General features: G+C 46.6%; 1 protein-coding gene across 2 annotated transcripts; it reads left to right on the top strand.

Annotated features, from left to right (window-relative positions):
* The first annotated feature begins 37,750 nt into the window (after positions 1-37,750).
* GOSR2 (golgi SNAP receptor complex member 2) lies at positions 37,751-69,106 on the top strand. Of its 2 annotated transcripts, XM_026658654.1 has the most exons (6): positions 37,751-37,842; positions 44,672-44,736; positions 50,360-50,468; positions 58,436-58,568; positions 63,723-63,863; positions 68,457-69,106. In XM_026658654.1, exons 1-6 carry the CDS (start codon positions 37,814-37,816, stop codon positions 68,616-68,618), a joined length of 639 nt encoding a protein of 212 aa, XP_026514439.1. In that variant the 5' UTR covers positions 37,751-37,813; the 3' UTR covers positions 68,619-69,106. The 2 variants fall into 2 exon arrangements, with proteins under 2 accessions (XP_026514439.1, XP_026514440.1); XM_026658655.1 differs by lacking the exon at positions 63,723-63,863.
* The last annotated feature ends 2,718 nt before the right edge of the window (positions 69,107-71,824 follow it).

Genomic DNA, 71,824 nt, shown 5'->3' with positions numbered 1-71,824 from the left:
GGAACTGCTGCCTAGTCATTTGGTCCCTAGTCGGTAGCAGTGCATGGGATTCTTCCATCCTAAGTGCAGGACTCTGCACTTGTCCTTGTTGAACCTCATCAGGTTTCTTTTGGCCCAATCCTCTAATGTGTCTAGGTCCCTCTGTATCCTATCCCTACCCTCCAGCATATCTATCACTCCTCCCAGTTTAGTGTCATCTGCAAACTTGCTGAGGGTGCAGTCCATGCCATCCTCCAGATCATTAATGAAGATATTGAACAAAACCGGCCCCAGGACTGACCCTTGGGGCACTCTGCTTGATACCGGCTGCCAACTAGACATGAAGCCATCGATCACTCCCCATTGAGCCCGATGATCTAGCCAGCTTTCTATCCACCTTATAGTCCATTCATCCAGCCCATACTTCTTTAACTTGCTGGCAAGAATACTGTGGGAGACCGTATCAAAAGCTTTGCTAAAGTCAAGGAATAACACATCCACTGATTTTCCCTCTTCCACAGACCCAGTTATCTCCTCATAGAAGGCAATTAGGTTAGTCAGGCATGACTTGCCCTTGGTGAATCCATGCTGACTGTTCCTGATCACTTTCCTCTCCTCTAAGTGCTCCAGAATTGATTCCTTGAGGACCTGCTCCATGATTTTTCCACGGACTGAGGTGAGGCTGACTGGCCTGTAGTTCCCCAGATCCTCCTTCTTCCCTTTTTTAAAGATGGGCACTACATTAGCCTTTTTCCAGTCATCTGGGACCTCCCCGGATTGCCATGAGTTTTCAAAGATAATGGCCAATGTCTAATGACTTGTGGTCTTTTGGAGAAAGATGTGTGAAGAGGGATTTCGCTGTCCCTTATTTAGGATTTAAAGTTGATTCAGTATCAGAAGCACTAGAAAGTCTTGTCACTCTTGATGTTCAGTTTCCATTCCAGCAGAGCTGTTAGCTGTCCTGTTCCATTTTGTTTTCTCTCCTTTGAGGTCCAAGTTCAAATGCTGGAAAGTCCCTGGTACAGAAATAAAGGTAAAGATAGTGTAGCAACATTGTGTATTAGTGATGAGGTAGACTGTAAGGAAATTAGAAGTGATGGAAAGGATAAAACAGAGGCTGTTTGGGTCAAAATCACTTTGGGGAAGAAATCTACCAGAGGCTCCTCTGGAATAGTGCTTGGGGTGTGCTACAGACCTCCAGGATCCGATCTGGATATGGATAGAGACCTCTTTAAAGTTTTTAATTAAATAAATACTACTGGGAATTGTGTGATTATGGGAGACTGTAACTCCCCAGATATAGACTGGAGAACAAGTGCTACTAATAATAACACGGCCCAGATTTTCCTGGATGTGATAGCTGACAGTTTTCTTCACCAAATACTCACCAAACCAACAAGAGGGGATGCCATTTTAGATTTGGTGTCAGTGAGTAGTGAGGACCTCATAGAAGAACTGGGTGTAGAGACCGACCTTGGTTCAAGTGATCATGAGCTAATTCTATTTAAACTAAATGGAAGGATAAACAAAAAGAGCTCTGCAACTAGGGTCCTTGATTTTTTTTTTACGCTGTTTTGTTTTTGAGTTAACTCAAAAAAATTAACCACAGTTAAAAAATTAATCACAGTTTTAATTGCACTGTTAAGCAACAGAATACCAATTGAAATTTATTAAATATTTTGGATGTTTTTCTACATTTTCAAATATATTGATTTAAATTACAACACAGAATACAAAGTGTCCAGTGCTCACTTTATATTATTTTTATTACAAATATTTGCTCTGTAAAAATGATAAAAGAAATAGTATTTTTCAACTCACCTCATACAAGTACAGTAGTGCAATCTCTTTATCATGAAAGTGCAACTTACAAATGTAGATTTTTTTGTTACATAACTTAACTCAAAAACAAAACAGTGTAAAACTTTAGAACCCACAAGTCCACTCAGTCCTACTTCTTGTTCAGCCAATCACTAAGACATACAAGTTTGTTTACATTTACGGGAGATAATGCTGCCCTCTTCTTATTTACAATGTCACCAGAAAGTGAGAACAGACGTTTGCATTGCACTTTTGTAGCTGGAATTGCCAGGAATTTATGTGCCAGATATGCTAAAGATTCATATGCCCCTTCATGCTTTGGCCACTATTCCAGAGGACATGCTTCCATGCTGATGACGCTTGTTAAAAAAACAATGTGTTAATTAAATTTGTGACTGAACTCTTTAGGGGAGAATTGTATGTCTCCTGCTCTGTGTTTTACCCGCATTCTGCCATATATTTTAGGTTATAGCAGTCTTGGACGATGACCCAGCACATTTTGTTCGTTTTAAGAACACTTTCACTGCAGATTTGACAAAACGCAAAGAAGGTACCAATGTGAGATTTCTAAAGATAGCTACAGCACTCAACCCAAGGTTTAAGAATCTGAAGTGCCTTCCAAAATCTGAGATGGAACGAGGTGTGGAACATGCTTTCAGAAGTCTTAAAAGAGCAACACTCCGATGCAGAAACTACAGAACCCGAACCAACCTTCTGCTGGTGGCATCTGACTCAGATTATGAAAATGAACATGCGTGAATCTGCACCGCTTTGGATCATTATCAAGCAGAACCTGTCATCAGCATGGGTGCATGTCCTCTGGAAAGGTGGTTGAAGCATGAAGGGACATATGAATCTTTAGCATATCTGGCACATAAATATCTTGCGACGCCGGCTACAACAATGCCATGCGAACGCCTGTTCTCACTTTCAGGTAACATTGTAAACAAGAAGCAGGCAGCATTATTTCCTGCAAATGTAAACAAACTTGTTTGTCTGAGCGATTGGCTGAACAAGAAGTAGGACTGAGTGGACTTGGAGGCTCTAAAGTTTTACATTGTTTTGTTTTTGAGTGCAATTTTTATTTTACATAATTCTACATTTGCAAGTTCAACTTTCATGATGAAAAGATTGCACTACAGTACTTGTATTAGGTGATTTGAAAAATACTATTTCTTTTATTTTTACAGTGCATATATTTATAATTAAAAATAAATATAAAGTGAGCTCTATATACTTTGTATTCCGTGTTATAATTGAAATCAATATATTTGAAAATGTGGAAAATATCCAAAAATATTTATGTAAATGGTATTCTATTATTGTTTAACAGCGCAATTAATCATGCGATTAATCACAATTAATTTTTTTAATCGCGGTTAATTTTTGAATCACTTGAAAGCCCTAATTTTTATTAATGACCTTTGTCAAAAACTGGGAGTGTGCTAATAAAATTTGTGGATGATCCAAAGTTGGGAGGTATTGCCAATACAGAAGAGGACCAGAATAAGAAGATCTGGAAGACCGTGAAAACTGGAGTAATATAAATGGGATGAAATTTAGTAGTGCAAGGTCATGGATTTAGGGATTAACAACAAGAATTTTTGCTGTAAGACGGGCACTTATCAGCTGGAAGCGACCTAGGAGAAGAAAGACTTGGGTGTATTGGTGGATCGCAGGATGACTATGAGCCACCAATGTTATGTGGACATGAAAAAGGCTAATGCAGTCCTAGGATGCATCAGGCAAGGTATTTCCAGGAAGGAGAAGGAAGTGTTAGTACAATTATACAAGGCACTGGTAAGACCTCATCTGGAATATTGTGTGCAGTTCTGGTCTTCCATGTTTAAGAAAGATGAATTCAAACTAGAACAGGTACAGAGAAGGGCTACTAGGATGATCTGAGGAATGGAGAACCGACCTTACGAGACAAGACTTAAAGAACTTGGCTTTTTAGCCTAACCAAAAGAAGACTGAGGGGAGCTATGAATGCTCTCCATAAATACATCAGAGGGATAAATACCAGGGAGGCAGAAGATGAAGGTTACTAACCATTAGAGGAGTGAAGATCTGGAACAGGTGACAGCGAAGGCCACGCCAACCGAAGCAATGGAGTGGACAAAGGCGGACACTCACGTAGCTGCGAAGAGACAGGATTTCTGTTTGCCAGAAGCTGGGAATGGGCGACAGGAGATGGATCACTTGATGATTCCCTGTTCTGTTCATTCCCTCTGGGGCATCTGGCATTGGCCACTGTCAGAAGACAGGACACTGGGCTAGATGGACCTTTGTTCTGACCCAGTATGGCCGTTCTTATGTTCTAATGATAAGAGTAATTAACCATTGGAACAATTTCCCAAGGGTCGTGGTGGATTCTCCATCACTGACAATTTTTAAATCCAGATGGGATGTTTTTCTAAAAGCTCTGCTCTAGGAATTATTTGGGGCAGGGCCGGCTCCAGGCACCAAGCACCCAAACTGGTGCTTGGGGCGGCACCTGGAGGGGGGCGGCGCGGCGCTCTGGCCGCCGGGGGGAGAGCCGAGCCGAGCACCCGCCGGGGCTCGCGGCCCTGCCCCCGGCGCTCTGGCCGCCGGGGGAGGGGCGGGAGAGCCGAGCCCCCGCCGGAGCTCGCGGCCCTGCCCCCGGCGCTCTGGCCGCCGGGGGGGAGACCGGAGCCACCGCCGGGGCTCGCGGCCCTGACCCCGGCGCTCTGGCTGCTGGGGGGGAGACCGGAGCCGCCGCCGGGGCTCGCCGCCCTCCCCCAGGGGCTCCGGCCGCCCCCCCCCCCGGCAAAAAAGCCAGAGCCGGCCCTGATTTGGGGGCAGTTCTCTGGCCTGTGTTATACAGGAGGTCAGACGAGATTATCACAATCGTCCTCTGGCCTTGGAGTCTATGAATCTAAGAAAGTGTCCCATTCATCTCAACAGACTGTGCTCAGCTGAATGAGACCATCCCATGATGATGAACACAGAGTGAAACAACAGCCCTGAGAAGTGTGACTTCAGCTCACTTCTCCTGATCTTAGTGCTGTGTGCCTGTGTCATGTTCCCAGCATGCCTGTTTCCATCCCCTCGCCCTGGTCCCAGCATATTGAGGATGCCGGTTCTCAGTTCCTGGCACAGCCCCAATCCATTGTGCCAAGAGCCCGGAACCATGTCATCATGGTTGGGACTTTTGCACTTGCCCGTCTGGTATCATTTTCAATGTGTCAGCTAGTCCCGCCCATGTGAGCCCTGCATCACACCACCCTCCAGGCTTCATAGCCCGCTCACAGAACTGCCACCAAACTGTCCCAGGATGGGACATGGACCGAGAGGAATATGGCATTTGGGATACACCTGTGGAGTGATGAACTTCCCCAAAATTGCTTTTCCATAGCCAGCCCTACAACACCTTCACTGTGTTTCACAACCACTTTCTGTTTAGCCTCAAGAAGGAAGTCCAGTGAGTCCTGGGCACCGGGTTTGTATGTGGGCTGTGGGACATACAAGCCATCGGGACTACCTGCGCTCTTTTAACAGGCTTCCTCTAGCATTCACCTGCTTCTTGGGCCAGGTTTTCCTGCGGCTCAGCCTCCTTGATTTGAGCCTGTACATCCATCCTTTGTTCTCTGGTTTCTTCCAAAACTCTAGACAGAGGGACGGCTTTGCTTCAATATGGCCCCACTCCTTTGCATGCTGGGCAGAGCAGTTCTCCTCTGCCAGGAGCTGCTCCAACTGCTGCCTTTCCCAGGCAAAGATCCCAGCTACTGATGATCTACACTAACTACCCAGTCAACCAACTCTGGCTGGAATGAGGTCCCAATTCCCATCTCCCGTAGATCTTGATCCTCCCAAACATTGGTGAAGTTGATATGCAGACCGATGGGCTGGGGCTTGGGCCCATCTGTTGTTAGCCCTTGTTCATTCCCAGGCATGTGTTTAGTTCAAGAGGCACCAATCACCAGAACAGCCCCTAGGTTTTGTGAGGCTCTATAGGAAGTAAGACATGTTTGGGCCCCAGGCAGACTGATGGGGGAAGGGCTTGTAACTGAACAGGGATCAGTCCCTATGGGGAGGTAGGGGAGATTTTGGTGGATGGGAGGGGGCTTGGAGCCAGGGTGGGTCCATGGAGGGTTGGGTCCCCATCTCACCCTTCAGACTGGGCAGCAAGGAGAAGTCTAGGTGTGAGCAGGCAGGGGACAGACACATTTCACCCAGGTCTATCTCCTGCTTTCAAGGGGACACCAGAGTCCCAGTGACAGGGAAACTGGGGAGGAGGCACCCAGCAGGAACAGGCAGGTCAGATCTGCTGCACCTGTAGCTCTTTCATGTGCCTTTGACCAGGAGAATGAGACAAACAGCACGCCCCTCCAATGCGAGCTGCCGCTAATGACCCCTGCTGCCCTCAGGGGCATGGCTGGGGATCGGTGAAGGGTTGGCCATTAGACGTACATTTCCCAGTCGCCAGCATAGCACAGAGGGGTGGGGAGCTAATCATCACTTCTATCAAGCTGCCTCGCTGAAGTGTCCAGCCTAGGGCAATTGGAGCTGCATGAAAGATTAAACAAGACGGTGGGGGGCCTGCATGAATGTGCTGGAGCAGTTCCATGGCCCAAACAAGCCATTTCTGCGGCAGCGCCCCCCCCCCCTTAGATCTTTCAGCCGAATGAACCATCGGGGCTCTCCTGAGACACAAAGCGCCTCCAGCTAAAATTCCACTATCTGACCTCAAAAATGATCCGGCTGCTTCCGCCAGCAGTAGTGCCGCCAGGAGAGAGGCTGTTAAGAGGCAGGTTACTCAGAAGTGTAAACCTCACAGGATGAAGCCCCCCTCCCTCCTAACTCACCCCATTCAGCAGGGGCTTTGGAACCCGCATGGCCGGCAAGCTGACCAAGAGGAACTCTAGGCTTCACATCTGCTCAGCTCTTCTCTCTGCTCTGGTTCCAAAGGCAGCTACGTCACTGTGTCCCTGATTAGGAAGGAGGGGCTCAACTTTCCTCAGTCCTCCTCCTTCCCTCCCCTCCCACCATTACACTAAAATCCTCTTGTAGCAAAGCCTGGCCTCATTGAAGTCAATAGCAAAATGTCCATTGATGTCCATGGGCCTAGGGCGTGGCCCGTTATGAGACACCTTCCATCCAGGGAGCTCAAGGATTTGATTCATGAACAACTCTTTGCGGCCCCTCTGGGAGGTAGGCGCCATGGTGCAGCTAAAAAGAGAGAATCACAGAGAGACGAAGAGACTTGCTTAAGGTCACACACAGAGCCAGAGGCCCAGCCAGAAGTTGAACCCAGGAGTCCTGGCTTTCAGTTTTCTTTGGCAGCCATGATACCCAATGCATTTCAGAGCATGGTCTGACCACTAGACCGCATGGTTTGCTTGTTGGCATTTTCAATAGCGCCTAAGTGACTCGTGAGCCTAAATCCCAGTTGCAGATGTAATTTAGTCACTTTTGAAAATGGGACTTACATTCCTGAGTCACTTCCAAGTCTACCCTTCCCATAGAAGAGATTTGTTACAGAGGCTGCCACTGCTGCTTTATGAACTATGCATTATGTAGTTTGCATTGGTGCGTGGAAAATGTTATTCATTGACCAGGATTATCCCTTTATCAGGTCAGTTTCCTGCTGCATTTCACCCTTCGCTGCACTGGCACTTTATTCTATTAACTAGGCTGGATCCATTCTTGAGTGTTAATTTAAGAGGGTCTCATAATTTTACGCTGAAATACATACACCGTTTCCTTTCTTTTTGAAAATACACGCTGGTTTCAGGAGCCTGAACCAGACCTCCAGCTCCAAAGAGCCTGGAAGCTGCAGATCTTGGATCAACATCTGCTTCTGAATGTTGCTTTTGGACCCCTCTCAAGTGTTCAGTTCGTCCTACTCTCACTAGCAGGGCCAGGCACAATGCAGGCTGGTGTACGTTTTCTTTTATGCAGATCCTCTAATGCATTTCGTTCTTGATCCCCACCACTCCTTCTTTCCCAGGCCTGTTTCTTTTGAGCAGAGGCTGCCACCTTGATGGCTTTTGTGATGTGGTCAACTGTCTGCTCTAGACAAAGCTGATTCGAGCGTTGCATAATGCAGGGCTATGGGGTGCACAGCAACTGCATGCAAAGATTTCCTGGGTTCTCATCGCAGTAAGACAGTCAGGGGGTTGGTAATGGGATTCAGAACCATCTAATCCAGCCCTGGTCTCCACCCAATTCCAAAAGCTGCCACCACAGCTGGTCCCAATGGACACTTTCATTGGCTGTCCCTAGAGAGGCAAAACACTGATCGAGCCATGGCATCTGAAGTACCCTTGGAGAGAGTGCCTCCTGATCTGGGATGAGGCATGTTGGCAGGGGGTGGCCGTGTTGCAGGAAACTTGCACTGCTGCTGTCTGTGGTATCGACAGAGGACTTCAATCGCAAGGGAACTTCCATCAGAGCTACAGTCATGGAAAATAAAAGCAATTGTGGCTTCTCTTCTTCTTCTTGTTGTTATTTAACATTTATATTGCACTAGCATCAGAGTCTCAGCCAGTTCAGGGGCCCACTCTGCTACATGATAGACAAACATAGTGAGGGTCAGGTTCTCTGTGTGTTCAGCATAAATGCTGAAAATCTGTAAATTACATGTAAAATAGTAACCGACTATCCAATAAGCTAAAACAAAATAAAGTTACCATGGGATTTATGACTGTGAACAGGAGCTGGTCAAAATCTTTTATTAAAAACAATTTTTTTGGACAAAATGTTGCCACTTTTCAGCAATGTTTGATTTCCTAAAAAGGTTCCACAAACCCAGTTTTTGTTTTTTGGGTTGGTTTTTTTATCCTGTATTTGTCTTCAATCTTCTTTCCTGCATCCAGTTTCACGCTTCTCCTTAGTCCTAATTTGGAATGGTCATCTTAGTCACATCGTAGGATCCTTTTACGACAGAAACATTTCAAAAATAAAACAGATTTTGAAAGTTAAAATGTTCATTTTTGAGACCGTTCTGGTGTAGCGAATGAAACCAGAATGATGAACATGTTGACAAATGGAAAGTCAGCCTGTTCCGAAACACAGCAGAATAAAAGTGTTTGACATTTTTGAAATTTGAACAAAATTATTTGCTCTTTGAAGTTGCTTTAATATGAGCTTTTAAGATCTGCTAGATCCCTTATTAGAGAACTAAACACTGCCCTTGCCTTTTCCACAGGCCTTATCAATCGCAGATTACTCCCCTCCTGTGAACAGGATGGACCTGTGTTTCAAGGAGTGGTTGGAGACTCAGGAGTCTCTGGGTACAGCTACCCCACCCCTGGGAGGTTTAATACCCAGATTAGGTGTATGTGTGTGGCTGCAGCAGCATGGGCAGTAGCTTGGATTAACCATCTGAGGACGTACCTAGGATCTCAGATGAGGTTGCACTTGGGAAACGAGTCCAAGTTGCTGCCTGTGCCACTGTGGCTACCCTGCTATTTTTAGCATCCTGGCTGGAGCAGAGCGCCCACACGCTGGGAATCACATCTCCTCGCTGCAGCATAGACATAGCCGTTGGTCTGATTCCTTGCTCAGCCAAAGACTCCCTGGGGACCTTTGGCAAATCGCTTTTCAAAATTGCTTAGCACATTGGATGTTGAAAATCTGGCTCTTCTCCAGATGTTTAAATGGGTGCAACTTCTCTTGAAATATCTCACCCTAATTGTGGGTGCCAAGCACATGAATAATCTGGTCCAAAGCTCTATTGTAAATATGGTCCCACAACCCCCAGTGCCCCAGCTCCACAGGTGCATCCTTTGTCTGCGGTGTCTATCTCTATCTCTTACTGTATACACAGAGAGCCCCTAGCCCAGTGGGGACATGATTTCATTGGGCCTAGGAGTGCTCCTGTGATACAAAGAATGATAAGAGAAGTTCTGACCAATGGTTTTGCAGAAGCTATGAAGGTGGCTGGGTGCCTGTGAAGGTTAACAAGACAAGAGCTGGGGTGCATCCCACCAGAAACAACTGAGCACTTCTCTCCCTGATCCTTGGAGTTCATTGCATCCTTGTCTCCTCAGAAGAGGAAATCAGACCTTAGGAGAACAGCACATCACCTGCTTCATGTACAAGGGCCAGATAGAGTCTCAGGTTGTGAAACGCCTCTTGGACATGATTCCTGGCCAAGCCTTAAATGCCAGGGACCTGTGAAGCAGGGTGATAAGTGCAGTGTAGATAGATAGATAGATAGATAGATAGATAGATAGATAAGTCGTGCTGGTGAGGGGAGTGTTACTCTATGTGAAAGAAAGCATAGAGTCAAATGAAGTAAAAAACTTAAATGAACCCAGTTGTACCACAGAATCTCTCTGGATAGAAATTCCATGCTTGAAAAATAAGCATATAACAGTAGGGATATACTACGGACCAGCTGACCAGGATGGTGATAGTGTCTGTGAAAGGCTCAGGGAGATTAGAGAGGCTATAAAAATAATAAACTCAATAATAATAGGGGATTTCAACTATCCCCATATTGACCAGATACATGTCACCTCAGGACGGGATGCAGAGATAAAGTTTCTGGACACCTTCAATGACTGCTTCTTGGAGCAGCTAGTCCTGGAACCCACAAGGAAGGGGCAATTCTTGATTTAGTCCTAAAAGGAGCATAGGATCTTGTCCAAGGGTGAATATAGCTGGACTGCTTGGTAATAGTGACCATAACATAATAAAATTCAACATCCCTGTGGCGGGGGAAATGCCGCAGCAAAAAGGGGAACTACACAAAAATGAGGAGGTTAGTGAAACAGAAATTAAAAGGTACAGCACAAAAAGTGAAATCCCTGCAAGCTGCATGGAAACTTTTTAAAGACATCATAATGGAGGCTCAATTTAAATGTATACCCCACATTAAAAACCATAGTAAGAGAACCAGAAAGGTGCCACCGTGGCTAAACAACAAAGTAAAAGAAGCCGTTGGAGGCAAAAAGGCATCCTTTAAAAAGTGGAAATGAAATCCTATTGAGAGAGGGCCAGGGGAGGGAGATCGCTGCTCCGGGATGCTGCTCATGAGTCTATAAAGGCCAGACTAGAGGCCCTTATGTAATAGACTCAGACATTCTTTGAGCCTTATGTGCAGCCTGAAGCTATTCAAGAGCTCAAAGCCCAAACATACACACACAAAGAGTTAGCTTTTAATGGATGTTAAATGTTTGTAGAGACCTTTGACCTGCGTTAATGCTGCTGCTGGCCAGCCAAGGGCTCAGTAATCAGTGACCACACATTAGGCTCAGCTGCTCACTTCAGTGCTCAGGGCAGTGCTAAGACTCAGCTGCTTGGACAGGGGCCCAGTCAATGGTTTTAAGGGGATTTTACAAGGGCTGTGCTGCTAAAAAAAAAAAAAAAAGCCTTCTGCGTAGAGCATCAGCAAGCTCTCCAGCCTGTCCAATTCGTTACTCAGCAGATTTGAAGGGGGTTAAAGCAATGGCGCCTGGCACTTGGGGCTGATTTGTTCTACCCGGCAGACAAAATGAGCTGGAAAACCATGCTGGTAAGGAAAAAGGTGCATTTAAAATGTCCCTGGATTGCAAGGGGGAGGCAGGGAGAAATAGCTTCTTCTGAACTCTCAAAGGCATTGAGTTCCAGCCCTGGTCTTGGTCAATAGCTGAACCTTCTCCAGATACATAAAGAGAAGGAACTGTATAACTAACTGCAGGGTCTTATTACTGCCGTTTTTTTCAGACTGATCATCCATGGCCATTTTAGTAACCTGCTATACACACCAGATTGCACAAAGATAGATCCATTCCCATCCCAAGATCATAGAATCATAGAATGTCAGGGTTGGAAGGGACCTCAGGAGGTATCTAGTCCAACCCTCTGCTCATGGCAGGACCAATCCCCAACTAAATCATCCCAGCCAGGGCTTTGTCAAGCCTGACCTTAAAAACCTCTAAGGATGGAGATTCCACCATCTCCCTAGATAACCCATTCCAGTGCTTCACCACCCTCCTAGATGGCAGAGTGGTGGTGCTTATCCTGGCTCTGCTGTGAGGACTGATGAGACCTCAGTCTCCAAGGCTGGCAACCTGGCAACCAGCACAAAATTCATGTAAAAACTGGTTTTTAAAAAGCAAGTGATGATTAGAGCAGAGGTATGGAAAACGAGTAGTAATGGGAACAGCCCACCTCTCTTAGTTTTGAGACAAAAGCAGGGATGGGGTAAAATTCTGACCTTCATACCATCTGGGTATCCCCACTGAAATGAATGGGTACCTCAGAAGCAGAATGTGGTCCATGGCTCTCCCGGTGCCGCTGGGCAATGGTACATTCGAAGGATTTGCACTGTGGGAGTCATAGCAGCTGCTGTTCTGGGAGCTGCACAGGGGCTTGACGGAAGGTCTGTGCTTTAGGACACAGAGGGGACCTCCAGCCAGAGTCCAGACATCTGTGGAGTCTGCAGAGAAGATTGCACATGTGCCCCTCTATGCATGCACGTTACATGGGGAAGCAGGGATAGGCCGTCCTCATGCCTATCCTCACCTAGTCCCTGCAAATCCCACTCACACCATAGTGTGTCAGAGCAGACGCTGAGACACTGAGTGCTACACTGGCACCTCGCCAGAACTCCAAAGGCTGGATAAAGCCATGCAACGTGTTCCTACCCTAGCATCTTCCTTGAGAAATTCATAGAAATGGCCAATTGTTCAACATCGATGATCACCTGCCATTGGTGAGCTTTGTTGCAACCCTGCGGTTACAGCCAAGGGTATGTTTTAGGATCCTATGGGCCACACTAGAAGCAACGCTGTCATGTCCAGCTTTTCAAGGGAGGGTGGGAGACTGAAATTGTCTTCAGTAGTGTCACCACCACACTCAACAGTTTAATGATATCTCAGCTCATTGCAGTATCTGTGGGCCCCTCAGTGATACATATGGTGGCAGGATCAAAACATAAGAACATCAGAATGGCCAGACTGGGTCAGACCAATGGTCCATCTAACCCAGTGTCCTGTCTTCTGACAGTGGCCAATGCCAGGTGCTTCAGAGGGAATGAACAGAACAGGGAATCATCCAGTGATCCACCCCCTGTCGCCCATTCCCAGCTTTTGGCAAACAGAGGTCAGGGACACTTCAGAGCATGGTTTTGCATCCCTGCATCCTGACTAATAGCCATTAATGGACCCATCCTCCATGAACTTATCTAGTTCTTTTTTAACCTTATTATAGTCTTGGCCTTCACAACATCCTCTGGCAAAGAGTTCCTCAGGTTGACTGTGCATGGTGTGAAGAAATACTTCCTTTTGTTTGTTTAAAACCTGCTGCCTATTAATTTCATTTGGTGACCTCTAGTTCTTATTTACTTTCTCCTCACCAGTCATGATTTTATAGACCTCTGTCATATCCCTCCTTAGTCATCTCTTTTCCAAGCTGAAAAGTCCCAGTCTTATTAATCTCTCCTCATATGGCAGCCGTTCCATACCCCTAATCATTTTTGTTGCCATTTTCTGAACCTTTTCCAATTCCAATATATCTTGTTTGAGATGGAGCAACCAGATCTGCATGCAGCATTCAAGATGTAGGTGTACCATGAATTTATATACAGGGAATATGATATTTTCTGTCTTATTACAATGTCTATCCCTTTCCTAATGATTCCCAACATTCTGTTCGTTTTTTTTTTTATTGCCACTGCACATTAAGTGGATGTTTTCAGAGAACTATCCACAATGATTCCAAGATCTTTCTTGAGTGGTAACAGCTAATTTAGACCCCATTATTTTATATGTATAGTTGGGATTATGTTTTACAATGTGCATTACTTTGCATTTATCAACACTGAATTTCATCTGCCATTTTGTTGCCCAGTCACCCAATTTTGAGAGATCCTTTTGTAGCTCTTTGCAGTCTGCCTGGGACTTAACTATCTTGAGTAGTTTTGCATCATCTGCAAATTTTGCCACCTCACTGTTTACCCCTTTTCCCAGATCATTTATGAATAGGCTGAATAGCTCTGGTCCCAGGAGAGACCCCTGAGGGACACCACTATTTACCTCTCTCCATTCTGAAAACTGACTATTTATTCCTACCCTTTGTTTTCTATCTTTTTAACCCGTTATTGATCTATGAGAGAGCCTTCCCTCTTATCCCATGACAGCCTACTTTGCTTAAGAGCCTTTGGTGAGGGAGCTTGTCGAAGGCTTTCTGAAAATCCAAGTACACTGGATCCCCCTTGTTGACCCCTTCTAAGAATTCTAGCAGATTGGTGAGGCATGATTTCCCTTTACAAAAAACATGTTGACTCTTCCCCAACAAATCATGTTCATCTGTATGTCTGATAAGTCTGTTCTTTTCTATAGTTTCAACCAATTTGCCTAGTACTGAAGTCAGGCTTACCAGCCTGTAACTGCCGGGATTGCCTCTGGAGCCTTTTTAAAAAATAGGTGTCACATTAGCTCTCCTCCAGTCATTTGGTACAGAAGTTGATTTAAATGCTAGGTTACATATCAGTTAGTAGTTGATATGACTAGATGACCTCCTGGATTTTCATATTTAAGTTCCTTCAGAACTCTTGGGTGAATACCATCTGGTCCTGGTGACTTATTAGCGTTTAGTTTATCAATTTGATCCAAAACCTCCTTCTACTGACACCTCAATCTGAGTGAATTCCTCAGATTTGTCACCTAAAAGGAATGGCTCAGGTGTGGGAATCTCCCTCACATCCTACCTCAGCTGTAAAGACCGATGCAAATAATTTATTTAGTTTCTCTGCAATGGCCTTATCTTCCCTGAATGCTCCTTTAGCATCACGATTGTACAGTGGCCCCACTGGTTGTTTAGCAGGTTTCTTGCTTCTGATGTAATTAAAAAAAAAATCTGTTACTTTTTGAGTCTTTGGCTAGCTGTTCTTCAAATTCTTTTTTTGGCCTTTCTAATTATATTTTTACACTTCACTTGCCAGAATTTATGCTCCTTTCTATTGACTGGCAGATGGACAAGCTCTGCCACTCCTGCCCCCATTTATATGGATCACACCAAGGTGGGAAATAGCTTTTCCCAACCTGAGAGAATTGCCAAGATTAAAAAAAAAAAAAAATCCTGTCATGGACAGAGACAAGAAGTTGAAATCTCAGAAATGTTCAAAAGCTGACAAAAAAGATTCAACTGGGTCCATCCAAACGTTTCATTTTGATCATTTTGAAATGCTCTGTTTCACTTTTGCCCTTTCATTTATTTATTGTTAATTTTTTTAGTCAAATTAATTGAAATTTTTAAACAAGAAGTTGTTTTGAAATGAAAAATGCATTTTTTTGTTTTTAAAATGTTAAATTTCAACAATTTCCAAACTCTTTTTTCAAAAAATTTCAAACTCGTAGAAATTGACCCCTTCCCACAAACAGGTTTGGTTTCGACGAATCAGCATTTCCCAACAAAAAACCATTTTGTTGGGAAATTCCAAACCAGCTCCATGAGACCTGCTAGGCCCTGTTCTCCCTGCAATGCCACTCATGCGGTGTGTGTTTTTCTGCAGGGGGACGCAGCAGCACCTGAGTGCGTTGCCTGCCTCGTTGGAAGATTGCATGGTCCCAGTTTCTATCATTTTAGTCTCCTATTTTGTTCAGCTTGGATCAGGTCTTTAAAACCCTGAGTCCAAAAGCTCATGGTCAGGTCCTGTGGCACCCCCAGTCTCCAGCAGTGTTCCCCATGCCCCTCTCCCACTCCTATTCTGACATTCTCATTTGGTGGGGGAGGGATAGCTCAGGGGTTTGAGCATTGGCCTGCTAAACCCAGGGTTGTGAGCTCAATCCATGAGGGGGCCTCTTAGGGATCTGGGGCAAAAATCTGTCTGGGGATCGGTCCTGCGTTGAGCAGGGGGGTGGACTAGATGACCTCCTGAGGTCCCTTCCCACCCTGATATTCTATGACTAATTATGTCTCACCCACTGTAGATTTCTTAAGCAGCCCCTGAAATCAGTGGGAATTAGACACCTAAATGCCTTTGAGGATCTAGGCCTAAGTGTTTGGGCTCATTTCTTAGGCCCTAACTCATTCTTTACTCAGGCCAAAATGTTCAAACCCGTGGGGCTAAACTTAAGCACCAAAATCTATTCTTAGGCACCCAACTAAGTAATCTGATTTTCAAAGATGCTGAGCAACTGCAGTTCCCACTAACTTCACTGGGAGTTTTGCCTTTTTAAGGACCAAGTAAAATCTAAGCCAGAACCTCAGGATGTGGCCATTCGAGAGATCTGGTGTATACACAAAGGCAGCCCAGCAGAAATCAGCAATCAGATTCCAGGGACAACCAAGGCAGCCACAGCATTAAACCAACCTCGCAGACAAAGCAGAACCTCACTCAGTCTTTAATATCCACTATCTTATATTGTCCCAGGCAAAGCCTGATTATCTGCTTCCCAGACACTTGAGAATTTCCTTTGTCTGTTTAATTTCATGCTTGTCATCAAACTAGTCATTAAATGGCTGCGTATTAAGGGAAAAATTCAAAGCTTTCTGCTCTGTCTTGTTTAATCTCTCAATTCTCCACCCCTCCTTCTCCATTCTAAAAACAGGCTGCAGAGAAAGGGACTGGGGCACCGATGAGGACAACTCAGTGAAACCTCTACTCAATGTGCTGCGGCAGTCAAAGCAGCGAACAAGATATAGGATGTGTAAGCAATGGGATGGAGACTAACACAGAGACTATTCTAATGCCTTTATAGAACGCAAAGGTGCAGCCTCATCTGGATGCTGTCTGCAGCATGGGTCACCCCCCTCTAAAAAGGGATATTGCAGGCTGTGAGGGGTTCAGAGAAGGCTGATGAGAAAGATCAAGGGCCTGGAAAAGTTCTCGTATGAAGAGAGAGAGACTAGATTGGGATTGTTACCTTAGAGAGGAGACAAGTAAGAGGGGGCATGATAAAAATACATAAAGTAGTGAATGATCGTGAGCTTCTGATCTCTCTGTTTCATAAGTAAGGCTAAGATTTTGTCATGGATATTTTTCGTAAAAGTCACAGACAGGTCATGGGCAATAAAGAAAAAATTATGGAAAAAGTCTGTGACTTTTACGAAAAATATCCATGACAAATGGGGGAGCTCAGTTGCGGGGTCCCCACACCGCCTGCAGTGGCTGGGCAGCTGCGGGGCCCGCTCAGACCTCCAGGGTCCCCCATCACCCCACTGCCTGCAGCTTGGAGACGTGGGGTCCTCCCACCACCCGCAGCGGCTCGGAGCTCCTGGGGCACCACAGCTCCCGGCCACCGCCCACGGCGGGGGGACCCTGCATCTCCCAGCCACCGTGGGCTGAAGCCAGGGAGGTCTCTGGAAATCACGGATTCCGTGACTTCCACGACCTCTGTGATAAAATCGTCGCCTTACTCATAACACAGGATAAAGGGGGTAATCAATTAATTTGAGAGGTGATAAATTCAAAACCAATCAAAGTAAACACTTTTACACACTGTGTGAAATGAGACAGTGGAACTCACTACCACAAGATATTGTTGAGGCCAAGAATTTAGCAAGATTCAAAGAGAAATTGGACATGGATATTGAGAATAATGAGCATTAGCACAGTTAATTCTATCAAACATTTTGGAAAGGATATAAATCTTTGTGCTACAACCCCTAACCATTAAGGATTTGGATGAGTCCTTCAGAGCGACAGATTATCCCACATCTCCCTAGTGTGGGGTTTCTTGCATCTTCCACGGAGCATATTGTGCTGGCCAGAGTTGCAGACAAGATTCCTAGATTCCAAGGCTAGAAGGGACCATTGTGACCACCTAGTCTGACCTCCTGTATAACAGGCCGGAGAACTGCCCCCAAAATAATTCTTAGAGCAGAGCTTTTAGAAAAACATCCCGTCTTGATATAAAAATTGCTAGCAATGGAGACTCCACCACGACCCTTGGTAAATTGTACCAGTGATTAACTACCCTCTCTGTTAAAAAATGATGCCTTATTTCCAGTGTGAATTTGTCTAGCTTCAACTTCCAGCCATTGGATCGTGTTGTATCTTTCTCTACTAGACTGAAGAGTCCATTACTTACAATTTGTTCCCCATGTAAGTATTTATACACTATACTCAGGTCACCCTTCAACCTTTTCTTTGTTAAGCTAAATAGATTGAGTCCTTGAGTCTACCACTGTAAGGCAGGTTTTCTAATCCTTTAATCATTCTCATGGCTCTTTTCTGAACCCTCTCCAATTTATCAACATCCTTCTTGAATTGTGGACACCAGAATTGGACACGGTATTCCAGCAGTGGTCACACCAGGGCCAAATACAGAGTTAATATAATCTCACTACTTCTTCTCAGGATTCCCCTATTTATCCATCCCAGAATCGCATTAGCTCTTTTGGCCACAGAGTCACACTGGGAGCTCACGTTCAGCTGATTATCCACCATGACCCCCCAAACTTTTTCAAAGTCACTGCTTCCTGGGATATAGTCCCCCAACCTGTGCTTGTTCCTGGACATATACGTTTACATTTAGCCATATTAAAACACCTGTTTGCTTATATCTAGTTTACCAAGTGATCCAGATCACTTGGAATCAGTGACATTCATTCTTCATTATTTACCACTGCCTGGATTTTTGTGACATCTTCAAATTTTATCAGTAATGATTTTATGTTTTCTTTCAAGTCATTAATAAAATGTTAAATAGCACAGGGGCAAGAACCAATCTCTACAGGAACCCACTAGTAACACACCAGTTCAATGACAATTCCCTATTTATAATGACATTTTGAGACCACCAGATCATTAATAAAAATGTAAACATCCCAGGACCAAGAATCCTTTGGGACCCCACTAGAAACATACTGTTTGATGATGAGTCAGAGTTTACAATTACATGTTGAGACCTATCAGTTTGCCAGTTTATAATCTATTTAATGTGTGCCACGTTTATTTTATATCTGTCAAGTTTTGTAATCAATATGTCATGTGGTACCAAGTCAAATCTAAGTGTATTACATCAATATCATTATCTTTATCAAAATGTCAAACTGGTAATCTCATCCAAAAAAAAGTTAGTGCGGTGGTTCTCAACCCGCAGACTGTGGACCATGGCACTCTTGCAGTCGGATGTTCCATCCAAAACCTTCCAGAAGCTGGTGTCAGTTCATGTTCTGTGGTTGGCTGATGCCATTATGGACAAAATTCCCCCTACACTCTGCTTCCAGTTCCCCAAAACTTATGAGTTACCTACGTTTATTTATGCCAAAGTTCATAAGCCTCAAGCCTCATGGCTAAATGCTGAAACAAATCTTACAGGATACAAGCCTGTACGTTCCTTGCATTACTGCTGAATATAATAAAGCAGAATATAATGCAAAGCAGTGAATATAATAGAGGTAAGCTGGCCCACTAGGCTACACCCGTGGGCATGATTTTCAAATCTGGTTCCTATGTCAAGCAATAAAGCAGCTCTGTGTGATCTGGATTAGTTTGACAACACCAGTCCTAAAAAGCATTGTTTAGTGACCAGAAGACCAGGGCCTATGATTTCCAAAAGTCACTCCTTATTTTGACTGGTTCAGTGTTTGGATTCCTAATTTTAGAAACAGCGGGGTGGCTTTCAGAAAGTGCTGAGCACCCTCCCTCTAACAATCAGCTTCTTCAAGCGATCTCCAATTGAGTCCCCCAAAACACTCCTCAGTTTTGACAGAGGAGGCCCTGGTTTCTAGTCCTCACTCTGTTATTGCTTTATTGTGTGACTGTGAGCAGCTCATCAGCCTCTCTCTGGTCAGTTCCCTCCACTGTATCATGGGGATAATAGTTATACACTTTTGCAGAGCAGCCTGAGGTCCCCAGATGAAAGGCACCAGGTAAATGTTACATTGTTATTGGGACAAAAATTCCACCTGAGGAACAAATCTGCTGGTAGAGCAGGGTTGGGCTGCTCAGGAGAGGAACTAGTCAGGTTAATGGAAACGTGGGGTCACATTTTTCAAGTACTGAGCGCTACAACTGAGAACAGATTTTCAGGAACCTTGGTCCCAGCAGTTCCCACTGTGACACTTTTACTCAGATTGTTCTTTGGGAACTCTGACCACTTCTTCTACTGCCTACAAGGGTGCTGGGACGGGGTGTACCAGTCCCACAACTGGGGTGCTGAGCTTTTGAAAATCTAGCTCCAATTGTGGGAGCACTTTTGAAAATTCTGGCCTTTGGTGCACATCAAGCTCAAACTAACCAGGTTTGACACTGGCTGCACTGCAAAGCATCTCCATAGCCCCCAGCGCTGCTGAGTAACACCACCATCACGGGGAGGGTTCCATCTCACAGTGGTAGGTCACAAAAGCTCATAACAAGGGCTGGATCCTGCCCAAATGGGAGCAAAGTGCTGCACTCACAGGCAGAGTTCAAGTCGCTCGCCCTGCTATCTCCAGCTCTGGAGAGCGGCAGAACTGCCTAACAGCTCCCTCCTCTGGCAGGGGTGACTGTTGAGGTTACTTTAACCACTGCTTCTAAGAGCAAGGTGAGAAGTGATTAGTAGGACAGCCTAGACAGGGAGGGATAGTTCAGTGGTTTGAATATTGGCCTGCTAAAGCCAGGGTTGTGAGTTCAATCCTTGAGGGGGTCATCTGGGGCAAAAATCTGTCTGGGCATTAGACCTGCTTTGAGCAGGGGGTTGGACTAGATGATCTCCTGAGGTCCCTTCCAACCCAGATATTCTATGACACCTGCATGGCTGCCATATTACTCTGGGCTAGAGGGAGGTTAAAGAGGGGAGCATTTAGCTAAACATCTTGTTGGCCTAAGGAGGATGGTGCACGAGCCCATGTCTCCTTAGACATATCAGTCCCCGCCCCTTTGCCCGGCACACTTGTGAGTGAAGAAATAGCTAACTGAGGGCCTTGAGACTGGGTATGTCTACACTGAAGTCAAGAGGTGTGATTGCTGCCCATGTTGACATACTCAAACCAGCTTTGACTTAGCTGGCAGCATGAGTGGGACTGCTTGAGTATGTATCCAGGGTCCTGGCGGTGCAGGGCTAGCCCCGGTTGCCAGTTTCACTGCTACTGTTTACTCAAGCTACCTTTGATCTAGCTGGGGTGTGTCTACACCAGAGCTGGGGGTGCAATTTCCAGCTTGAGGAGACATAGCAGCACTAGCTCTGATTGAGCTACCGCACTAAGACTAGAGCGTCGCTGTAGCAGCAAGAGTGGCGGGCAGGGCTAGACACACTGAGTGCAATCCCGTCCAGGACCCTAAGTAGGTATGGGGTAGCTAGCACGTCATGCACTTGCGCTGCTGTGGCTACCCTCCACTTTGAGCACACTAGCTCAATCTGGGCTAGTGCAAGGATGTCTCCCCCAGCTGAAATTTAGACCTTCCAGCTCCCGTGCCGACATTTCCTAGATCGAAGCCAGGTCGGACATGTCTGCAATCACACCTCCCGGTTGCAGTGTAGACATACCACTCACCACCTGCCTAGCCCTGAACCCTCCTTGCCCCCACAAATAGTTTCTGCTTGCATTGGTGCTGGAGCGGTCCCTGCTGTGCCATGCACAAGGGCTTCCAGGGTCAAGGCCTAAGTGACCAGCTTCCACGTGGATTTTAGAGTGTAGCCGCGAAAATATTCACTTTTGGGGTTTTCCATCTAATGCTGTTTCTTGCATGATGGCAAACTGCCTATAAACTGGTGGGCACTGCAGCCCGAGCTGGCAGCCAATCTTACTGCCACTTCCCAGATACGTTATTGGGGAAATGTGCTTCATCCAGAGAAGAGAGGAGGTGCCATGCACCTTTACAGAGGTCAGTGCTCAGGCAGGTTTGAGATCAGCGTGCTGCCCAGATTTGAAGGATCTTGATGGATAAGCCTCTGACTTTCTTGTCATGTTTTCTTTTTCTGACCCCCTCCCTTCCCCAATGCTCCCAAAGTGCTGTGAGGCACTCTGTGAGGTCTGGCTTATGTAAAAGAGAGTCTGTCAAAGTTCGGACATGTAGGTCCCATAGCCTGGAGCCGGATTGAGCGATGAGTCTCTATCAAGCACTCATCTACATTTCTCGTTCCTTCAGCATGCCCTGAGGTTTGGCATTCCTTGCTTTCAAAGCTCCACAGTTATTAGTATTAAGGAGGCACGCTCATCTCCTAGAAACCCCAGGACCAGTGAGAGTGCAAGAGACTGCCTGTGTGGGAGTGTGCATATACGTGTCTCTCTGTCAAGGTGCTGGGGACTGGGGTTAGAAAAACAGCCCTATTATTGGGGTCTGATCCTAACAGAGTGACAAGGTCCTCTCTTCAGAAAGATTCCTATAGGGCGAGGCAGGGCAGGGCAAGAACAAGTCTCTTCTGCCCCTGCCATGCTCTGCTGACTGTGGACTGGGGTCAGTCACATCCTGAAAGAGTAGCCAGATGAAGGTGAATGCCAAAAGTTGGATTTCCTTATGGGTGCAATTGTGACTTTAGCCACAGCTCTGAGTAGGGCGCAGTGCAGAGCTGTGCTAACGGAGGGTTTGAGCTGCTCTACTCAAGGCACATTATGACTGTTGGTTGATCAACAATCAGAAAATCCCAACCTTTGGCCTTGGAGTTAACAAGACCTGTTAACATGAAATCCTTTTCCTCCACTCGGAGCTAGCACAGGAATGACCTGGGGATGTATTAGACAGTGATAAGTGGTTCTTTCCATCCCCTTTTATCCTGTTTACAATACAGGGGCTTTCCTTGAACAAAACTCCTCTTCACCCTCCATGCACCTGGCTGTTGTGGCTAAATGAGCCAATTTGCTGACAGGCTCTCCCGGGAAGGACTCGAAGTCTAACCTCCAGAGACCTAAAAAAGAGCTCCGTGTAGCTCGAACGCTTGTCTCTTTGACCAACAGAAGTTGGGCCAATAAAGATATTAGTTCACCTACCTTGTCTCTCAAAGTCTAACAAGCATACCAGCTGGACTTCAGACAAAACAGTTTCTCCACAGAAGAAAAGCAGAAATACATTATAGTGCTGCCAGGGCCGCGCCCTAGGCGAAACTTCCACCTTGCGCCCCCCCCCCCAAGCCCTGCGGCAGCTCCCCGCCTCCCCCTCCACTCTGAGGTGCCCCCTCCGCCGGCAGCTCCCCCCCCCCGGGGAGCCGTGCGGCACCTCCCCACCCCAGCTCACCTCTGCTCCGCCTCCTCCCCAAGCACACCGCCCCCACTCTAATTCTCCTCCTCTCCCAGGCTTGCGGCGCCAAACAGCTGATTGGCGCTGCAAGCCTGGGAGGCGGGAGAAGTGGAGCGGCGACCGCACGCTCGGGGAGGAACGCTGTAAAAAAAAAATTGGGGGCACCGCTTTTTGGCGCCCCCAAATCTTGGCACCCTAGGCAACCGCCTAGTTCGCCTTAATGGTAGCGCTGGCCCTGAGTGCTGCCAACATATCTGGCGATTTTCTTAAAGCCACAGCTTCTGGAGGCATGTGACTATGGGAGACTCTCAGGGTTGGTTTTTTATTTTTGTGGTGTGGGGGTGGGTTTTTTTGTTTGTTTGTTTGGTTGGTTGGTATGGGTTTTTTTGTTTCTTTGTTTTTTGAAAGTAAGTTTCTAGCCCTTGTGGTTTTCAGAGAAAAGCTTTAAAATGTGACTTGAGTGTGACCGAAAGGCTCAGACACTGGAAGGCAAGTAAAAAGAACCCAACATTTTTGTTCATTTTTTGTTTTGTTTTATCTCGTGCATTTTGAGCCAGTATCTTAATTCTGGAAGGCTCGGTACATGATTTTTGAACACTTGGGATTGGTTCTTTTTCCAAAGAACTGCACCTGGCCTGTTGTGTTACTGTTCAGAATTTGATGGCTCAGCTAGGGACAGAGACTGCATTTGACTTAAGCAGGTTTAACTTCACTTATTAGTTAGCAGTTCAGGATAATGACGCACTTATGAAATGATGCACTTCTTCCCTCCTTTGCAACTTCCAAGCCAAATTCTCTCCGTTTTAAAGCAAAACTGAGCTTTCTAACTCCTGCTACTAGTACCTGAAATTCCAAAGTGAATCCTGCTTGCTTCTTACATCACATTTGCTATCAAAATCCTGGATTTAGCACTTAACTGGCAGTTCTGTTGACGATACATGTCAGAGAATGGAACCGTTGGCACTTTAGTAACTAAATGGATTCTGCACACTGGAAACAGCCCTTTATTTGGAGAAATGCCATCGAACTGAGTGTAGGGCCTTGCTTCACTCAGCCAGAAACATGGACTGTAAATCAGGACATGCATAGGCGCCGACACTGTGGGTGCTCTGGTGCTGGAGCACCCATGGAAAAAAAATAGTGGGTGCTTAGCACCCACCAGCGGGCCCCTCCTACTCCTTCCCCCAGCGCCACTCCTTCCCTCCCACCGAGGATCAGCTGGGGGCGATGTGCAGGAGGCGCTGGGGGGGGAAGGGAGGACCGGGGGCAGGAAGAGGCAGAATGAAGGCAGGGCTGGGTGACGCGTCCGGGGGGGGGACTCCCCAGAGGCTGAGGAGTGGAAGGGACGGGGGGGCCAGGAGTGGAAGGGGCGGGACCAGCCCCTTCGAGCCACTGGGATGCTGCTCTGCAGTGTGGCGGCTGCCTGAGAGAGCCTAGCTGGGGAGGAGGCAGATTCCGCTCCACGCCTGAGCTTGGCTGCCGGGGACCGGAGCTGAGCTCCCCCCGGCATGTTTCCGGCTCGCTCGGCCATGGTCCCTGGCAGCCGAGTCTGAGTGAGGAGCAGGAGTCACCTCCTCCCCAGCCAGGCTCTCTCAGGCACGTGCTGGGCTGCAGAGCAGTGACCGGGGAGGGGCCAGCGTTAGAAGCGGCTTCCTCCCACCAGGGAGAGCGGCGGAGCATTCTGGGGGAGGAGAGCAGGCACAGCGGGAGGACAGAGTGCCTCCCCCTGCAGGTAACGTGGGGCGGAGAGAGCGTAGTAGCCCCGGGCTGGGTGCGGGTACATGTGACCAGTCATGTGACCTCCCCTTTACATTGTGCCCCCCCTCCCCAGTATGGGGAGGCACCAGTCCCCTACGGTGAGGCATGCTCATGGGCGGCGGCAGAACGGGACAGGAAGAGGTAACTAACAGGGAGCAGGGGCGGGAAGAGGCGGGGCAGAGGTGGGGCCTTAGGGGAAGGGATGGAGTGGCGGCGGGGCCTGGGGTGGAGCATCCCCGGGGAATCACAAAGTTGGCATCTGTGAGGACAGGTGATAGTTCATTTATTTACTCTCATTATGTTTTGACATCATTAGCTTCAGCTGAGGCGTAGGGCTGTTTCTGGAAGCCTTGAAAACATCTGGGGAGGATAGAGACTAGATTGGGATGGATCCTCAGCTGGCATATGCTGAGCTTAGCTCCCTTGAGGTCAGTCTAGCTGTGACAACATACACCGGCTAAGGAGCCGGCCTGCTAGCATTACAAAAGATCATTTAAGAAAATAATACGCTGCAATTTAACTTCAGTTGATTTTTTTAATGTAAAAAATCCCATAAACTAATCAAACCACTAACTCTTTAAACCAGGGATCGGCAACCTTTGGCACGCGGCTCGCCAGGGTAAGCACCCTGGTGAGCCGGGCCGGTTTGTTTACCTGCCGCGTCGGCAGGTTCGGCAGATCACAGCACCCACTGGCTGCCGTTCACCACTCCAGGCCAATGGGGGCTGCAGGAAGGACGGCCAGCACATCCCTCGGCCCGCGCCGCTTCCTGCAGCCTCCAATGGCCTGGAGCGGCGAACCGCGGCCAGTGGGAGCCCTGATCAGCCAAACCTGCGGATGCGGCAGGTAAACAAACTCGCCCGGCCCGCCAGGGTGCTTACCCTGGGGAGCCACATGCCAAAGGTTGCCGATCCCTGCTTTAAACCTTAATTTCACTGTGTGACACAGAGGCTCCTTGGCAAAGGGTCCCCTGTTCTTTGCAAATAACTCTCACCTCAGACTGACAAACTCACCATACCAAACATGTCTTACGGGATATTTATCCATAAAGAATAACAATTGTAAGGCATCTACAGAAAGCTCGTAACTTTTCACGATTCAGAACCATTGCGAGATGTATGTATGGGTAATACACCTCTACCTCGATATAACGCTGTCCTTGGGAACCAAAAAATCTTACTGCGTTATAGGTGAAACCGCGTTATATTGAACTTGCGTTGATCCGCCGGAGTGCGCAGCCCCGCCCCCCAGAGCACTGCTTTACCGCGTTATATCCGAATTCGTGTTATATCGGGTCACATTATATCAAGGTAGTGGTGTATTTAAGAAATAATGTAATTATATTTAAAATATGCTGTTAGTCACCAGGGGATAATATGTCTCAGTGATGGCAGGAGGGAGTCATCACCCTGCCTGGTTTTGCCTTGCTCAATACCAAGACTTTCCGTGGAAAACCATCAGAGGCAAATGCAAACAGTCAAACCCATTTGAAGGTAAAGAAGGAACTTTACAACAGACAGCTTCTTCCTGTCTATGAATAGAAACAAAAGGCTGTTTTCAGTATAACGCAGAGGAGGGAGAAGAGCTGTGTATCCATTCATTAGTATTTGGTATAAAAAGTCATTTGCTAAGTGAACTTAAGAGCTGCTAATGGGAGTTTCAGAGGCAGTCGCTGCAGACTGTGCATGGAGGTAGCAGGACATGGTGCAGTTTGGTTGACTGTTTGTACTCTGTGTACGGGCTGAGTAAGCAGGGTGCCTCGCTAAAGGCCACGAGGCTCTAACTCTTGGAGTTCTGATCAGCTCAGCTGTTTGAGTTTCTGAGTGGTTAATCCCTCCCTGGTGGTGAGGGGCAGAACTGAGCTGCGTGACACAGGGAAGAATTGGTATAAAAAGTCACTTTCTAGGCAAATTCAAAAGCTGCGAACAGAGGCAGCCAACAGCGGAGTTTTGGAGGGAGCTGAGAGAGGGAACGTGAGAGGCTTTCCTTCCAGGTTCAGCACTGTGTGTGATATCAAGATGGCCAGTAGTGGTGAGCTCCAATGGATGAACCATGTTCTCTTTCCTGCCTGAAAACAGTCAGGATGTCACATGCATGAAGTGCAAATTGGTGGCTGTGCTTAAGGAGAAGATTCTTGGATTCGAGGGGCAAGTAGAGACACTGCTGAGAAACAACGAAGCTTTAGAAGTTCCTAGACAGACAGGTTCAGGAAACATCAGTACCCCAGTAAGTACCCCACATTCGAGTAAGAATGGAACTGGCCACCAAGGAACCAGAGAGAGTGGAAATCAGAGAGGAGGCCTGGTGGTTTGTAAGCACCAGAGGAAAGAGGTCACGATGCCATTCTGCATGACTGCAGACAGATGAGGACGGGCAGGCTTTGGGCAGCAGAGAGAAGAGGACTGGAAGGAATTCCACACAGCTAGAAGTTTCCAATCAATACCAGGTCCTCAATGTGGAAACTTTAGGAAATACCTGTCAATATCCAGCAGGCCCAAGGGAACCGAGAGATGTTGGGGAAACACACATGGATGGCAGTTTATCCCAACCTGTAAGAAAATCAAGCTTCCCTGCAAAGAGTTCTCCAACCATCCTAGGAAAACAGGCAATCCTTGTTGGAGACTCAATACTCAGAAGAATTGAAAGAATATTCTACAAGGTCCAGACAGACAACAGTATGATGTGCTGGAGCTAAAACATGAGACATCACTCTATGACTGCATAAGCTTCTGAAGTCGACGGGCAAGGATCCATTGATGATGGTTCTTATCAGCCCTAATGACACTGCATTGTGGGATACCCCACTGAAATTAGATGTCATGGAACTTAGAAACATACTGAAGAAAAAGAAAGTCCACACAATCTTCTCTGAGATCCTTCCTGGACTATGAGCAAAGGAAAACATAGGCAGACGATTCTGGAAGTGAACAGTTGGCTAGGTAAGTAGTGTACAGAGGAGGGTTTTGATTTTGTGGTTTGTCCGCCTTCTATGGGGAGAGGGTGCTGTATAGTTTGCATGGGGTCCACCTTGGTAGAAGGGTGGCTAAAATGGACAGGAGAGAATTAAACTAATTGCAAAATGGGAGGGTAAAAAGAGGGAAGATATGAGCACTCAGCACAAGATCAAGATGTTGAGAACAAAATTAAGCAAGGACCCAAAGGACTTGATGAGAAGAAATTATTTAATTGACTGTACACCAATGTTAGGAGACTGGGTAACATACAAGAGGATTTGGAATTGCTCATATATGAGCATAAATTCGACCTAGTTGATATTACTTGGTGGGATGATTCGCACGACTGGAATTGATTATTATAATCTATTTAGGAATGACAGAATGGGCAAAAGAGGAGGGCAAGGTGCACTCTACGTCAGAAATGGCATTACCTGTTTCCAAGACACTGATAACTTGGAAGAATATGATAGGTTCTAACAGATAAAGCACAAGATGGGGTATTAGTTGGTGTCTGCTACAGACAACCAAATCACACTAGGGAACAGGATGACCGGCTCCTTATGCACCTACCTATATGTAGGAAAAAATGCTGCATGAGCATGGGGAACTTCAATTTAAGTGACATATACTGGAGGTGTCATGCTGCTAATATTAAAATATTCTTAGAATTATCAAATATTATAGATGACAATTTCCTAACTCAAAACGCACTGAAGCCAACATGTGGGAATTCTTTATTAGAATAACAGATACAGAGAAAATGATCACAGAACTAAAAATTAATGGTAGCTTAGGTACAAGTGATCATGATTTGATCAAATTTATAATGTGCAAGCAAAACAAGGTCCAGACCTGTAATATATATACTTGTTGCTTTAATGGGGCCAATTTCATAAAGCTAAAACCAATTATGAGCCAAATCAGCTGGGAGGAAGAATTTAACCAGAAAAAAACATGAATGATAAGTGGGAATAACTTAAGAACACCTTACTAGATGCCCCAAAAGCCACAATGCCACAGCTAAGGAAGAAGGCCGTGCTGGTTAAAAAACTGATCTGGTTTAGAGGTGAAATGAAGGCAGCTATAAAAAATAAAAAGATATATACAATAAATGGAAGAAAGGGGAAGTTCACAGCAATGAATAAAAATCAGAAGTTAGGAAATGTGGAAAATTGATAAGGGGAGCCAAGGGACACAAAGAAAAATCTATGGCCAGCAGAGTTAAAGACAGTTAAAAAGAATTTTTTAAATATATGAGGAACACAAAGAATGCTGTCATGGTATTTGTACATTGCTAAATGGAAATGGTAGAATTATCAATAATAATGCAGAAAAGGCAGAAGTATTTAATAAATATTGTTCTATATTTGGGGGAGAAATGATGATACAGTCTCATCATATGGTAATGTTAATAGTTTCCATTCCACTGGTATCTCTGGTGGATGTTTGTGACAGGGGGTATCCCTGAATGCATTGGGATTTGTGACTTTCATTTCATTCCCCACCTGCAGAGACTTAAGGAGGCCCATAAATGGGAGAGCCTCCCTTGCAAACAGTAAGGAAGTGGGGCCTATGTTGCAACCACCCTGTCTAGATAACTGGGTGTGATCAAGTTCTCCCACCATGGACTCTGCTACAAGGTTAAACAGAAGCTAGGAAAGTCGGACATTTTTAAATCAGCAGGTCCAGATAACTTGCATCCAAGAGATTTAAAAGAGAAGGATGAGGAGCTGGCTGGACCATTAATCACAGAATCATAGAAATGTAGGACTGGAAGGGACCTTGACAGGTCATCTATTGCAGTCCCGCACACAAAGGCAGGACTAAGTATTACCTAGACCATCACTGACAGGTGTTTGTCTAATCTGTTCTTAAAAACCTCCCTAGAAATTTTTTCCAGTGCTTAACTACCCTTTGTGACAGGGCACACTTGCCCCGCATTGGTACCGTGAGGGTTAACTCTACTCTCTGGGCTGAGGAGGCCACGCCCCTGCAGCTGGGCATGCTCCGGCTGGAGACTAGATACAAAAGGGAGCAGCTCAGCTCATTCAGAGCTGTCCGCCGAAGAGGGAGGACGCACGCACACACACACACACAAGCACGCAGCAAGCTCCAGTCCGGGAACACAGCCACACAGCCCTGCTGAACAGGGTTGCCCTATTGGCTCTGACCGCTAGGCCATACAGCCCTGAGAGAGAGCGCAGCCATATCAACTTTTATTCCTAGGGCAAGCTATACCAAGACAAGGGATGGTTGTATAGACTCAGCCGCAGGGCCATCGTTACCCCCACCCCGTCGGGGTGCACTTGCCCCGCAACAACTTCGTGGAGAATATGGGCAACGTCCAGTGCCTGCTGAGAGGTCCACTGGGGGGATGGGCTGTGACAGCCCCCTTCCCTTTCTTTTCTGCTGTGGGTTTTTTTCGGGGGGGGTGGTGGTGGTTGCGATTGTTTCTGTGTAACTTAGGAAGATGGAAGCTGAGAAGGACCTAAAATGGCTGCTGGAGAGCCAGCAACAACAGGCGGACCAGCAGCAGCAGACGCAGTTACTACAGCAATTGGTGGTCCAGCAACAGCAGCAACTGGCCCAGCAGCAGGAACAGCAGCAGCAATAGCTGCGGGAGATGTCAGCCTTGCACCAGGTCCGCCAAGAGTGCCTGATGCAACCAATGGCAACACTATTGCAGCCCGCTCCCTTGCCGGACCCTCATGTCAGTGGAGCCGTGAGCGGCCTCACAGGGTTCCCCATCCGACTGACTAAGATGGAACCTGCTGATGACCCAGAGGCCTTTCTAGTAACATTTGAGAAGGTTGCCCCCGCTGCTAGGCCACACAGCCCTGCTGAACAGGGCAGCCCTGTTGGCTCTGACTGCTAGGCGAAACAGCCCTGAGAGAGGGCAGCCATATCGACTTCTTCTCCTAGGCCAAGCTATCCCAAGAGAAGTGACGGTTGTATAGACTCAACCGCGGGGCCATCATTACTCCCACCCCATCCCAAGAAGGGACGGGACGCACTTGCCCCACAACACCCTTATAGTCAGGAAGTTTTTCCTAATGTCTAACCTAAATCTCCCTTGCTGCAATTTAAGCCCATTACTTCTTGTTCTATCCTTATTGGTTAAGGAGAACAATTTCTCACCCTCCGTTTATAACAACCTTTTACGTACTTGAGAAGACTGAGGTGGGACATAACAGTCTTCTTCTCCAGACAAAACAAACCCAATTTTTTCAGTCTTTCTTCATATGTCATGTTTTCTAGACCTTTAATCATTTTTGTTGCTCTCCTCTGTACTTTCTCCAATTGATCCATATCTTTCCTGAAGTGTGGTGCCCAGAACTCGACACAATACTCCAGTTGAGGCCTTATCAGTGCTGAGTAGAGCTGAAGAATTACTTCTCACATCTTGCTTCCAGCACTCCTGCTAATACATCCCAGAATTATATTTGCTTTTATTGGAAACGTATTACATCGTTGACTCATATTTAGTTTGTGATCCACTATAACCCCCAGATCCTTTACTGCAGTACTCTTTCCTAGGCAGTCACTTCCCATTTTATATTTATGCAACTGATTGTTCCTTCCTAAGCATAGTACTTTGCATTTGTCCTTATTGAATTTCATCATATTTATTTCTCCAGTTTGTCAAGATTATTTTGAATTCTATTCCTGTCCTCCAAAGTGCTTGGTATTGGCTGCAAACTTTACAAGTGTACTCTCTATGCCATTATCCAAATATTTTATGAAGATATTGAATAAAACTGGACCCAGGACAGATCCCTGCAGGAACCCATTCAATGTGCCCTTCTAGCTTGACTGTGAAACACTGATAACTACTCTCTGAGTACAGAACCCACCTTATAATAGGTTTGCCTAGGCTACATTTCTCTAGTTTGCTTATGAGAAGGTCATGTGAGAGTGTCAAAACCCTCACTAGAGTTGATAAATAGCACATCGACTGCTTCCCCCCATCCACAAAGCTTGTTACCCTGTCAAAGAAGGATATTAGGTTGGATTAACATGATTTGTTCTTGACAAATCCATGTTGACTGTTACTTATCACATTATTATCTGCTAAGTGCTTACAAATTAATTATTTGGTTATTTGCTCCATTGTCTTTCTGGGCACCCAAGTTAACCTGACAGTCAATAATTTCCTGGGTTGTCCTTATTCCCCTTTGAAAATAAAAAAGATGCAGGGAAAAGCACAGCCAGAATCTTAACAAGAGATCTGGAGGAAGAAGAAAAGGGGCCGCAACCTAGTAAACTGCTGATAAACATGCACGAGGATCTCCCTCTTGACAAAGAAGGAACAAGTGTCAGGGGAATTCTGTAAACTATATCAGGAACCTACCTCGGCTCATGGCTCTGCGAAGAAGCTGCCAACTTATGTCCCCCAGTGGGCCATGGAACAAAGGTGGGGGCTCCTTGCCCTCAATGAGTAGTAAAAGGTCCCGCCATTTAATATCAGGGTAGGACACGAGGATGAGGAAATGAATAATGTAGAGCACAAATGTGTACAGCTTCTTTTGTGATGCAGTTCGGAGGCAGATTGCCTAGCTCTCAGTAAGCTGGCTCGGATGGAAGGTTCAAGGTGGACAGGGCAGGGCTCACAGGGCAGCGGCCTGACATCAGGCTCCGGAGCACCAGGGAATAAGAGGAGGTGAGGAATACCCTCCTGCAGGACTTGCTTGAGATAATCAACTAAGGCAGGGGGCAGGGCAGCCTTTACTTCCTGGAACACCTGGTGGGGGACAAGTGGAGTGGGCAACCCCATGCGTTAAGTAAGTGTCCCCAGTTCCGCCAACTGTAGTCTAGGAGGTCTCCAACTTTGATGACACGAGTCAGAATCAGCATCCAGTGCACGAAGGGGATCTTCACCATCTGTGCCGCAAGATGTGGATTATGCAGCAGGGTTCAGAAACATCTGTGCCCTCAGCGGCTGCAACAGACCTGACTGTGGAGGACAACTTCCAGGTACTGCGGAGGTCCTGGTAAAGGACTGGCAGCTGAGAAAGGTCTTAAGGGAGATGTCTCGGATGAAGATAAAAGAGCTGCCAGTCATACTGGAGCCTTCAGAGGTGGCGGAGGAAGGCATCCCCTAACCGGCTCCATTCCGGACTACAGGCACTATAAAGGAGCCTCTGTAAGGGCTGAAGATGGAATGTAAGGACCTGGCTGTGAATGTAAACTAGGCCCTGCCCTCTCTCTTTAAGAGGGAGGCTCAGGACACTTGCAGAGACCCAGTGCTTCCCCAGCTAAAAAAACTCCAGGACCCTCCTCTGGAGGTTGGCCAGGGTACCTGGGGGCAGGCTCAGGTTGTTGAACCAGTGCCAGAGCATAGACAGGACCAATTCGTTGATGACCAATGCCCTCCTCCAAAGGGAAAGGCACCAAAGCCCCACCCTTGCCCGCAACTGGTCAATTACCATGGCCTCCAAGTTGGCCTAATTATACAGTGGGAAGAGATTGATGGCAAACAGGTAGATGCCCAGATAGAGCAGCAAACCCATGCCTCAATGGATAGTGTGGAGAGCAGGTGGGAGGGAACCCACCTGCCACTCATCCCCGACCATCAGGCCAGAACTCTTGACCCAACTGACATGGGCAGAAGAGGCCGCTGAGTGGACTGTTTGGAAAGACTACGTGCAGCAGGTCTTCCGGGTCCTGGGCCATGAGGAGCACATCATCAGCATACGCCAACAGGCCTATCCTCAAGGCCAGGTCACCAAGCATCTATCTCATCAACTAACTGAAAAGATAAGGAAGGACTTGATGGCAATGGCATATAACTGGTCAGAGGGCAGCCCTGACATACTCTCTGACCAAAGCTGACAGGTCTAGTAAGGTCCTAGCCTGCCTAGTAACAGGAGAGCATAAAAGCCCAGCACACCCTGTGAAGTGTGTTGTTCCTCCCGGAGGCAGCCCAGTGTCTGCAAAATAACATGAAGAAAGAAGATCAACTCTCCGGTTCCCAAGTGTGGTCCTGATCCTAATTGTCCAGTCTGTGGTGTTACTGGTTGTTGTCCTCTTCTGTTCCTGTTCCTGATCCTCATCGTACAGTCCGTGGTGTTCCCGGTTGTTGTTCTCCTCTGTTCCTTTTCCAGGCGTGGTCCCGATCCTGTTGTGGTGTCCCTGTTCCCCTCCTGGTATCCCTGTGAAATGGTGATATACAGTTTTACCTGTTTATCTTGTTAACCCACTTATAGTTTTGAGGTCCTGGCTTTATGCCAATTTGTGTGTTAACCACCGAGTTATTTTTAATAAATCTTATTGTTGTTTGCACTCCAGTAATTGCCCAGTGCTCTTCCTTTGGTGGGGAGGTCTGGGGGTGAGGAAGGGGATTGCTACTGGTGATCAGATACGGACCAAGGGGTACTTGTAGTAAGCAGGGAGGGGGAATTATTTCCTGGCTTCTCTTTCAACCCATTGGGGGTTTAACAGCAGGATTCCCATGAGAGAACAGTGATCCACCTTGTCAAATGCTTTTTCCCAATCAAGGCACAGGAAGGCAAGAGACAGACCAACTCTACATACTAGACAGAGAAAGTCCCAGATCAGATAAAGGTCATCAGAAATAGTCCAGCCCAGGAGAGTGTATGGCTGGTTGGGGTGGATCATATCTGCCCGAAGAGACTTCAGCAGCAGCAAGATGGCTTTAGCTACAACCTTATAATCTGTGCTGGAGAGTGATACTGGGTGCCAATTCCTCAAGTTGCACAGGTCTCCCCTTTTTGGTAGCTGGTTGAACACAGCCTGCCTACATGATAGTGGAGACCGACTTCCAGGGACTCAGCCCAAACGGTAGCAAGGTCCAGGCCAGGGACCTCCCAGAACGTGCAGTAGAACTCCAGTCAGCCTGTCGATGCCCAAGGATTTGTGAGTGGGCAGCAGGCGGAGGGCTTCTGAAAACTCAGACAGAGTGAGAGGACACTCCAGCCAGTCCCAGTCACCCATGCTCACCACTGAGAGTTTATCTGGCAGGACTCACAAGCACTGCCTTTGGATCCAGACATAAAAGGTCAGCATACAAAGCCCTAGCCCTTTCTTGCATCTTCTCCAGATCTGTAAGAGAGGTACTGTCCTCTGTCAGAAGACAGGTGATGTTTTTTAGCACCCATCCTCTTCTCCAGGGCACAGAAGTGGGAGCTGTGATCCATCTCCTGATGGAGTTGGATACACAACCAGACAAAAGTACCGTGGGCCAAATGGCCATCAAGGGCCTGGAGCCTGTCGATGCCGAGGGAAAGGCATATCTCTGCTCTTGCCAGGCCAGCTAAAGTTCCTACAAGGACTCCACAGAGCCCATATCCTCCAACAGGCTGTTATTAAAATGCCAATAAGCCAGCCCCAACCACGCAGGTATAAGAGCAACCTTCACAAAAACTAAATGATAGTCTGAGTAGGGGGGCCAGCCGAATATCAGAGGAACGGGCCCATGTTAAAGCATGAAATGTAAATTCTGTCCAACTGTGATTGGCGCAATTCCACCCAGACAAAGGTGAAGAAGAGTTGTGAAGAAGACAAAGGTTGTTTGGGTGCTGGTCGTGCCAAACACCCACCAAGGCATGATGGTCAAGAATCCCTCTGAGGATGTTAGTGGTGGCCAGTAGTCAGTCGACCCTCAGCCTGGGCTCGGCTGTAGTCTCTTCCAGTCCTTTGCCCCTTGGTCCCCTATATGAGTCCCAACTCCCAAGGCAGGCTCACTCTTCCTCGCAGGCGTTGACTTCACTCCTGGGATCCTGTCTGGGTCTAATTACCTCCAGTCCCTGGCACTGCTCCTCAGGTCCAGCGACAGGTCATTGATGGAGGGCATATGTCTAGAACCCCTCTCAGAGCTGTAAGTGTCAGCAACACCACCATGCTCAACAGAACTAACAGACCCTTCATTCTTGCCCCAAGGGCTGAGTTAAAGAGGCTCAGGGCTGGGAGCTGGTGCCACCTCAACAGGCCCAGAGCCCATGAACCCAGCATTACCAATCCCCTCGGAAGGCCCTGGACCCTAGATCTTGAATGGGCTTGGGACTGAGCTGCTCTGCCTTAGAGATGGACACCTCAGAATGTCTGGCACCTCACTGCTTGGTGCCAGCCAATGCCGCTACAACAACGGGCTCAATGGCTGAAAGGCCTGCGCTGTCATTACTAGGCAGAGACCAGGGTTGAGGGGCACCTCCAGAGTGGGACAAGGTCAAGGGCAAGAGGAGGAGGAGAGGTGGCACCATAATAGCTTCAGCGCCCAGACTAGGGAGATGGTCATCCCCACCAGGGTCAGCTGGACCCAGAGCCCTGATCGCTCCCAAACAGTCTGAGAGGTCCCTACTCAGAGTCTGCCCCACTCACAAACAAGGAAGAAATCTCAACCTTGGCACCAACTGCGGGGACAGATGTTACGGACACAGGCAGAGTCCTCCACAATGGGGTCCTCTGGTGTATGGGGGGGGGCAGCATCAATAACACCCCCGCCCCAAAAAACCCCTTGCTCCTCAGCCAGCTCCTCCCACTGAACTTTCCTGGGAGGCAGTAAACGGGGCAGAGCAGCAGCACTGCCCCCGCCCCCGCCCCGAGGAAACCTGATCCAGAACTGAACGGAAGCAGCTGTGCCTCTGCCATATGCTTATCTTTAGCTCTGTGCCTGCCCCCAAGGCTATGTCCCAAGCAGTGCCTTCAGAGTCAGGGAATCTGCCAGCAGGGGGCACATCTCCCAGCACAAGAGGTCACTCTCCCTCTTCCGCTGTCATCTCCCCTGCCAAGAACCCCACAAGCTGATTATCAGCAGAATCATCTCACTATAACAGGGTTAAAAAAAGAACTAGATAAGTTCAGGGAGGATAGATCCATCAATGACTATTAGCCAGGATAGGCAGGGACGGTGTCCCTAGCCTCTGTTTGCCAGAAGCTGGGAATGGGCGACAGGAGATGGATCACTTGGTGATTACCTGTTCTATTCATTCCCCCAAGGGCACCTGGCATTCGCCACTATTAGAAGACAGGACTAGATGGACCTTTGGTCTGACCCAGTCTGGCTGCTCTTATCTTCTTAGAATATATTAGGGTTGGAAGAGACCTCAGGAGGTCATCTAGTCCAACCCCCTGCTCAAAGCAGGACCAACCCCAACTAAATCATCCCAGCCAGGGCTTTGTCAAGCTAGGCCTTAAAAACCTCTAAGGAAGGAGATTCCACCACCTCCCTAGGTAACGCATTCCAGTGCTTCACCACCCTCCTAGTGAAATAGTGTTTCCTAATATCCAACCTAGACCTCCCCCACTGCAACTTGAGACCATTGCACCTTGTTCTGTCATCTGGTACCACTGAGAACAGCCGAGCTCCATCCTCTTTGGAGCCCCCTTTCAGGTAGTTGAAGGCTGCTATCAAATCCCCCCTCATTCTTCTTCTGCAGACTAAACAAACCCTTTTTTCTCAGCCTCTCCTCGTAAGTCATGTGCCCCAGACCCCTGATCATTTCCCTTGCCATCTGCTGGACTCTCTCCAATTTCTAGGGTGACCAGACAGCAAGTGTGAAAAATCAGGACAGGGGGGTGGGGGGTAATAGGAGCCTATATAAGAAAAAGACCCAATAATCGGGACTGTCCCTATAAAATCAGGACATCTGGTCACCCTAAATTTGCCCACATCCCGTCTATAGTGGGGGGGCCCAAACTGGACGCGATACTTCTTACATCTATCTGTGTCTGGGGGCAATGGGGGTGGGGAGCCCAGCCCAGAGGTTATAGCTACAGGGACCATACCAGGGCCCTGCTGCAACTTGGGGGGCGGGGGCAACCTCTCCCCGCACGGGGCCGGCACCCCCACTTCCCTGCGGGGTGAGGCGAAGGCCAGGCCCCAGCTCAGGCTGGGAAGGGGCCGCAGGTTAACACGTGTGTGTGTGTGTGGCGCGACAAGCCGGGCTGCCAGCACCGCCCTGAGAGGAGGCCAAGGGGGCCGGTGCGAGCCCGGGCCGCGGGGTCCCTCGGCAGGTCGGCGGGGCCCGCCCAGCTCGGGCCGGGTCCAGGCCGCAGCCCCGCGGCGCCCCCTAGTGGCGCAGGACGCGCCTCGCGCTGCCGGGCCCCCGCAGGCCCCCGCCGGGCTGGCTGCCCCGCGCGCCCCTCCCGCCGTCAGGCAGCAGCGCGGGCCGCCTCTCCCGCCGGAAGTGAGCCGGGCCTCGCGCGGGCGGAAGCCGGAAGTGGCGGGCGCTGACGTGTCGCGCGGCGCCGGGAGGGAGCCGGGCCGGGCTGTGCGGCCGCGATGGAGGCGCTTTATCACCAGACCAACAAGTGAGGGAGGGGCCGGGCCGGCGCGAGGCCCCGTGGCGGGCGGGCGGGGGGCGGTTGAGGGGGAGCCCGGGGCCGGGCTGAAGCGCCTGTGGGGCCGGAGCCCCAGTCCCGTCTCCGGAGCCGCGCTCAGAGCCCGAGCCCGCCCCGGCCGTGCGGGAATCCCCTCCCCCACCGCCGGCGGGCAGCCACCTCTGGCGCGGAGCGCGGCGCGGCTCAGCCCTGTCCCGCTGCGAGGATGTGAGCTCCCGCGGGGCGGGAGGGGAAGCAGGCGAAGGAGACTTGCCCAGGCTGGAGGTGGGTGGGGGACGGGGTGGGTGGGGGCCCATCAATATTAACAAAAGAACAGGAGCCCCTGTGGCACCTTAGAGACTAACACATTTATTTGAGCATCAGCTGTAGCCCACGAAAGCTGATGCTCAAATAAACGTGTTAGTCTCTAAGGTGCCCCAAGTCCTCCTGTTCTTTTTGCGGATACAGACTAACACGGCTGCTGCTCTGAAACCCATCACTATTAAGGACATGGCAAGTGCCCTGGGCTCTCTAGTGCCCGGAACCTCATTTTTTACTTTTCCTCCAGAATTTCTATCTCCTGATTTGCAGCAAGGGACAAAATGAAGTCGTGCAGGAAGCGTTAAAAGGATGTTAGGCTAGTTAGTTTAGAGTGAAGACATTGCCCACCACAGTACTTCCAGGATGCAGCATGTCAGCTGACGTGTTCTAGTGGTTGGTGTTTATGGCGTAAGTGGTATCAGCACAATGACTCTGGTACGCTAATAAATGGTGTCCTATGAATAAGTACCAACAAACGAATAGCTTGTCTTGGAATTGGCATAACTAAGAAAGTTTAGGAGGAAGAGGACAACACAGGAATTACCTGAAGTCTATGTAGTCTGTTATTCTGTCTCCCAACAGAGACCAGCACCAGATGTTTCAGAGGAAGGTGCAAGAAACCTTGTAGTGGGCAGATGTGAGCTAATTTGCTGCCCATGGTATTGCGTTAGTGTTTTTAGTATCTATACATAATAATTTAACCGTAGTGTCAAAATTTAAATAGTAGTTTTACAGTAGTGTTGTCTTTCTCTTTGTAAAATCCATGGCTTTCTTGTTCCATTATTATATTCCTTTTGGAAATGGGAGCAAGGGTAGATAAGAAAGATTGGTTTTAATCTTGTGTATCCTCTTTCCCTTATCAACGAGCATCCATGTCCTTGAAATACACAGGACTTGCTGATATTTATGTAGCTCTTTTAAGGAAGGAACAGTGTCTATTTAGCTGTTTAAAAACAACAAGGAGTCTTGTTGTTTTTAAAAACAGATTTATTTGGGCATAAGCTTTCGTGGGTAAAAACCTCACTTCTTCAGATGGATAGAGTGAAAGTTACAGATGCAGGCATTATATACTGACACTTAGGCCTGGTCCACACTACCCCCCCACTTCGGACTAAGGTACGCAAATTCAGCTACGTTAATAACGTAGCTGAATTCGAAGTACCTTAGTCCGAACTTACCGCGGGTCCAGACACTGCAGGCAGGCTCCCCCGTCGATGCTGCGTACTCCTCTCGCTGAGCTGGAGTACCGGCGTCGACGGCGAGCACTTCCGGGATCGATTTATCGCGTCTAGACAAGACGCGATAAATCGATCCCAGAACATCGATTGCCTGCCGTCGGACCCGGAGGTAAGTGTAGACGTACCCATAGAGAGCAGGGAGTTACTTTGTAAGTGGAGAACCAGTGTTGACAGGGCCAATTCAATCAGGGTGAATGTAGTCCACTCCCAATAATAGATGAGGTGTCAATTCCAGGAGAGGAAAAGCTGCTTCTGTAATGAGTCAGCCACTCCCAGTCCCTATTCAAGCCCAGATTAATGGTGTTAAATTTGCAAATGAATTTTAGTTGTGCTGTTTCTCTTTGAAGTCTGTTTCTGAAGTTTTTTTGTTCAGTGATAGTGACTTTTAAATCTGTAATAGAATGACCAGGGAGATTGAAGTGTTCACTTACTGGCTTTTGTATGTTACCATGCCTGATGTCCGATTTGTGTCCATTTATTCTTTTGCGGAGGGACTGTCCGGTTTGGCCAATGTACATGGCAGAGGGGCATTGCTGGCACATGATGGCATATATAACATTAGTAGATGTGCAGGTGAATGAGCCCTTGATGGTGTGGCTGATGTGGTTGGGTCCTCTGATGGTGTCGCCAGAGTAGATATGGGGACAGAGTAGGCAACGAGGTTTGCTACAGGGATTGAAACACCCAGGAACCAATCCCTAGCACAAAGGAACCCCCTTCCCAACTGGGGCCTCTGGATGATACCATAATGTGTAGAGTATATGAGTATCTGTCTCAAGATTTTACTGTTGGAAAGCCCTAGTGGATACAACACAAAACAGAGTGGAGTTATTACTAAAGCAGTTTACAGAAACCAGGTGGATGTTCAGAAGTATTTTGGAGGAGAGATAAGTTTGGTGAATATAAATTGGCAGGAATGCGGATAAAAATTGGTTATTTTTATTAATCAAAAATTGGGTTTTTATTTATTTTTATTTATTTATTTATTTATTTAAATAATTTAAGACTGGCCTTACAGGTTTAGAACAGTTGTCCGTCTAGACCAGTATCCTGTCTTCTGACAGTGGCTGGTGCTAATTAATTCAGATGGAATAAACAGAACAGGGTAATTATCAAGAGATCCAGCCCATTGTCCAGCCCCAACTTTTGGCAGTCAGAGGTTTAGGGACATACAGAACATTGTTTGCATCACTGGCCATCTTGCCTAATAGCCATTGATGGACTTATCCTCCATGAACGTATCTAATTCTTTTTTTGACCCAGTTATACTTTTGGCCTTCACAACATCCCCTGGCAGCAAGTTCCCCAGGTTGACTGTGCATTGTGTGAAGAAGTACTTCCTTATATTTGTTTTAAACCTGCTGGCTATTAATTTCATTGGATGACCACTGGTTCTTGTGTTATGTGAAAGGATAAATAACACTTCCTTGTTCACTTTGTCCACACCACTCATGATTTTATAGACCTCTGTCATATCCCCTCTTAGGGCTGGTCTACACTTACCCCCCAAATCGAAGTAAGGTACGCAAATTCAGCTACGTGAATAACGTAGCTGAATTCGACATACCTTACTTCGACCTTACCGCGGTTCAGACGCGGTCCACACGCGGCAGGCAGGCTCCCCGTCGACTTCGCGGTACTCCTCTCGCTGAGCTGGAGTACCGCAGTCGACGGGGATCACTTCCTGGTTCGATTTATCGCGTCCAGACCAGACGCGATAAATCGAACTCGGAACTTCGATCCGCAGCCGTCGAACTAACCGGTAAGTGTAGACTAGCCCTTAGTTGTCTCTTTTCTAAACTGAACAGTCCCAGTCTTTTTAATCTGTCCTCCTATGGAATCTGTTCTATATCCCTAATCAATTTTGTTGCCCTTCTTTGTACTTTTTCCCATTCTAATATATCTGTTTTTAGATGGTGTGACCAGACCTGCATGTAGTAATATATTCCAGGTGTGGGCATACCATGGATTTATAGTGACATTATGATATATTCCCTCTCCTCATGGCTCATAATACGCTCTTCGCTTTTTTGACTGCCGCTGCACATTGAGCAAATGCTTTCAGGAAACTATCCACAATGATGCCAAGATCTTTCTTGAGTGTAATCAGCTAATTTAGACACATCATTTTATATGTATAGTTGGGATTATGTTTTCCAGTGTGCGTTAATAGTAACGCACATTTATCAACGCTGAATTTCATCTGTCATTTTGTTGCCCAGTCGCCCAGTTTTGTGAGACCCCTTTGTAACTCTTTGCAGTCAGCTTTGGACTCAACGCAAAATTATTCAAGATAGTTATCTGCAAATTTTGCAAAATTTCAAATTAAATTTGAAATAAACTTATGACAACCTATGTTAAGGCCTAAATTTACTATACTCTATTAAAATAAAATCATATATGAAGTAATATGTTTGCTGGTGAAGTTTTAAAGAAAGTGAAACAACTGAACTGCAGAGTTTGTGCTAAAGAGGCTTTTGACACCCAGTTGCCTCTTCTGCAGATGCAGAGAGAGGATTCTTCATTTCACTTTCTTCAGTTCATTTCAATGACTAGTTTATTCACAATTGAGAAACCATTTGGGAGATGAAAAAAGCAGGAAAGCTAGTTTTTCTTTTCCAATCTATTAATAAAATGAGGTGAGCGGGGATGAGGTCTGCTTCTAAAATCTTGAAGCACATGGTAGTCAGAAGCAATCAGTTCAGGTCACTAACTACTGATAATACTTTCTTTGTTTAATAAGTCATTGGTTTTAAATGCAAAACATGTTATGATAAACTTACTTTTTTATGCATTCAGCACATTTAAGGTAGTTTTATTTAACTAATAAAAACAATTATTAGGCCCTTTAGAACAAGGTGTTTGTAAGGAGAGACTTGAAGAAGCTCTGATGTTGTGTGGCGTCTTAACTGCCTGAGACCAGTTACTATGTCCAATATCCCTTAGGCAAAATTTTCATATATTCTGAGGTCAGAAGGTGACAGTGTGATCATTTAGTTTCACCTGTATAGCACAGGCTGTAGAGCTTCTCCAAAATAATTCCTGATTGAGCTGTAGCATATATTTTAGGGAAATATCCAATCTGTATTTTAAAATAGCCAATGATGGAGAATCCATCACAATTCTAGGTAAATTATTCCAATGGTTAATTACCCTCATTGTTAATTACGCCTTATTTCCAATCTGAATTTGGCTAGCTTCAACTTCAAGCCATTGGATTGTGTTATACCTTTCTTTGCTAGATTGAAGAGACCGTTATGAAAGTTTTGTTCCACATGTGGGTACTTATACATTGTGATCAAGTCATCCCTTAACCTTCTGTTTTTTAAACTAAGTAGATAGGAGGGGCTGAATCACTATAAGGAAGGCTTTCTAATTCTTTAATCCTTCTCGTGGCTCTTCTCTGAACCCTCTCCATTGGATTGTGAATACCAGAACTGTACACAGTATTCCAGTAGCAGTTGCACCTATGCAATACAGAGGTAGTGTAATCTCCCTACTCCATTTTACTGCTAATAAATGTCTAATCTGTCTATCTCTGGAGGCTAAACTACTAAAAGACACACTGACCTTTGGCATCATATTATATGTTCTTCCATATGCCTGAAATAGCTGATCTGTGATGCTCCTAACTGGTTCCATAAGCAAGCTAGGACTTTGGACACAGTTACTCTGAGCAACGTTGGAATTTAGGGATGTAAAATAGTAAACGATTAACTGGTAAGCATTAGTTTTACCGGTTAACCCAGCCTAACCGTTAACCCCCAGCCCATGGAACTCAGTATTCCAGATAATCTCTTCTTCCCCTAGATCCAGAGTGTTCCCATGAAATCAACAGCTGAACGAGGACTAGATCTACCAATTCAATTCTCCGATTGTTTAAGAACACTTTTCAATGTCCATAAAGCCACAGTCCACAATCAAGGAAGAAGGTCTTATTGGTTAAAAAAAGACCTGGTTTAGAGAGGAAGTGAAGGAAGCAATGGAAAGAATACATAACAAATGGAAGATCGGGAATGTTGATAGTAACAAATATAAATCAAGATTGGATGATTGTCTAAAACATCTCCTCTAGGAACTATTTTGAGGCAGTTCTCTGACCTGTGTTATACAGGAGGTCAGATGGTCACAATAGGACACTTTTTTAGATTCATAGATTCCAAGGCTGGAGGGGACCATTGCGATCATCTGGTCTGACCTCCTGTATAACACAGGCCAGAAAACATCCAATCTTGATTTGAAAATTTGTTTTCCTCTTGGTGGGTACAATCTGGGCTCCATTATGTATGTTTTTCCCAGCGGTGCTGAAGGGCAGAGCAGCAATTCTCTCCTTTGACAGCTAGAGCTTCCTTGTCCTGTTTTTGCCCTTTGTGATCCTCTGGCCTAATATTCTGAGTCTTTCCAAAACAGGTCTTGCTGTTGGCAAAACTAGTGGTTCCCACCATACCACTCACATTGTTTGTTTTAGATGTGGTTCTTGACACATACAAGGTAACTGTATTGGCTCACTTTATGGAATATATAAAGTGAGTGGAATCTGAATGGGGTCTCGTGTTACTCTGTTACAGGGATCAGCAACCTTTGGCACGTGGCCCGCCAAGGTAAACCCCCTGGCGGGCCGGGCCAGTTTGTTTACCTGCTGCATCTGCAGGTTTGGCCGATCGCAGCTCCCACTGGCCGTGGTTTGCCGTCCCAGGCCAATGGGGGCTGCGGGAAGCGGCGGCCAGCACATTCCTCGGCCCACGCTGCTTCCCGCAGCCCCCATTGGCCTGGAGCGGCGAACCGCATCCAGTGGGAGCTGTGATCGTCTGAACCTGCGGACGCGGCAGATAAACAAACCGTCCCGGCCCGCCAGGGGGCTTACCCTGGTGGGCCGCGTGCCAAAGGTTGCCGATCCCTGCTCTATTAACTTTGAGAAAACGTTCGGAAAAACCTTTGTCAATTCAATTGGATTTTTACTCTGGTCTTTACACCTTAAATACTGCAGTGACAGGTACATATTGAGATGGAACGTTGGCTTCTGGACACTTAAGGTCTTCTTTGTGCCCTCACACTCTTAGGAAATGCTGTATGGTGTTTGCATTAGAATATGGAAACCTAGTTCCCTTTCTGAATGGTTACTAGTTTTGAATGTTACATTACACTATGTTTAGTATTTCAAGTCTGCCACTTGTTTGTACTGAAAAAAAAAAAAATCTTTCCTGATTCAGTAGCTGTTGATTGACTCTAATTCCCATTTCTTCCCTCTCTTCCTTTGATAGGCAAGTCCATGAGGTTCAATCTTACATGGGGCATCTGGAGACCTCCGACAAGCAGTCAGTGCACTGTAAGTTAACAACTAAATACGGCAACGCAACTGTTGGTGTGATCTAATGCTCTTGGGTTGGGTTTCCTATTAGCATTTAAACTCCGATGCTTTAAGAGTCCATTAGCTGTTCTTAGTGAAAGGAGTTCAGTCTTTGCCGCCTGGGAATGAAGCAATGGTCCACATCACAAAACTAAAATCTAATTACCCAGTTCAGTTTTATGTTGGATTTAAATAAGGCCAGGACTTTCCGAAGGGTGGGTCAGAAAAAGACACGAACACTAGTATTTTTTCAGCTAAATTATCCTGCATACAGCAGCTTTCCCTTTATCAAAATCCTCATAAGGGAGAGTTGATGTTTGGTATGGTTGTCCAGATCTGACGCTGCAAAAATCTGGAACAGAGGATGCCAGATATTTATGTGAACGTGATTGTGTCAAGTTTCAAATTGTTTACATTTTATATTGGATTGTTAATCCCTTGTAATAGCTTTTTAAAATAGTAAGATCTGACACAGGCTGATAGATGTATGTAATTTTGCTTTTCTGAAATAGAACATAAGAATTGCCAAAGTGGATCAGACCCATCGTTCATCTAGTTCAGGGGTGGGGAACCTTTTTTTCTATCAGGGGCCATTTACCCACAGAATAAATCAGTCACAGGCCACACACAGCCCCACAGGGGGGCGTGGAGGCTCAGGGCTTCCCCTAGGCTCCAGGGTGGGGCCAGAAATGAGGGGTTCAGAGTGCAGGAGCAGGCTCTGGGCTGGGGCAGGGAGTTGAGGTGTGGGAGGGGGTGAGGGATCCAGCTGGGGGTGCGGGCTCTGGGGTGGGGCTGAGGATGAGGAGTTTGGGGTGCAGGAGGGAGCTCCGGGCTGGGGCTAAGGGATTTGAAGTGCGGGAGGAGCTCAGGGCTGGGGCAGAGGGTTGGGGTGCGGGTTGGGATGTGGGGTCTGGTAGGGAGTTAGGGTGAAGAAGGGGGGGTTCCGGGTCAGGGTGTGGGCTCTGGGAGGGAGTTAGGGTGCGGGAGGGGGGTTTCAAACCTGGGGCAGGGGGTTGGAGTACGGGGGGGGGTGCAGGCTCTGGGAGGGAGTTTGGGTGTGGGAGGGGGCTTAAGGCTGGGGTGCGAGTGGGAGGTCTGGGAGGGAGTTAGGGTGCAGGAGGGGGTTCTGACCTGGGGGAGGGGGTTCAGGGTGTGAGGTCCAGCCGGGCGGCACTTACCTGAGGCAGTTCCCGGGCGGCGGCTCAGCGGGGATAAGGCAGGCTCCCTGCCTGCCCTGGCTCCGCACTGCTCCCGGAAGTGGCCGGCATTGGTTAAAAGCTCAGTATACATACAGACATGAATTCAATTCTGAGATAAGTTTTATAGTAGAGATGGGGAGCTTTGTAGTTGCACAGAGTTCTTTCAGAATTAGTCCATAGGTTATAGTCCAATGTTCAGATCCAGGTGGGACTGGAGATCTCAGTCTTACGACTTAAGCTTTCCCTGAATAAAGCGTCAAGCAGATCTGAGATGAAAGAATCAGGCCGCAAGAGTTTTATACAGTTTTCTGTCAGCCTCTTGACCATACAGTCCTGGGTGAACAATAGGCTTTAGAAGTATCCTTCTATTTCCTAAACATCACCGGTAATTAACTACAGGGATTAAAGTAAGGTAATTTGAAGAGACATATGGACATGACGTCATTTTACCCACATTTCATCTAAATGTTAATATTCCCTTTTGATCTCTGAATTAATAGCTATAGTAATAGACAGGAACTGTCTGTTTACGTGGCTAACATCTAATAAGATATAAGTAAACACATACAATTAGTATCACTTCCAATTCTCTAACAATACAGGTTTTCATTTTTTTGTTCTAGCCTGTCTAACATGGAATGTCCCCAATTACCATTTACATACTTTTCTAACATACTGTTCTCTAAAGGTTGAGTCTGGGTCAATTACCCTGCTAGCTGCTTAACCCTTTCCGGCCATGTGTCACAACCCCCAGAAGCAGTGCAAAGGCTTGGGGGAGTCAGGGGTAATGGAGGAGTTGAGGGAGAGGGAAGTAATTGCTGGGAAGGAGCCTGGGAGTGAAACTGGAGGGTTGTTGGGTGTGGGTGGGAGAGGTATGGAACAGGTTTTTTTGGGGGGGATTGTTAGGGAGTTGGGGAGCCTCCCTGTGCAGACCCTGGCTGACCCCTACCCTCTTCCATTCAGCCAGGCACATCTGCCCCTGTCCCCATATGTCCCCGCATCCCCACTCAGCCACCTCCTGACCCCATATATCCCTGCACCCCCTCTCAGCCACCCTCCATCTTGGTGTGGCCCTGCACCCCCCCCCAACCCCATGTGTCCCTGCATCCCCACTCAGACATCTCCATCCCCATGTGACCCTGTCCCCATGTGGCCCTGCGTCCTCATGTGGCCCCTGCCCTAGTCTGTCCCTCCCACTAGCCCTTCTGAACTCCAGTCTATGTGACCCCCCAGCAACCCCGTGTGCCCCACTCTGTCTGACCTCCCGCCGGCAGGGCGCAGTGAGTCCTAGTGGCTGGTGAACCGGCTGCCCTCTGTTCTGTCGCCACAGCAGTCTCTGGTGGGCAAAAAGCGTAACTGCAACGTCTCTGCCAGAATGTATTTTCTGTGGAGAGAAAAACATCTGCGGGGGAAATGAATTCTGTGCATGCGCAATGGCACAGAATTCCCTCAGGAGTAAGCTTTCTAGTCTCTAATTCCTGAGATCATCCCTACTGTCTTTTTAAAATATAGGTACAATGTTTGCTACCCTCCAATCCTCTACTATGAGTGCATATTGTTGGTAGCAGCTCAACCACATCATACTAGGACTCCTTTAGAACACTTGGATGTACCTTCTGGGCCTGGTAATCTACTGCTTTTTAAATTATCGGATTTTTCCAGCCCTCTTGTTATTACATCTCAGTCTCTGATAGTACTTCATCTTTATTACCAAAAAAGATCCAGGCCAGTGTATGTATCTCCCTAATGTGTGCTCGTAAGATTGATGCAAAGAAATAACTTAGTTTCCCAGTACTGTCTTACCTTCCTCAATTGGTAAAGGTTGTATATGACACAGAGTAAAGAGCACAGAGTGATCTGAATCACCTGCTCAAATGGTCACAATCTATCAAAATGCATTTGAACGTAGCCAAACACAAGGCTCTATACCTGGGAATGCAGGTTATACTTTCAAGTTGGGAGACTGTCTTGGAAAGCAGACTCAGAGAAGGACTTGGGGGTCATTAGACAACCACCTCAGCAGAAGCTCTCAGTGCAGTGCTATGGCAAAAAGTGCGGAGATGATCCTTGGATGTATTCAAAAGAGGAATATCAAGTAGAAATAGGAAAGTGATTCTGCCTCTCTACACAGCTTTGGTAAAACCGCTCCTAGAATACTCTGTCCAGGTCTGGTGTCCACGTTGCAAGAAGGATGTGGAAATGTTGGAGAATTCAGAGCAGCCCCACAAAAGTGATCCAGATGCTGGAAAACGAGCCTTACGATGTGAGGTTTAAGGAACTCAACTTACTCAGTTTAGCAAAAAGGAGGTTGAGAGACGACTTGATCACTATGTTTAGGCACTGACACATGGACAAAAGCAGTGACTTGGTGGTGCTTGGGGGAGGGGTGTTCAGCCTTGCAGGCAAAGGCAGAACAAGAAACAATGGCTGGAAGTTGAAAGTTAGATAAATTCAGCCTTGGACTAAGATGCAGTTTCCTAGCTGTGAGGAGGGTTAAACATTAGAACAGCTTACCAGTGGAGGTGGTGAACTCACCATCACTTGAAGTCCTTAAAATGAGATCAGATATCTTTCAAAAATATGTTTCAATCCATTTTATTGGAAAAATTCTACTGCCTTCAAGGGGGAGAGGGGAGGGCTGGATGGTCATGATGGTCCCTTCTGGCCTTGGAATCAGTAAATCTATTAATTAATTTCCATGCCTCCATGGGCTATGGAAGGAACAGGAAACTCTGCATGGCCCTGAGCATCCTCAGAAGACTTGTAGCTCTGCCAGGTTTTATAGTATCCCATTGATTTTTGTAGTTCCACCAGGCTTCCATAATGTCAAAGTCCTTATCTGCTATGAGGCATTGCCTGCTTTTGGTTTTAAGCGGCTCTCATTTCTGTAAAGAACATTTATAGTTCTTCTTGTTGCCCAGGTGCCGCTTTTTATTAATCTGTGACGTCAGCGGGGTTTCAGAAGTTTGTGTTCTTTTGCTGCCCCTGCTCTCGGTCAGTTGTGGGTTTTTTGTGTCCGACCCTTTATTAGATTCACAATTAACCCTATCTTTGATGGATGTCTGTCTGACATATGTGCTCCTTGGCCCCTGTCAACTTTCCTCTGGCTGCTAGTTTAAACCTCAGTCAACACCTTTTTTATTTTATGTGCCACCGTCTGCTTCCATTTTGATTAAAGGAGGGGCCCCATTCCAAAATGTGTAGTCTCTTCCTTTCCCCAGAAGCATCCTCTGCCTAAGAAATTGAAACCCCTTTTCTCTACACCATCGTCTCAATCACGCATTGAGATCTGATATTCCCTTTGCCTAGCTGAACCCACATGTGAAATTGGAAGCATTTCAGAGAGATCTACCACAGAAGCCCTGGACCTAAGCCTTCTCCCTAGTAGTCTCAATTTAAGGAATTAATTCAGGGAAGTCCTATGACCTGTGTTATACAAGAGGTCAGGCTAGATGATCACATATGTCCCATCTGGCCTTATAAACTGTAAACTTAGCTGCCAAAAACCTTCTCTTGCATCTTGATGATGGAGGTGAATTTCCTGACTATTACACTGGTGTTACACATTTCAAAAATAAATGTATAGAGTCGATTTCTGCCTCTGCAGGTGAGCATGCACAAACATACAAACTTGTACTTGAGAACTTGTTCTCAGGAGAAGTTACGCAAATTCAGGTCTTGTTTGCTTTTCAGAATGTAATCTGTTCCAAGTTTGTGGAGGAGGGGAAAAATCCAGGGTTTGTTGCTACTTTTTTAAATGATAGTAGTATCATCATTACACCAGTAATTATATAATTAAATTAGATGGATGTGGGGCCAGGATTTTTCTATTTGTAAAACAGTAAATACACTGCTCCATAAATCCAGTGAGGCATACAGCACACATTCTTGTGAACTTGAGGAATTCTGGTCTTTTGGCTGAAGAGCAGGTCTGGAAGCTGAGAGATCTGGGTCTTATTCTCCGTTCTCTCTGTATACTCTTAGGCAGATCTCCCTCTGAGCCTCCATTTCTGCTTTTGTAAAATGAGATATTAGGTTAATTAACCTATCTTCCAGGAATGGTCTGAGTCTTTGAGATCCTTGGGTGGGAAGTGCCACAGAAGTGCACATTTTATTGAACAATTGACACAGGGTTCACTGAGCCGAACATGCAGGCTCATTTTCTTTGTCTTAGTGTGCTCTGTCTGTTTAATTTCAGATATTTTGAGGCTGTAGTATACAATGGACCAGATTTTTAAAGGTATCTAGATGTCTAGCTCTCATTGTTTTCAATGAGTTAGGGTTAGGGAGTTAGGCCCCTAAATATCTTTCAAAATCTGGACTCATGTGTCTCCAGTTCCTTAAGACAGTGCATTGTATATTTAGTCTCTTCCAACAACTTGTTTCCTCTTTTTTTCTTACAGTGGTAGAAAATGAGATTCAGGCAAGAATAGACAGGATATTCAGCAACCTGGAACGCCTGGAGATCCTGTCCAGCAAAGAACCTGCCAACAAACGGCAGAATGCCAAACTGTAAGTGCGCGCTTTCCTTTGCCTTCCATAGCACCTTTCAGCAGAGGATCTCAACTTTGCAATATTGAGCCTCCTTATCTCTGTCATATAGTTATAGTACCCATTATGCCTCTGGCATTTAGGGCAGCAACGAAGCTCGCCCACTCCTGTCTGTTTCTGGCAAGCCTTTCAATGGTTCACCAGCTGTGCCCCAGGTTTTTCAGCTCAGCTTCTACAGCTCGTCGCCATGTTGTTTTTAGGCGGCCTCATTTTCACTTGCCTTCAGGTGTCCATCTGATTGCTGTTCTGGTGATGGAATCAGTTTCCATCCAAAGCACATGGCTAATCCATCTCCAATGCCTTCTGGTAACGATGATGCTCATATCTACTTGACTGCACTGTGTGAATGGTCTTGGTTTGAGATTGTTCTGAGCCAAAAGATACGGAGGATTTTTCTGAGGCAGGTTGTATGGAATGAAGACAGTTTGGACATGTCATATTTTGTCATTCCCCAATATTCTGCACTACAAAGTAGTGTTGAAAGTAGTCAGTTCTGATAAATCTTGAGTTTGGTTTTGGTGTTGTATTTTGATCATTTCCAGACTGCATTTAAGCTCCTAAAGATGTTCCTGGCTTTATTGATTCTGTTTCTGATGTCCTGGCTTGTTCCATCATCCTGGCTGCTGCTGCTGCCCAAGTATGTGAATGTTTCTGCATTGATGAGAACGTGATCCTCTATCTGTACTGGTGATGGTGAGGCACGCTTGATTTTCAGCCCGATTTGCTGGCTGAATGTGTTGTCGGGTTGTTTTTTCTTGTATATGATGTTGGGTATGTGATAAGCTTTTGACAGCATTCACAGGACTAGCCTATAGTGCATTCTGCAGGCATATGGAATCCCTCTCTGTATAATCAACATCATCTAAAGCTTCTATTCCAACTTTACATGCAGTGGTGATCACAGTTTTGAAGTCAAAACAGGAGTACATCAGGGTGTGTCATGTCTGCAATCCTCTTCAACATTGCCATCAACTGGGTAATGTGGTGTACAACAGAAGATATGCCAAGAGGCATCAGATGGACACCCTTCTCATCCCTTGAAGACCGGGATTTCGCAGATGATCTCTATCTTATAGATGGTGGAAATTAGGTATAGAGGTGAAGCGACTTGCCCAAGGCCATACACCAAGTTGGTATCAAAGACAGCGATAGAACCTAGGACTCCTGTCTCTGTTCTGTTTCTGTACTCCACAATCCTGTCATGCTTAAAAAGATCTGTGTTCTTCCATGAGAGATTTAAATGACCTTTGTGGGGTTGGGGAAGAGAATGACTTAACGCTTCGAATTCATATTACTTTATTGCCCAGTTTTCAAACTTAGGCACCAAAATTGTTGGTCATATTGGCATTAGGTCCCAAACACTTGTTTTAGACACCATAATGCGAGTTATGTGCTAGTTTGGCTGGCTGCCTCATTGTAGGCAGACAGATTTGAAAAGTGTGCTATCCATATGTCTTAAAATTTAGGTGAGTTTATAAATGGTCAGGAACACTTCTGGCTCCTGCCTTTAGGTCTGTGCTGATATGAAAGAGATACTTTTTTCCCCACTTAAATCTTTCTCCTCACTCCTTAAGAGTCATGCAACAAATGGTCTTACGGGAGGCACCTTCTTCAGAATGCTGTCCAAATGGTATGTTTCAAAACAGGCTGGTTGTTAACCTCCCTCTTACTGTAACCCTGAGATCAGTATTTTTCTGAGATATAACCTAAATGTGGAAGACTTCTGTAAGAAATTCTCCTCCAATTCAGAGGCCTCTGTTCTTACCCAGTTGATTTGGTGGCTTTGCTATGATTTGTGGTCTCTCAAGTTTTTAATTTGAAAGAGTTACTCTTGTTCTTAATTTTCTGCTCGTATAATGGTAATGAGAAGCATATTTCATGTCTGATTCTAGTCAGAAAATTTATGTTCTATAAACCTTGCCTCATACTTCACTCCAGTGCTGCTCTTCAACCTGTAGGGAACTTTGAAAATCCTAGCCTTAGGGAGAGGGCTTTAATAAAAGTTAGGCATTTTCAGAACCCTGTTCCATTTCACTAATTGTGGAATCATAGAATATCAGGGTTGGAAGGGACCTCAGGAGGTCATCTAGTCCAACCCCCTGCTCAAAGCAGGACCAATTCCCAACTAAAGCATCCCAGCCAGGGCTTTGTCAAGCCTGACCTTAAAAACCTCTAAGGAAGGAGATTCCACCACCTCCCTAGGTAACCTATTCCAGTGCTTCACCACCCTCCTAGTGAAAAAGTTTTTCCTAATATCCAACCTAAACCTCCCCAAATGCAACTTGAGACCATTACTCCTTGTTCTGTCATCAGGTACCACTGAGAACAGTCTAGATCCATCCTCTTTGGAACCCCCTTTCAGGTAGTTGAAAGCAGCTATCAAATCCCCCCTCATTCTTCTCTTCTGCAGACTAAACAATCCCAGTTCCCTCAGCCTCTCCTCATAAGTCATGTGCTCCAGACCCCTAATCATTTTTGTTGCCCTCCGCTGGACTCTTTCCAATTTTTCCACATCCTTCTTGTAGTGTGGGGCCCAAAACTGGACACAGTACTCCAAATGAGGCCTCACCAATGTCGAATAGAGGGGAATGATCACGTCCCTCGATCTGCTGGCAATGCCCCTACTTATACAGCCCAAAATGCCGTTAGCCTTCTTGGCTACAAGGGCACACTGTTGACTCATATCCAGCTTCTCGCCCACTGTAACCCCTAGGTCCTTTTCTGCAGAATTGCTTCCTAGCCATTCGGTCCCTAGTCTGTAACAGTGCATGGGATTCTTCCGTCCTAAGTGCAGGACTCTGCACTTGTCCTTGTTGAACCTCATCAGGTTTCTTTTGGCCCAGTCCTCTAATTTGTCTAGGTCCCTCTGTATCCTATCCCTACCCTCCAGTGTATCTACCACTCCTCCCAGTTTAGTGTCATCTGCAAACTTGCTGAGAGTGCAGTCCACGCCATCCTCCAGATCATTAATGAAGATATTGAACAAAACCGGCCCCAGGACCGACCCTTGGGGCACTCCACTTGAAACCGGCTGCCAACTAGACATGGAGCCATTGATCACTACCCGTTGAACCTGACGATCTAGCCAGCTTTCTATCCACCTTATAGTCCAATGATGCATCTGGGGTCATGGGCCGAGAAGTAAACAAGAAAAACTGTTCAATTCCTACCTTCTAATTTCAGATAGATTTTTGGTTTTAAATGCTAGTTTGAAGTCAGTCTAGTCAGGGAGCATGCCTGAGACAGTTCAGGGGTCTACTTCTGATTTTGCCACTGACCATGTCTAAATCACTTCTCTGTTTGCTGCACAACTGAGGATCAGTCCAACAGTCATCAGCACTTGTCATTGCTCTTGTGAGAAGTACGTCACTATGATCTCGGGCACAAACTATAACGTAGTCGAGGAGATGCCAGGGCTTTGACGGTGGGTGTTTCCAAGATGTTTTGAACTTTTCCTTTTGTCGGAAGAGAGTGTTCGTAATAATAAGTTCAGGTTCAGCACACTTGGTCAGGAGCAGAATTCCATTTGAATTGCTTTTGCCAACTCCTTCTTTCCCGATTGTTCCCTTCCACAGGTCTGGGTCTTGTCCCACACGTGCATTGAAATCTCCCAGAAGGATGATCTTGTCTTCTGTAGGGGTCTCCGATAAAATGGTTTCCAACTGAGAATAAAAATCTTCCTTTACATTCTCATCAGCATCCAGTGTTGGTGCATAGGCGCTCACAATAGTTGCCTGTTGACTTTTGGTGAGCCTCAATCTGAGTGTCATAAACCGCTCATTGATGCCAACTGGTACCTCGGAGAGACACCTTACGAGCTTGTTCTTTATAGCAAAGCCCACTCCATGCAATCGGGGTTCTTCTATAGATTTTCCCTTCCAGAAATAGGTGTATTCTCCTTTCTCCTCCCTCACCTGTCCTTCATCAGCTCTTCTAGTTTCGGACAAAGCAGCAATATCAATGTTAAACCGACTCAATTCACGAGCAATAATGGCTGTACGTTGCTCTGGTCGGTTGCTGTTTGAGTTGTCCATCAGGGTACATACGTTCCAAGTTTCAAAGTTGAAAAGTTTCTTACATTTTCGACTACTGAGGTGATGATGCTGCTGGATGCGGCTATCCAGCGAGGAAAAACAGAGGCAAGACTATTTTTAGGGTACCTTTTCTAACCCCTTCCCATGTAGGCTGAGCAGGGTGGATCCTAAAAAGGACTGTTCAGTCACGGGTACAGCTGCCGAGATGCTCGACCCGCCTCAATCCTCGAGCAAGACGACTGTATCACACACCCACTGCGTGTGTGTCGGTCTGTAACTAGGAACTTCCGGATTTCACTGTCCTGTTCCCGTCTCCACTCGCCGATTGCCCTCGGACTTTTGACTTGTGCAATGTTATTTTTTCCAAAAACTGGAAGATGCCTGTGCGGGACTTCTTTTAAAGTGGGGAGACTGGTGCACAACAGTCACCACACTGCCCTTGACAGATAGAGGACTTGAAACCAATGGCACGGGCACCATGACGATTGGAGATCCTCTGTTTGCTGCAGCCTTCATTCACCTTCACAGCCGTTGTAACATTACACAACAGTTTCACCTCCATTGTGCAGTTATCCTCCGTCTGCTCTGCCGTTAGGGACTTCTTGGATCACACTTTGTCTGGAACCTCGCCCTTGACTGTTCTGCCATGGGTGACCCTAAGGGAGTACATGACTCCAGGCAACATCGCTCTCGGGGTCATTGAGACACGCAAGCCTCTCCACCACTATACGGTGGTGATCCATGGAGACGGAACAACTCAAGAACAAATGGTGGACTGAGAAAGAGCAAGAACTCCAACATCTCGCGGACATCCACAATACATGTGGTTTCTTTAGTGCCACCAAGGCTGTTTATGGGCCAATTTGCCATGGTATGAATCCTCTTTGCTCTAAGGATGGAACCACACTTCTGAAGGACAACGAAGCCATCAATTCTCGCTGGAAAGAACATTTTTAAGATCTCCTTAACAGTAATTCTAAGGTTGCAGATGAAGTCCTTGAGCAAATCCCTCAACGACCATTTAGGGATGAGCTTGGAGACCCTCCTAATTTGTATGAGGTACACAGTGTCACCAAGCAGATGAAGAACAGTAAGGCAGCAGGTCTAGATGGGATCCCCACTGAAATCTTTAAAGACAGTGGACCAGAGCTAATTCGGCAGCTTTACCTGCTTATCCTTAAAATCTGGATAAAGGAGGAGATACCCAGTGAAATGAGGGATGCCCTGATTGTCACCCTCTTCAAGAAAGGGGATAAAGTGGATTGTGGAAATGATCGTGGTATCTCCCTCCTAGCCATTGGAGGCAAAGTTCTGGCACGGATCCTTGCAACTTGCCTTCTGCCCCGTCAGAAGAAATTTTACCGGAGTGACACATGGTTTCCAACCATGTCGTGGAACTGTGGATATGATTTTCACAGCACGGCAGCTGCAAGAAAAGTGTTGGGAGCAAAACCAACCACTATACATGGCTTTTATTGATCTAACTCAGGGGTAGGCAACTTATGGCATGCGTGCTGAAGACGGCACGCGAGCTGATTTTCAATGGTACTCTCACTGCCTGGGTCCTGGCCACCGGTCCGGGGGGCTCTGCATTTTAATTTAATTTTAAATGAAGCTTGTTAAACATTTTAAAAACCTTATTTACTTTACATACAACAATAGTTTAGTTATATATTATAGACTTATAGAAAGAGACCTTCTAAAAACGTTAAAATGTATTACTGGCACGCGAAAGTGAATAAATGAAGATTCGGCCCACCACTTCTGAAAGGTTGTGACCCCTAATCTAACTAAAGCCTTTGATTCAGTGAATTGCCGTGTCCTCTGGACTGTACTCTCTACGATTGGATGGTCTGATAAATACATCCATGTCCTAAAATTGCTTCGTAACATGAAAGCGACTGTTCTGAGCAGCACTGGCTCCCAGAGTGAACCTTTCAAAGTACAAACAGGAGTCAAACAGGGCTGTATCATGGCTCCAACCATGTTTGCGGTTTTTATTGCCGTCGTTCTTTACCTAGTTGCTGGGAAGTTTACAGCTGGCGTTGAAATCATTTACAGAATGGACGGAAAGCTGTTCAGTCTTAGCAGGCTGAAAGCCAAGAGTAAGATCTTCACAACATCTACTGTGGAACTTCAGTCTGCTCATGACAACGCAATCTTTGCCCACTCTGAGAAAGATCTTCAAACTATCTTGAATGTGTTTGCAGATGCTTAGGCATGTCTTGGTCTCACTCTTAATATCAAGAAGACTAAAGTGCTCTATCAGCCCTCTCCAAATGAGGTATTACATGCCCCATTTATCAAAATCAATATAGTGGCATTGGAGAATGTCAATCATTTCCTCTACCTTGGAAGTCATCTTTCATCCAAGGCAGATATTGATGCAGAAATTCATCATCGCCTGAGCTATGCCAGTGTAGTTTTTTCTTGTTTACGGCCCAGGGTTTTTGAAGATCACGACATTTGAACAAACACCAAGCTTCTTGTTTATCAAGACGTTATTCTCCCAACACTGTTGTATGGGTCCGAAACTTGGACAACCTATAGACACCACTTGAAAGTCCTTGAGAGGCACCATCAACGCTGCCTTTGTAAGATTCTGAAGATCAAATGGGAAGACAGGCGCACCAAGATTAGTGTCCTGGAAGAGGCAAAGACCACCAGTATCGAGGCAATGATCATCCGTCAGCAATTCCGCTGGACTGGTCACGTCCGGATGCCAGATCATCGCCTCCCAAAACAGGTCCTGTTCTCTCAGCTGAAAGAAGGGTACCGTAACGTGGGTGGACAACAGAAGCGTTATAAGGACTTAGAAAGGGATAGATGATGATATCATATTGCCTCTATATAAATCCATGATACGCTCACATCTTGAATACTGCATGCAGATGTGGTTGCCCCATCTCAAAAAAGATATATTGGAATTGGAAAAGGTTCAGAAAAGAGCAACAAAAATTATTAGGGGTATGGAACAGTTTCCGTATGAGGAGAAATTAATAGGACTGGGACTTTTCAGCTTGGAAAAGAGACAACTAAGGGGGGATAGGATAGAGGTCTATAAACTCATGACTGGTGTGGAGAAATTAAATAAGGAAGTGTTATTTACTCCGTCTCCTAACACAAGAATTAGTGGTCGCCAAATGAAATTAATAGGCAGCAGGTTTAAAACATTTCTTCACACAATGCACAGTCAACCTGTGGAACTCTTTGCCAGAGGATGTTGTGAAGGCCAAGACTATAACAGGGTTCAAAAAAGAACTAGATAAATTCATGGAGTACAGGTCCATCAATGGCTATTAGCCAGGGTGGGCAGGGATGGTGTCCCTAGCCTCTGTTTGCCAGAAGCTGGGAATGGGCGATGGGGGATGGATCACTTGGTCAGAAGACAGGATACTGGGCTAAATTTGGTCTGACCCAGTATGGCCGTTCTTATGGGTGTCAGTAGCAGGGCAAGGGGTGGTCTTGCTATTGAGATTGTCAGCAGTTAGATGGGAGATGAGTGCAGTCTATAGTTTTAATGAAAGGCAAGTGAAAGTATCGTGTTAGATGGCGTCATGCGCATAAAAATGAAGAGATTGTAAAAGGGTTGGAAGTATAAAATTTAGCAGTGTGTAGAGCAGGTGTAGGCAGCTCCTGTTTAATACAGTGCAAAGGCAGCGTGCAAGTATGTGTTATGAGCATATTGAAGCATTGTTCTAAGAGGGCAGAGTGTAGGTTGTGTGGGTGTGTAACTTAAGCAGACTGTATTTCTTGGTTTTCCCATGTTTGCTGAATTTGATATTCTGGAAGGGCATGAGACACCTCTGGGTAACTTTTACTCTGCATTAACAATGTTTTTTGTCAGTGAATTTTCCTTGGGGTTATTGTCTTCCTCTCATTGATTCTTTCCAGCCGAGTTGACCAGCTGAAATATGATGTCCAGCACCTGCAGTCAGCACTGAGGAACTTCCAGCATCGCCGTTACAATCGGGAGCAGCAGGAGAAACAGCGAGAGGAGCTCCTGGCACGCACTTTCACTGCTAATGTAAATATCCCTTGCTCTAGAACCGGGGGCAGCCAAACATTAAGCCTCCTTTATATCAAGGTTTGGGGAGGAGATGGAGTGGAGGATATAGGATTAGACCATAAAGCAGGCATGGGCAAACTATGGTCCGCGGGCCGTTTTAATCCGGCCCCCGATCTCCCTCTGGGGAGCGGGGTATGGGGCTTGCCCCGCTTCAGCCGAGGAGCAGGGTCGGGGGCCGTTCCATGCAGCTTCCAGAAGCAGCGGCATGGCCCCCCTCTGGCTCCTACACGTAGGGGCAGCCAGGGGGCTCCGCTCTGCACGCTGCCCCCACCCCAAGTGTCGCCCCCGCAGCTCCCATTGCCCGGGAACCACAGCAAATGGGAGCTGCAGGGGTGGTGCCTGCGGATGGGACAGCGTGCAGAGCCATCTGGCTGCGCCTCCACGTATGAGCTGGAGAAGGGACATGCCACTGCTTCTGGGAGCTGCTTGAGGTAAGTGCCACCCGGAGCCTGCACCCCTGAGCCTTTCCCCGCGCCCCAACCCCCTACCCCAGCCCTGATCCCCCTCCCGCCCTCCAAACCCCTCGATCCCAGCCCGGAGCATCCTCCTGCACCCCAAATCCCTCATCCCCAGCCCCACCCCAGAGCCCGCACCCCCAGCCAGAGCCCTCACACACACACACCCCTGCACTGCAGTCCCCAGCCCAGAGCCCCCTCCGCACCCTGAACTCCTCATTTCTGAACCCATCCCGGAGCCCACACCCCCAACCGGAGCCTGCACCCCCTCCCGCACCCTAACCCCAATTTTGTGAGCATTCGTGGCCTGCCATACAATTTTTATTCCCAGATGTGGCCCTTGAGCCAAAAAGTTTGCCCACCCCTGCCATAAAGTGTCTGCTGTGAGATGACACAAATGTTTGTGAAGATAGAAAAGGAAAACACTGGGTTTGGATGTAGGGCAATATTTTAAAAGCAAAGCCAAAAGTGTTAAATGGCAAGCACAAAGAAGTGAGGTTTTTACCCACGAAAGCTTATGCCCAAATAAATCTGTTAGTCTTTAAGGTGCCACCAGACTCCTTGTTGTTCCTCTAGAAAGAAGCACCCCTGTTGTGCTTTTTGTAGTGGGGATTCATAGATCACTGTGATCTAACCTGGCCTCTTGCATAACATGAGCCAGAGAGCTTTCCCCAAATAATTCCTGTTTGAACTAGAGCAAATCGTTTAGAAAATCATCCAATCTTCATTTAACAGTTTCCAGTGATGGAGAACCCACCATAAACCTTGGTAAATTGTTCCCTCCCTGTTAAAAATGTACAGGTTATTTCCGGTTCAGGAATATGAGAGTTTACGTAAGCACTCCACAACAGCCACCCAGACAGGCTTTGAAATGTCCTTTAAGAACAGCATTTGAGCCACAGTATCCTTGGAAAGTGGTATCATTTAACAGCATTTTACTCACCTCAGTGCCAGGGACTGCCAGTTATTTCTCATCTGTCTGGGGTAAGATTGTGCAGTTGGAAGAGCCTCTAGTGCAGAAGCTTTTCTGATTCAAACAAGAATTAGGTGGAAACAGGCTTAAGTTTGACTCTGGGGTCCCCTACCTCCCTCTGCCGTAAGCATAACTTTCTTGCAAGATGGCAGCTGCCCTTTAGAGTCTCAAATGCTGCTTTTAAACGTTAAATACAGTTTAGTTCTTAGCTGCTACATGGTGAGAATCTACCACCATGTGAACACACAGAGAAATTCTGCTCTGAGCAACATAGTTAGATCAAGCTTCCAGTTTTCTGCTCCTTCTAGCCCAGGGCCAGTAACTTTTTTCAGACAAATAAAATACCATTGATTTTCTTGTCCTCATTCACTATTGTAAAGGGAGGTCAAGCAAAAACTAGGCCTGAGCCGTTAAATTTTCATCACAGTTGTGCCAAGGCCAATGTAAATGCACCTCTCGAGGATTTAGCTTTTTGATTGGCCACCCCAAAGTTATCGATGGTTGTCCCATTGAAGAATGCCAACCTGTAAGGTAGTCTGTTTTTAAAAGTTACAGTTTTGGGTGCTATGACTTCCATTGAGTTCCCCTGCAAATTCTTGTATCGTTATAATTGCATTTTCCTAACATTGATTTTTCTCTCCCTGGTTTTGTGAAAAATCCGCAGACGAGGAAACTGACAAAGAGTAACACTAACACTGTCTGTACAAAGGGCTGTCAGATGCAAAATGTAAACTGGAATATGGAGAGATTATTTTCCTCTAAACTTTTTCAGTTACATGTTCAGTGAGACTTTTAACAACAAATTTTAAAAAACAAAATTCAAGGTGTCACTTTTAAAGCTCTGGCCTGTCCCTTTAATTCACAAATACGGTAGATAAAATTCTTACTTCAGCTGCTGCCACAGCACTTACCCTTTGGGACTCTAAAGTCCCTGAACATTTGAGAGCTTATGATCTACATAATTCTGCATTTTTCTGTTACCCATAGTATCTTATGCAGTTGTGTTAAGCAAAAATGTGTGAGATAAGTATATAACCAAACTGAATCAAGCTCTTTAGGATGGAAAATGGGACTCTTGAAAACTATAATATTGTTTGATTCACAGATATTTAAATTTCATCTTTATGTTAAAGCTTCTACTGCACCATCCTGTAGAAATAACATGATTTTATATCAAAGGGGTAGCCGTGTTAGTCTGGATCTGTAAAAGCAGCAAAGAGTCCTGTGGCACCTTATAGACTAACAGACGTATCGGAGCATGAGCTTTCGTGAGTGAATACCCACTTCGTCGGATGCATGTAGTGGAAATTTCCACTCTGGAAATTTCACTACATGCATCCAACAAAGTGGGTATTGACCCATGAAAGCTCATGCTCCGATACGTCTGTTAGTCTATAAGGTGCCACAGGACTCTTTGCTGCTTTTACATGATTTTATAGTATTAGCATTATGCTGTTGTCCTAATGAAAGAAGAAAAAATTAGGCTTATGCCCTCTTCTTGGTGATTTGCGATGTATAAAGGTGGCCTGAAAAATTTCTTGCATTGGAAATTGAGGTCATTTTGCTCTGAAGTATCATGGACTCATGGGATAATGACAATCCATGAGACTGATCACTGAGCGATTTGCAGTTGGACTCTTTCTTCAAAGCCATGAACACTTCATTGAAGTCCAGTGTCTAATAAAACCTTGGTATAAGGGATGCCTTTGCTAGTCAACGGCCCTGCTCTTCAAATATTTTGAACTCCTTCTCCATTGACTGAAGGGAACCTCAGCTGAAATTAAACCCCCTTTTTCTGGTGGTGGTTGTTTTGTTTTTTTTAATAGCCAGAAGAAAGGTGTGGTCAGATGATAAACATGTTTAAAGCACCCTCAATGTATCACTGTGATAATCATCAGAGTCTGCTCTGGACAAGTGCGATGCCACAAGCCTACACAATAGAGTCATATGGCATTCTCAGGGGTCCATGTTATTATTTAATTCTCACATGTTACACTTCCCATTAGAGTAAAAAGGGGTGATACTGTGGCCAGTCAGAGTACAAGGAAGCAGCTGGAACAGTCTTCCCATTCCCACTTTTTACTGTGCCACAAGGGATACTGTTTATAAAAGAGGATGGGAGTCATGATCTCTATCATGGCTCACTGCCTATTGCCTGGCTTGTTTTTAATCTGCCCTATGTCCAGAGAAGATAGGATTCATAGATTTTTTTTTTTTTTTAATATATTTTTTAAGGGTCAGAAGGAACCGTTGTGATCACCTACTCTGACCTTTCCCACAACAGGCCCTAGAATTTCACCAAGTTATTCTTGTGTCAAGCCCAGAACTTTCTGGTTGGATGTTTCTTGCTAAAAGAGATGTTCTAGCTCAGACTTAATCGATGAGTCCTAGAGCAGTGTGTTCCAATGGTTAATTGTCGTTGCTGTTAAAAATGTGTGCCTTTGTTCTAGACCAGGGTAGACAAACCTTTTGGCCCAAGGGCCACATCTGGGTACAGAAATTGTATGGCGGACCATGAATGCTCATGAAATTGGGGTTGGGGTGTGGGAGGGGGTGAGGGCTCTGGCTGGGGGTGCGGGCTCTGGGGTGGGGCCAGAAATGAGGAGTTCAGAGTGCAGGAGGGGGTTGGGGGTGGTGAGGGCTCCGGCTGGGGGTGTAGGCTCTGGGGTGGGGCTGGGGAGGAGGGGTTTGGGGTGTGCAGGAGGGTGCTATGGGCTGGGACTGTGGGGTTCGGAGGGTGGGAGGGGGATCAGGCCTGGGGTAGGGGGGTGGGGCACAGGGGGTGGCTCAGGGGTGCAGGCTCTGGACGGTGCTTACCTTAAGCAGCTCCTGGAAGCAACAGCATGTCCCCCCTCCAGCTCCTATGCGGAGGTGTGGCCAGGCAGCTTTGCTATGCGCTGCCAGGTCTACAGGCGCCTCCCTCGCAGCTCCCATTGGCTGTGGTTCCCGGCCAATGGGAGCTGCGGGGGCGGTGCTTGGGGCAGGGGCAGTGTGTGGAGTTGCTCTGAGCAGTCCCTGACCCTGCTCCCCGGCTGAAGCGTCGGAGTGGGGCAAGCCCCAGACTCCACTCTCCAGCAGGAGCTCGAGGACCAGATTAAGATGGCTGGCGGGCCAGATGCGGCCCGCGGGCCATAGTTTGCCCACCCCTGTTCTAGACTGAATGTCAGCTTCAGTTTTCAGCCATTACATCTTATGTCTTTGTTATTTTTAAAGAGCCCTCTGCTATCAGAAATCTTCCCCACATGGATACTTACAGACCATGATCAAATGACTCCCTCGTAAATCCCCTTTCTGCTCTTAGTGGTAAATTCACTGCTCCTTATTGTAGTGCCCTACTCTACGTGGCCTTAAAGTGGAGGTTTCGAAAGCACCCAGCTTTAGCCTGATTCTGCTCCCGTTTGGTCAGAGAGCAGAGTTAGACCGACTCTGATCTCTTTGGACAACCCTTCCCTCAAGCATTGTCAGCTTAGGCTCATCTGGACCAATTTCCTAGTGTTGATGCCATCGTATTTGTAGAGTTCATTCTCTTCAAAACAAAACAACTTCCCCCAAGATTTCCCCCCCCACACCCTGCTCATTTTTTGTCTGTCCGTTCTGGATCAAACAGTCGCCTAGGGGGTTGGGGGAGGGGGAGCGTGACTCAGCAAGCTGGAGAGGTAACCAAGAAACTGCATTTCCCCACAGGACTCTGACACCACCATACCGATCGACGAAACATTACAGTTTAATGAATCCCTCCAGAATGCCCATCGTGGCATGGATGATCTTATTGGCAGTGGGACCAGCATCCTGTATGGGCTGAGGGACCAGAGAATGACACTAAAGGTGGGGCATCCCTTTTACCAAAAAGACCCCAAGTTTCTTCATTTATGGTGACCAGGCCTAATAGACACCCCTTGGTTTGTTTAAACCCAGCACTTCAGGTTCAGAGTGCCGGGCAACAACAGTCCTGCACTTCAACTGACCTGCAAGTTCAAATCCTTGACATTTGTTTTAGGCAGCAACAGACAATAACTTGAAACAACTTTTTGAGATAGGATGCGACACTAGGAATCAGGCCCCTGGGTGCTACTCTGAAGCTGTGCTGTTGACTAACTATGGGGCGTTGATCAAGTCACTTTCTCTTTCTATCTTGTCTACCCATCTGTAAAATGGGGGAAATAATGCATACCTTATAGATGGATTCTGAGATTAAGGCCTTGTCTACACCAGAAAAGTTTTGCTGGTATAGCTACAGCAGTAAACCCTTCTAGTATAGATGCAGCTTATTTGCCCGTGTAGCTTTTATACCAGTTCCGTGAGAGACATAAGCTATACCAGCAAAAGCACTTTAATGCCAATATAAGTGCGTCTACATTATAACTTATTCTGGCATAGCTATGTTTGGTGGTTTAACCCCCCTTCTCCCCCCAATGAACATACCTATGCTGGTATATGTTTTAAGTATAGACCAGGCCTTAATGTCTGGAAAGATCTTTCAGCTACTTATATTAAGGTTGCTGTAATGTAATTGTCTTTTTTTTTGAGATATCTGATAAAGATGCTGTCTCAAAGAGCCAGCACATGTAAACATGTATCCCTGTCTGAATTTCTGTATTGAAAGGAGCCGTATCTCTTGATGTCCCTTGATCAGTAGGGCATTTTGCCCTTATTTTAAAGATTGTTTCAGGCTCTGTTCAAATGTGACAGTCAGCAGCTCAAAGATACAGAATTAACTCTTTCATGGGACATGAGAGAGAATGTGTTACCTAGGGAGGTGGTGGAATCTCCTTCCTTAGAGGTTTTTAAGGTCAGGCTTGACAAAGTCCTGGCTGGGATGATTTAGTTGGGAATTGGTCCTGCTTTGAGCAGGGGGTTGGACTAGATGACCTCCTGAGGTCCCTTCCAACCCTGATATTCTATGATTCTGTGAATGACCAGAGGAACCTGTGCCGGTGCAGAGCGGGGGCGCTCAAATGTCTCATTTGAATCCAGAAGGCATCAGCATGGTATTTCTTGGTTAACATTTTAAGCTTTTACACGTACAAACTTGTTATATTGTGACAGCTTTCAAAAGTCCCAGCTAAATGTGGGGAAAATTGCTTAATTGCCTTCTTAAATGTTTTGACATTGCTTCCTTTGGGGGGACTGTGTGCCTCAGGCTGTCTATTGAATTACCATTCACCTCTACATCACTGAGTCACGTCCAGCCCAGGTCAGTAAGAACCTAAAATTGTTACTATCTGATGGCTGTGCAGTGCTCATGGTCTATCTAATTTCCAGGAAACAGTGTTCACATCACCAAAAACACCATCAGACTTTGTCATGAATTGGCCCTCTTGCTGGCATTCTGCTCAGATAAACCAAGAACTAGAGTGACCAGACAGCAAGTGTGAAAAATCGGGACGGGTGGGGGGTAATAGGAGCCTATATAAGAAAAAAACCCAAAAATCGGGACTGTCCCTATAAAATCAGGACATCTGGTCACTCTACCAAGAACTGAATGAGCCACGGTGATAGAGCTCTTACCCTGAGAGACATGCTCTCTCCAGGACTGAGGCATATTGACACAGAAACATGTTCAGAAAGCTCACATTGCTTTTAGCTATACTAGGCTTTTTCTCTGGCAGACCAGAGGACTCAAAGGGTGTTGGTACTAAACTTTTTTTATTAGGCTTGAATTCTTGCACTCACACTTGTAAATAAGACTGGTTTCATGGCCAAACCTTGAAAGTTCCCATCCTGGCTTTGAAGAAGTCTAGCCATAATGTGCTTACCAGCTGAGGAAGTGCCACATCTCAAATTTGCAAAGGGTGAAAGTGCTTGGGAGCAGTTTACAGTAACTCCTCACTTAACGTTGTAGTTATGTTCCTGAAAAATGCGACTTTAAGCGAAACGATGTTAAGCGAATCCCATTTCCCCATAAGAATTAATGTAAATGAGGGGGTTAGGTTCCAGGGAAATTTTTTTTCACCAGACAAAAGACTGTATTATATATATGTAGGGGAGGATAGCTCAGTGGTTTGAGCATTGGCCTGCTAAACCCAGGGTTGTGAGTTCAATCCTTGAGGGGGCCACTTAGGGATCTGGGGCAAAATCAGTACTTGGTCCTGCTAGTGAAGGCAGGGGGCTGGACTCGATGACCTTTCAAGGTCCCTTCCAGTTCTAGGAGATAGGATATCTCCATTATTTTATTTTATTTATATATACATACACACACATACATACACACACACACACAGTATAAGTTTTAAACAAACAATTTAATACTGGTACACGATGATGATGATTGTGAAGCTTGGTTGAGGTGGAGGAGTCAGAGGGTGGGATATTTCCCTTATTGCTAAATGATGAACTAGCAATTGGCTGAGCCCTCAAGGGTTAACTCTCTCACTCTGCTAGGCAGCAGGAATGGAGGGAGAGATGCACATTTCCCTTAAGTACACTGCCTTGTTAATTAGATCAGCTTTCCTAGACAGCAGCTGTTTCAAGCTCCCTCCATCCTGAGCCCTGCTCTATGGAAGATGGGGTAAGCGGGGTGCAGGGGGGAGGGGGACACCCTGACATTAGCCTCCCTCTTCCTTCCCTCCCCCCCCGGCACAGCAAGCAGGAGGCTCCAGGGAGCAGCTCCAAGGCAGAGGGCAGGGGCAGCACATGGCAGTGGGGGAGGGACACAGCTGAACTGCAGGCAGCTGCTGCACAGGGAACTTAGGGGAGCGGGGATCTGATAGGGGGATCTGATGGGGGGCTGCCGGTCCACCCTGGTTCCAAGCCCCCACCAGCTCGCTGCAACGGGCTGCTCTTCCTGCAAGCAGTGGACAAAGCAGGCGGCTGCCAAACGATGTTAGAAGGGAGCATTGCACAACTTTAAACGAGCATGTTCCCTGATTGATCAGCAATGAAACAACGTTAACCGGGACGACTTTAAGTGAGGAGTTACTGTACATAAATATCTAGTGTCTTTTGTTTTGGTCTCAGCCCTTTTCCTGTCTGTGCTGCGGATGGCACGAAGTGGGTTGGACTCATGAATAGGAGTGGCCCTGGGAACATGGTAGTCTCAGCTAGCCTACCGACAGCCTTTTCTGGCTGGTCTAACAAGAACGACCACCAATGGGCTCACTTTTTCCAAGCAAGGCAAAACTATATACGTCTCTGGGTTCTGCTTTCTGATGCAGCAAGGATTCTTTGAAAGAGGCTGAAGTGTTATAGGCTGCTGCAGAGGCAGATGGAAGGTTGAATTTGAAAGTGAAGTGTTCTCAAATTTTAATGAGTCTCATGGGGTGGGGAGGGGGAATCTTACTGGTCTCATCAGCTGGGGAGAAGAAACTAATTTCAACAAATTGGGCAAATAGCAGTGCTGCTGTGTACACAAGTGATAACGTTGGTATCTGTTGCAATATGCAGTTCTGTTTATTACACCGATGGTGGGGAGTAGTAACGGTGGCCGGTTCAAACCTGACTAGGTTGGTTACTATCAGATGGCTGTTTCAGTCTGTCCAGTTCAAATCCAAAGCTGCTATCACCATTGTCAGTAATTGTCACCCTTTATTCCCTTTACATTGCCTCACCCTTCAGTCCCATCCAGCACCGCATGGCAGAGCATACTGCCATCATGCAATGGTGACGATCCCCAGTGGGCCAGTTACTACTCCCCCCTGGTTTCAGGGCTCTCCAAGAGTTTAAATTGGTGGCTCCTTCACGTAGCTGTGAGTATGGGGGTGTGGCTGGTGCAGTTCAGATACCCCCACACCTGCCCCTTTAGAATCATAGACGATATGGGTTGGAAGAGACCTCAGGAGGTCATCTAGTCCAACCCCCTTTAGCAGCAAGAGGGAGTCCATGGGACATGCCAGGCATGGTGCAGCAGGTTGCAGGCCCTCTTCTGTCTCCTCCCGATCCTCTTATTGAGATTCTGGGTGCATTTCTCACACACCTTTTCATTTTTACATACCTTGTCAATGGCCCCACAAGTCTTGAGACCTTGTCAGCCTCCTGGCGTTGGCCATCCATCAGTCTAGGAGGAAGGAGCTGGATGAGGGAGGCATGTCTGACTGTAAAATCTTGCATGTATTTGTTAGATCGTGTATCTGGGTCACCACCCAGAAGTTCTCTGACATGGTTCCCTTAACATCTTCTTGGAGCAGCAGACACTGTCTGAGGTCCTCAGTGTGGTGTCCCCTTCTGGATCCTTCATTCTGGACCTTGGATCTCACTCCTGTTCTTGATTTTTGTGTGTGTTCTATCTCAGTTGATTCCCAAGTGTCCTGTTCTCTCTTGAGTGGTGAGAACTGTTGGTTTGTGGGGAGCTCCATCTCCTATGTGGAGATCAATTAGGCCGGCACCTGTCTCCAGAGCTAAAACATCCTTAACATGGTATGAGAAGTGCTGGGACACAAAGCTAATGGCGTTTTTTTTTTTTTTACTCCTTGTCACTCTCAGGGCACTCACAAAAAAATCCTAGATGTTGCCAACATGCTGGGCTTATCGAACACAGTGATGCGACTGATTGAGAAGCGGGCTTTCCAGGACAAATACTTCATGATCGGCGGAATGCTCTTGAGCTGCGTGATCATGTTCCTTGTGGTCCAGTACCTGACGTGAGCTCTCATTCGAACCAGAGGAGAGAACCAGCTGGATGAAGACAGACTGCCCTCCCCAAATGTACTGCCTAGTTCATTGTGACCTTTGGGTTAGTCCTGCTCTGTAAACTGCAGTGTGTGCCAAGTGACACTCGGATGTATGGGCCATGCAGAGGGGAGCAAACGTGGCCGAGGATGGCATAATTGGAAATAGGAGCCCAGCCTTTAATGGGGTTAGCCTGTGGCCTGTATACTGCAGACTCTAGTTACACAGGAGCCAGGCGCAATGAATATTTCTGATCAGCTCTACTACTAGGAATGGTTATGATAACCTCGGTTTTTTTATTGGGGGGGGGAGTGGAGAGGGGATGGAGGAGATAAGAACTGTAAGGAAAAATATGATGTGCCTTCCCTGTGCTGGGGGTCTCTCTGTGTTATTTTCCACATGCAGAAGCCTTGTGAGGAAAGTAATAAACCCTACAGGGGCCTGCCCTGCAGAGCATACACGCATGGAGAGGGGTGCAGTGTGAGTTGAGTGGTCCCCAAATGGAAACTGACCCCTCTGCAGAGGTGGGGCGTAGCTCTCACAGGGAAGGGCACGAGCGCCGCTGCCAAGTTCCTTTTTTAAGGTAACGACAGTTTTAACCCAACGTGGCTCTTCCCGCCTCAGGCTCGGCGGCTGCTGCCACTGCTCCCTTGTTTCTGAGTCTGGTTCCACACCTCCTGCATGTCTTTGAAAGGCCTTTCCCTTTCCTAGGCTGACTTTTCCCAGTGAATGCTGAGTGCTGCACCCCAGAAGCAGAGAAATACTGTTCAGTAGAAAGCTTTTCAATATCTAGTTTAACCTCCACTTTTCTTCCTCTTTCTACCACTTTTTAGGAACCACTCTCTCATCCCCTTGCCTTCAGTTGGGGAGCAGGGATATACCTCGGTAGATCTGTATCTGTAGAAGAAGTTCTGTGCTTTATCCGAGTCGTCTCTCTGACAGGTCCAACCTCAAAAAACCATAAGACTTTGCTTGTACAGCCAGTCCTGGCAAGTTGATTTCAGTCTCCCTCCCTGTTGGTGCTCTGTAGCTGGTACTTTGACAAGGAAATTGAAATGCAGCCTGGCCAGTTCCTGTGTGGGACAGGTGGTTTTTTAGCATTGGGATAAGAACATAAGAACGGCCAGACTGGGTCAGACCAAAGGTCCACCAGCCCAGTGTCCTGTTGTCCAACAGTGGCCAGTGCCAGGTGCCCCAGAGGGAATGAACAGGGAATCATCAAGTGATCCATCTCCTGTTGCCCATTCCCAGCTTCTAGCAAACAGAGGCTAGGGACACCATCCCTGCCCATCCTGGCTAATAACATACACCTCACACAACACATCACAGAGATGGATGGAACCAGGGTAGCAAACCTCAAACTTACAGCCACTGGGGTGGAGGAAAGGAGAAGAGTGGTGTTCCTAAAGCTTTCTGCCCAGAAATGAAAGGAAATTCCTGGCCCGCAGCCTTGGAGGAAGGGTTATCCTTTATATATACCCCTGCTGCCTGTCAACTCTGAAAAGCATCTTTGCACCTGAAGGACAGTTAGAGGAAACAGCTGAATGAGACATGATGACGACTTAGCCACAGAACTTTACCCACTTTTAAATGTGTGGAATAAGGAAAGCAGTGTCTCATTGTCACATCACCGTTTTTTTCCCGCCAGTGGACAGGTTTCTGTCACAGAATAGTTCTCTCTGGAACTTGGGAGGAGTCCACTTTAAACAACCTTCACTAGCGCTCCTGCCCCCAGCTTCCTGTAGCAGTCTAAAGCATTCCCGGATTTCCAGGGGTCTGGTCGTCATGCTGCCGATCTGCCATAATGTACACACGTTTTGTGTCTTTCTGCGAACCAGTTCAGTGTTCTGTAACTGATGCAACGGTATCTTGTTAAAAAAAACAAAACAAATCACTAATAAGCACAACATTCCTCTCGCCCAATGCAATGGGTGTATTTCTGTGCATTGCATTCTGTACGCTGCAGCGGTAGGTAGCCTGTTGAAAATTGGAGAAGAGGGATACATTTTTCCTCTAAACTTAAATGTCTAGTTACTGTGGGCAAAAAAACGGGCTGAACTAAAGTATGAACTACCCCAGGGATCTAGTCTGACCTGCTGTATTTCACAGGCTATTACATTTCATCCGTATTGCGCTTAATGAGTTGACTAAATGATTTCAGTGGGGAGAGACTGAACCATTGTGTGCCCCAGGCAGAAAACAGAAGAAACTGAGGTGCCACCGCTGCCCCTGCAATGGCAGGGAATTGATTAGGTGAGACGTGCCCAGATGATCCCAGTAGGCTATCCACCCCGCAGAGGAAGGTGAAAAAACCCCACAGTCCCTGAGCTGTATATGGCAGAATGCTCCATGCTTCTCAAGCATTGTTTATGCTTGTGAGCACTCTAGATTTCTAGTCCTTTCTTTCACCTGCTCTAGCAGATGAAATTGTGCTCGAAAAATGTTATCAAATCAGGAAAACTTCCGAGCAGCCGAGAAAATGAAAAATTGGTTCAGCCCTTCCCTGTGGGCCCGTGAGCCTTAGAGGAAAAAGGAGCCAAGGGGCTGCAGCAGAACTAGCCTGGCCAAATCTATAGAATCACAGGGGAGGTTTCTGCCAGCGTATGAGCTGAAGTTCTGTGGCTCCTTGGACCTGACTGGTGGCAGAACCAGGTCTGTTGCTGAGAAGAAAGTGTCTGTAGAAAGAGAACTACAGCTCGAATCTGCATGGACTTTGTGCTTGTATGGGCACCATTCGGCCATGAAATTTGCAGTGCTGCACCTTAAATGGCAGCGTTCTTCATATAATGAGGCAGGACCCTTCCCCAGCAAGCTACACATTTGCCGTCGTTTAGATCATTACTGTACATTCAGGCACACTGGCTTGCTCCGTTTTCTGGTTTTTAGTCCAACTGCTCATACAACTGCCATCCAGCCCTTTGGGATGGAAGCTGAGAGTGGAGATGGACAAAGATGCCATTGTTACTTTAGTTTTAATCTGTTCTGTTCTATTTTGGGTTGAAGCAGCAGCTGTGGAAATAAAATCCTTTGGAACAGAAGTTCTTCTCTGACCTCAAAATATGCTTGGTTAAGAGTCCTTCTATTTTACTAAAGAGACCTTCCTTTTTTTTTTTTTTTTTTTTTTTGTTTTTTTTTTTTTTATTTTTCCTTATTTTTTTTTTTTTTTTTTTTGGTGGAGGCAA

The sequence above is a fragment of the Terrapene carolina genome, unplaced genomic scaffold (genome assembly GCF_002925995.2).
Source record: "Terrapene carolina triunguis isolate 2854851 unplaced genomic scaffold, T_m_triunguis-2.0 Scaffold495, whole genome shotgun sequence".
NCBI classification, from domain to species: Eukaryota; Metazoa; Chordata; order Testudines; family Emydidae; genus Terrapene; species Terrapene triunguis.
Note: the sequence above shows the minus strand (reverse complement) of the source record. Positions and strands in the feature narration are given on the sequence as shown.

Excerpts from the sequence above, each read along its gene's own strand:
- GOSR2 (XM_026658654.1), top strand. The coding sequence starts at position 37,814 with ATGGAGGCGCTTTATCACCAGACCAACAA. Across the intron at positions 37,843-44,671 it reads CTTTATCACCAGACCAACAA|GCAAGTCCATGAGGTTCAAT; the intron begins GTGAGGGAGGGG and ends TTCCTTTGATAG. Across the intron at positions 63,864-68,456 it reads ACCAGAGAATGACACTAAAG|GGCACTCACAAAAAAATCCT; the intron begins GTGGGGCATCCC and ends TGTCACTCTCAG.